This window comes from Aquarana catesbeiana, linkage group LG04, assembly GCF_042186555.1.
Source record: "Aquarana catesbeiana isolate 2022-GZ linkage group LG04, ASM4218655v1, whole genome shotgun sequence".
NCBI lineage: Eukaryota > Metazoa > Chordata > Amphibia > Anura > Ranidae > Aquarana > Aquarana catesbeiana.
In genome coordinates this window covers 560,134,905-560,187,665 of record NC_133327.1, presented here as the reverse complement: position 1 = coordinate 560,187,665, position 52,761 = coordinate 560,134,905, and the positions used below count along the sequence as shown (strand labels likewise).

The window sequence follows — 52,761 nt, the reverse complement described above, 5'->3', positions numbered from 1 at the left end:
CCTTGTGCCATGTCTGCAGTCTCTGACCATCCCTTGTGTCATTTCCGCAGCCACTGACCATCCCTTGTGCCATGTCTGCAGTCTCTGACCATGCCTTGTGCCATGTACACAGACTCTGACCATCCTTTGTGCCATGAACGCAGCCTCTGATCATATCTTGCGCCATGTCAGCAGTCTCTGACCATCCCTTGTGCCATGCCCGCAGCCTCTGACCAAATCTTGTGCCATGTCCACAGTCTCTGAACATCCCTTGTGCCATGTCTGCAGTCTCTGACCATCCGTTGTACCATGTCTGCATTCTCTGACCATCCCTTGTGCCATGTCCGCTGTCCCTGACCATCCCTTGTGCCATGTCCGCTGTCCCTGACCCTCCCTTGTGCGGTGCCCTCAGACTCTGACCATCCCTTGTGCCATGTCCGCACTCTCTGACCATCCCTTGTGCCATGTCCGCAGTCTATGGCCATCCCTTGTGCCATGTCCGCTGTCTCTGACCATCCCTTATGCCATGCCCACACACTCTAACCATCCCTTGTGCCATGTCTGCAGTTTCTGACCATCCCTTGTGCTATGTCCACAGACTCTGGCCATCCCTTGTGCCATGTCCACAGACTCTGACCATCTCTTGTGCCATGCCTGCAGTCTCTGACCATCCCTTGTGCCATGTCCGTCAGCCTCTGACCCTCCCTTGTGCCATGTCCACAGTCTCTGACCATCCCTTGTGCCATGTCTGCAGATTCTGACCATTCCTTGTGCCATGTCTGCAGTCTCTGACCATCCCTTGTGCCATGTCCACAGACTCTGACCATCCCTTGTGCCATGTCCACAGACTCTGACAATCCCTTGTGCCAGGTCCACAGACTCTGACCATCCCTTGTGCCATGCTATCAGCCTCTGACCATCTCTTGTGTCATGTCCGCAGTCTCTGACCATCCCTTGTGCCATGTCCACAGCCTCTGACCATCTCTTGTGCCATGTCTGCAGCCTCTGACCATCCCTTGTGCCATGTCCGTCAGCCTCTGACCCTCCCTTGTGCCATGTCCACAGTCTCTGACCATCCCTTGTGCCATGTCTGCAGATTCTGACCATTTCTTGTGCCATGTCTGCAGTCTCTGACCATCCCTTGTGCCATGTCCACAGACTCTGACCATCCCTTGTGCCATGTCCACAGACTCTGGCAATCCCTTGTGCCAGGTCCACAGACTCTGACCATCCCTTGTGCCATGCTAGCAGCCTCTGACCATCTCTTGTGTCATGTCCGCAGTCTCTGACGATCCCTTGTGCCATGTCCACAGCCTCTGACCATCTCTTGTGCCATGTCTGCTGCCTCTGACCATCCCTTATGCCACGTCCGCAGCCACTGACCATCCCTTGTGCCATGTCTGCAGTCTCTGACCATGCCTTGTGCCATGTACACAGACTCTGACCATCCTTTGTGCCATGAATGCAGCCTCTGACCATCTCTTGCGCCATGTCAGCAGTCTCTGACCATCCCTTGTGCCATGCCCGCAGCCTCTGACCAAATCTTGTGCCATGTCCACAGTCTCTGAACATCCCTTGTGCCATGTCTGCAGTCTCTGACCATCCCTTGTGCCATGTCTGCATTCTCTGACCATCCCTTTTGCCATGTCCGCTGTCCCTGACCCTCCCTTGTGCCGTGCCCTCAGACTCTTACCATCCCTTGTGCCATGTCCGCACTCTCTGACCATCCCTTGTGCCATGTCCGCACTCTCTGACCATCCCTTGTGCCATGTCCGCAGTCTATGGCCATCCCTTGTGCCATGTCCGATGTCTCTGACCATCCCCTATGCCATGCCCACACACTCTAACTATCCCTTGTGCCATGTCTGCAGTTTCTGACCATCCCTTGTGCCATGTCTGCAGACTCTGACCATCCCTTGTGCCATGTCCGTAGGCTTGACCATCCCTCGTGCCATGTCCGCAGCCTCTGACCATCCCTTGTGCCATGTCTGCATATTCTGACCATTCCTTGTGCCATGTCTGCAGTCTCTGACCATGCCTTGTGCCATGTCCACAGTATCTGACCATCCCTTGTGTCATGTCCGCAGCCTCTGACCATCTCTTGTGCCATGTGAACAGGCTCTGACCATCACTTGTGCCATGTCCACAGACTCTGACCATCCCTTGTGCCATGTCCGCAGCCTCTGACCATCTCTTGTGTCATGTCTGCAGTCTCTGACCATCCCTTGTGCCATGTCCACAGCCTCTGACCATCTCTTGTGCCATGTCTGCAGACTCTGACCATCCCTTGTGCCATGTCTGCAGACTCTGACCATCCCTTGTGCCATGTCCACAGTCTCTGACCATCCCTTGTGCCATGTCTGCATATTCTGACCATTCCTTGTGCCATGTCTGCAGTCTCTGACCATGCCTTGTGCCATGTCCACAATATCTGACCATCCCTTGTGTCATGTCCGCAGCCTCTGACCATCTCTTGTGCCATGTCCACAGACTCTGACCATCCCTTGTGCCATGTCTGCAGTCTCTGACCATGCCTTGTGCCATGTACACAGACTCTGACCATCCTTTGTGCCATGAACGCAGCCTCTGATCATATCTTGCGCCATGTCAGCAGTCTCTGACCATCCCTTGTGCCATGCCCGCAGCCTCTGACCAAATCTTGTGCCATGTCCATAGTCTCTGAACATCCCTTGTGCCATGTCTGCAGTCTCTGACCATCCGTTGTACCATGTCTGCATTCTCTGACCATCCCTTGTGCCATGTCCGCTGTCCCTGACCCTCCCTTGTGCGGTGCCCTCAGACTCTGACCATCCCTTGTGCCATGTCCGCACTCTCTGACCATCGCTTGTGCCATGTCCGCACTCTCTGACCATCCCTTGTGCCATGTCCGCAGTCTATGGCCATCCCTTGTGCCATGTCCGCTGTCTCTGACCATCCCTTATGCCATGCCCACACACTCTAACCATCCCTTGTGCCATGTCTGCAGTTTCTGACCATCCCTTGTGCCATGTCTGCAGACTCTGACCATCCCTTGTGCCATGTCTGCAGTCTCTGACCATGCCTTGTGCCATGTCCACAGACTCTGACCATCCCTTGTGCCATGTCCACAGTCTCTGACCGTCTCTTGTGCCGTGTCTGCAGTCTCTGACCATCTCTTGTGTGGAAGGCTCTTGAAAACTTGTCTTTTGAGTGTTAGATTAGTACAATAAAAAGGTATCATTGCATACCGCATTACTCTCATATTTTGTAATCTTATTTATATATACTTATTTTGGTTTTTTTCAGTGGTGAAAATTATTAGTGCCCCCCCACCCCCATTTTGACTGTGGTATCTTATGTGCCCCCCCCCCCCCCCCACACACATATATTATTCCTAGAGTCACCACTGGCTACAGGTGTAGCTACTGGGCTCTTTCTATGGTAGTTCCCATTTTTTTGTTGCTCCTACAAAAAGGAATGGCGGGCGAACATGGTGGAGCCAGAAGTACGCCATGGGGCAGAGCTGGTGGCCTTCCTTGTAAATAAAAGGAGCTGGCATTTTTCCTGAGACTTCTGGCGGTGGTGACAGCTGAGACCATTTACACTCTGGTGCAACAAGGGGACAGAGGGCAGGCTCTTCCTCCCTGACTAAGGGCACGTGAGTACACCAATGTGGGCGGATGTTGGCAGTCCCTCAAGGGCTCTGTATACTGCTATTCTCTAGCAGATTCTCTTAAAGCAGTTGTAGACCGCTGGACATTTTTTTTTTGCACCTGCAAGGTAATGTCATAATGGAAAAGGTAATTTTACTGCGCTATCCTAATAGATCATTTGAAAAAGCCGCAACTATAATGTGAGACACACGCACTAAATATAACATAAAAAAGAAAGCTGCGCTGTATAATTATAGTGATCAAAGAATAAAGTGCCTTAAACGTGATTCATCTGGATAAATGGAGATATGAAAGCTCCATATAGCCCACTATTACATAAATATTACATAAATAATTATGCGTAATCACAAGTGAAATGTGCAAAAAATGATTAAATAAAAAACAAACAAAATAAATTTCAAAAGTTCTCCAACAAGGTCCAGTTCACTCCGATGGGCTGTTATAAAGAGGCTCCACTGAATGTACAGTTCATAATGATATTCCAAGTGGTGATTTCTCAACTCTCTATTCAGTAGTGACATGCGACCACAACACCAAAGAAGATGGTTCTCCACCTGTAATAATACTGCCGCTTACCAGCTTGTTAGATCTCTTGTTTAAGGAGATCGCAAGTGCCTGTGGCTTTTATCCCCAGCCCTGGGTCTTTGTGCTTGGATGGCTAAATGTTCCCAGACTCTGCTCAGGGTATCCTCTGTACAACAAATGTGCGTTCCATTGTGTAAATCACAGTTTTCAGTTCTTTGTATGCACACCTTGGAGTAATTTTGTTCAGTCGGTACTTCAAGTTCTGCAACAGCACTTAGTAACTCAGAATCTACATTTTATTGTGTGTTTCATTATTTTTCTACTACGTCACTTCAATGCTTTAACTTGTTTGTGTCATATACTCCATGACTGAATACAAAGATTAGACTGGTAAACATTGCCTCTCTGGGAGGAGTGTGACCTGGCCAGGGCTGACTTCTGTCACCTCAGACACGGCAGCGGCAATCCCTCCAATTTTCATATTATTACAGGTGGAGAAACTTTCCTGTCGCACGCTATCACATCTTTGGTGTTGTGGTCGCATGTCACTACTGAATAGAGGGTTGAGAAATCATCACTTGGAATATTATTATGAACTCTACGTTCAGTGGAGCTTCTTTATAACAGCCCATTGGAGTGGACTGGACCTTGTTGGAGAACTTTTGAAATTTATTTTGTTTTTTTTTATTACCATATATACTCGAGTATAAGTCGAATTTTTCAGCCCTTTTTTTGGGCTGAAAGTGCCCCCTCGACTTATACTCGATCAGCGTGTCATGCGGGCAGACGGTGGCCGGCGTGTGATAATACCGTTCGGAGGCTATTCCAGCTTTCAAAAGCCGAGCCTCCTGCTCGTCTGTGATAGGCTGAACACTCCATTTCCCAGCTGTCAGTGTACAGCCTATCACATACATTCTCTCATCCTTGTCCGTGGTATGAGAATGAGAGAATGTCCGTGATAGGCTGACCGCTGAGTGTTCTGATTATCACAGAGGAGGAAGAGGCGCGGCTTTTGAACAGTGGAATGGCCGCCGAAGTGTATTATCACACTCTGATCGGAGGATGGAGATCGCCACAGGGAGGATGGAAATCGCCACAGGGAGGTTGCACAGGACACAGGTAGGCTGCCCAGGGACACATACACATGTACAGGACACATACACATGTACAGGACACATGTACAGGACACAGGGACACATACACATGTACAGGACACATGCACAGGACACATACACATGTACAGGACACGGGACACATGCACATGTACAGGACACAGGACACATGCACATGTACAGGACACAGGACACATGCACAGGATACAGGTAGGCTGCACAGGACACAAGGAGGCATGCAGCTGCAGATGGGCATTGTTGACCCTCTTTTTCCACTTACAGTAGCTGCTGCATTTCTCACCTTCGTCTTATACTCGGGTCAATATGTTTTTCCCAGTTTTTTGTGGTAAATTAGGGGCCTCGACTTATACTCGGATCGACTTATACTCGAGTATATACAGTAAATCATTTTTGCACATTTCACTTGTGATTACGCATAATTATTTATATAATATTTATGTAATAGTGGGCTATATGGAGCTTTCATATCTCCATTTATCCAGATGAATCACTTTTAAGTCACTTTATCCTTTGATCACTTTATAAGCTTTATCCAGTGGAGGAAAAATGTTTGAAAAAGTGGAGCATGCCGTAGTGGATGCAGCAATGTCCTGTCTCAACAGGAATCTGACCTGCTCAGCTGATAATGTCCAAGTCTTCAAAGGCCCGGCGACAAGAGACTAGAAATGTTGAAAGCTTCCATTGCCTTGACAGGCTCTGCTATGCAACCTGCGGTGGCAGCCATTGGTGTTTGCCAAAGCCTTAAGGACCGCGTTAAGCTGTTGGTAAAAAGAAACCCATCTCATGCTGAGGCATACACTAGTGAAGGCGTAATAGAGTTGCCCTGGGCCTTGTGTTTTGTGGTAGACATTCTAAAGGACTCTATCCAACAGATTTCTTGTTTTTCACTGGTGTCGGCTCTCATGCATAGGGTTCTGTGGTTAAAAAGCTGGTCTGCTGAGCTGCCCAGTAAGAAATTACTGGCAGGGTTTGCTTTTCATGGGGAATGCCTATTTGGGGATGACTGGTACAAACACATCCACAAGATTTCTGGCAGTAAAAGCTCCCTCATGCCACTTAAGAAAAAGAGCAAGCGTCCACCTGATAGAGGTGCTGCTACTCCAGCTTCCAGCAACTCTTTTTCCAGGCTGGCCTTTTGGCGCTCTCAGACAGCTGGGTCCAGAGGTAGAGCTCAGGGCCAAGGGCAAAAGAAGTCCTGGCCAGCCAAATCAGATTCCAATGCCTCTTCACTGTGAAGGAGCACCTCCACTCGTACGGGTGGGGGGAAAGCTGCAGGCTTTTTCAGGAACCTGGCAGGAAGTGATTAGAGACAATTGGGTACTTTCCACAATCTCTAAGGTTGAAATTTCAGACATTTCCTCCTCCATGATTTATGAAATAAAATGTACCTATAGATCAGCAGAAGAGAGCACGATTGTTGAAGACACGATCGTCTACTGGAATGGGGTAATCAGGTTGGTTCCAGTGACCCGAAAGGTTCCTCGGCTTTTACTCCAGTCCTTTCAAGATCTCACAGCCAAACGTCTAATTTTGGACCTCAAAGGTTTAAACAAGTCGGTTCATGCAAGTGGTGGCCTTGCTCCAGCAGGAAGACTTGCTTGCTTAAGTCGACATAAGGGATACATCCATGTTCCAATTTTTTCCTACACATCAAACATTTTTGCCGTTTGCAGTGGAGGACCTGATCTTTTAGTTTGTCGCTTTATCTTTTGGGCTGGCCACAGCTCTTTGGGTATTCACGAGTGTTAGCTGTGGTATACTAGGTTTGTTAAGGGTTCAAGAAGTGTGCATCCTGAGGTATCTAGACAACCTGCTACTCAGAGAACAGTCGGTGCATTGGTTGAGGCAAAATTTGTCCCTCACGATTCGTACCCTGGAAGGTCCAGGTTGGGCTCTCAATGTGGAAAAGCCAGCATTGGAGCCAGCGCAGAGCCTGAAGTATCTGGATCAAATTCTGTACACTGTCCAAGCGAAGGAGTTGCATTTCTCTGAGAAATTAGGGGTCAGTGCTGAGAAGTCACAGGTCTTCTTCAATTCATCTTTCCATGAAGCTACTGGGAAAATGGTTGCCACGTTTTAGAGCATTTTATATACACCCTTTCATTCCAGGCTGTTGCAGAGAAATATGCTGATGGAGTGAAACAGGAGAGACTGCCAAATGTCCCTAGGCCCCAGTACGCTTTGATGGTTAAACTGGTGGATGGATCCTCAGAAGTTGGAAGCAGGGAAGTCATTTCTTACTGTTGCATGGAAGGTGGTAACTACCGATTCCAGTATGATAAGATAGGGAGCTGTTCTGGGGTTTCTTTCAGTGCAGGGAATGTGGTGTCCTCAGAAAAGGGATTTACCCATCAATATTCTGGTGATCAGGCAGTTCGTCTTGCACTGGTTTACTGGTCGAGTAAGCTGCAGGGGCTTCCAGTCAGAGTCCAATCGGATGATGCCATGGTGGTGGCATATATCAACCATGAGGGTGGCACCAGGAGTCCGGCTGCCCAAATGGAAAGAGGATTGTATTTTGGCTTGGGCAATGTCATGTACCGGCTCTGTCAGCAGTACATATCCCAGGTGTGGAGAACTGGGAGGTAGACTTCCTCAGACGCCAGCAGCTGATTCTGGGGGTGGTCTCCTCATTCCGAAGATGTGGATCTTCTGGTGTTCAGGTTTAATATGAATCTGGATAGGTTTATTTCCAGGATGAGGGATCCATAGGCAATTGGGGTAGATGCCTTTTATCACCGTGGGTCCATTTATCCCTAATTAATGCCTTCCCACCAGTTCAGCTTTATCTGCATCTGTTACTCAGGATCAGGGAGGAAAGAACGCCAATAATTTTAGTTGCACCAGGTTGGCCCAGGAGGGCATGGTACGCAGATATCATGAACTTGGTGGTGGACAGCCCTTGGACATTTCTGGCTCAGCCAGACCTCCTGTCTCAGGGTCCAATATTGCTGAAAAATTGAAGAGTCTATACTGGGTGAACATTACCAGTTACACTGAGCTGCTTTTATGTAAGTGTGCTTTATTTATGGAGTGAATAAATGCTATGTTTTTAATGGGACCTGTGCTCCTATTTTTTCATCTTCATGTCCAGCTTGGAGCTGCCTAGATCTAAAGGAAGCTGTAGGATACAAGGTCCTCTTCTCTGCCTGTTTGGGATACCTGTTTCTCCCATCCTACGTTGGGGACTGGAAGCTGAGGTTATCTGTGCGCTGTGGTGGTTTGTCTTTATGATAAGTACGTGACTGGTTGCATTTTGGCCTTCCTCCATTTAGGGTTGGAAATTAATTTGGCCTTAAGTACCAAAAAAAGGCCAGATATCGGCCCTGGTAGTTTATTTCCAGAGACCAATTGCTTCTCATTCATGGATATGCACGTTTGTTTAGGGGGTAATATGTATTGTTTCACCTGTTTAGTCTCCTGTGTCCATGGGACTTGAATTTGGTTTCGTCTGTTTTGCAAAAGCAACCATTAACCACTTGCCGACCAGCTGCTGTCATACTACAGCAGGTCAGCAAGTTCCCGCGAGCTGTCGTAGCTGTACGTCGACCCTTTAAGCAGATATAGCAGGCGCGCGCTGCACTGCCGGGGACTTGATGCGCGTGGCTGGTGGTCGCGATGACCGCTGGCCATGCGCGATCGCGGGCACGAGGGCTAGAACAGGGTTGTGTGTGTGTAAACACACAAATCCCTTTTCTGTGAGGAAAGGAAAGACAGATCATGTGTTCCTACTAGCTAGGAACAACTATCTGTCATCTACTCTAGTTACTCCCATCCCCCTACAGTTAGAACGCACACGAGGGAACACAGTTAACCCCTTGATCGCCCCCTTGTGTAAACCCCTTCCTGCCAGTGACATTTACACAGTAATCAGTGCATTTTTATAGCACTGATCGCTGTATAAATGTCAGTGATTTCAAAAACTGGGGATATTTATTATAGCAAAAAGTACAAAATATTGTTTTTTTTTCAAGATTGTCGCTCTTTTTTTTGTTTATACCGCAAACAATAAAAACCACAGAGGTGATCAAATACCACCATAAGAAAGCTCTATTTGTGGGAAAAAAGGACATAAATTTTGTTTGGGCACGACCGCGCAATTGTCAGTTAAAGCGATGCAGTGGCGTAACGCAAAAAATAGCCCGGTCATTAAGCAGCCAAATCTTCCGGGGCTGAAGTGGTTAAAGCCAAGTCATGAGATTCTGTTAGTCCTATTGACTCAGAAAGTGTTTTTTTTTGGTGGCAATCACTTCGGCAAGGAGAGTTTTGTGAATGGTGGCTTTTTCCTGTAGGGAGCAATTTTTAGTTCTCTACCACGATAAGGTTGTACTGCATCCTCATCCATCATGCCCGCCAAAGGTGGTTTTGAGTTTTCATTTGAAACAAGATATAGTCTTACCTTCATTTTTTCCCAGTTCTCAGCCAGGAGAGAAAGACCAGCACACATTAGATGTGGTTCGGGCTGTCAAGACATGTTTGTAAATGTCTGTGGCAATCAGATTTTTTTTTTTTATTGCAACCTGGTCTTCAATACACACCTTTACAATGTTTTACCAGGAGAATGTAAAGGCTGCAGAGGATGCTGCTTTTGGCTGCAAAGTAGTTTCCTTGGGCCTGATGGTGGTTACTGTCTCTCCCTCCTCTCATGTGCATTGCTTTGGGACATCCAAGGTAGTCATAAATTATAGCCCGCTCTGTGACGCACAATAGAGAAAATATGATTTTTGTACTTCTCTGTAAAATCTTTCTTGGAGTACATCACGGGACACAGAACTCCCCCCTCTATTTTCTGGAGGTTCATTGCTTACTGCAAAATTGAGAAACTTCCTGAAGGGGTTAAATAGGGGGACTCCAGTCTGTTCTTTCTGCCCGTGTCCATTCAGCTATAGGTGACGCATAACCCAGGTAGTCATCATAGCCTCCTCTGTGTCCTGTGATTTACTCCAAGAAAAAGATTTTACAGGTAAGTACAAAACTCCAATGGCCATCTAAATGAATGAACGCTAAACAAACGCACCTAACAGTTAGACACGTTTACAGGCATTTAGGTGCATCAATTATTTTTCTGCTTAAGCACTCCTATCCTGAACACGCAAGTGGTGGGGTTTTGTCAGCCTCTACTCTGTCCTTTTCCAACATAAACACCTAAGTGTGCATGACCACATATGCTAACATTTAAGGGCATTTAGAGGCTGGGGGAAAAAAAAAACCTCAAATGCCCTTAAAAGCTGCATTTTTTACACCCAGTGAGAATGATGCCTTTCTCTTGGAGGATCATTACAACGGATGCCATCCCAGCAGACTGCGGAAAAGTCCTAGACACCATGTCAGTGCAAGGGAGTTGGACGACAGTGGAATCCCAGCCAGCCTAAGTTTTCTTTCTCTCCCCAAATTCCTTACATTCCCACATTTTTGTGTTGGATCGGAATTTGATTCTCCCAGAACTTGTAGACATCACTCAAGGTGAGTGCTTTGTCTTATCAAGAGACAAGGTACGGTTAAGGCGTAGAACTTCTTTCCTTCCTAAGGTGGGTTCAGCTTTTCACCTCAACCTGGACACAGTTCTTCCGTCACTCTGCCCAGCTCTAGTACATCAGAAGACTTCCCTCCATTGTCTGGATGCAGTTCATACTATATGCAAGTCTACCTTGCAGCCACTGCTTCCATTAGGAAGACAGACTGTCATCCTAGCAAAAAGGAACCAGCTTTTCACTCCACCATTTCTCAGTGACTCAGGATATTGTTCAAGCCTATAGTCTTAAGGATTGGGCTCCATCCTTTCCTGTTAACGCACACTGTACTAGATAAGTGAATGCTTAAGCTTTTCAGCATCTAGCAACATTCCCATATTTGCAAGGCTGCCAGCCTAGTTTTCTGTTCGCATGTTCCCTAAAGGCTCGTACACACTATAAGAAAATCTGACGAACATTTTCGTCCAAAGAATTTTCATCCAATTTTTGTATAGTGTGCACACATCTTTCAAAAGCCAATTCTGAATTTTCATTCATCCCGATTTGCTGTGAAACTAGGAAAATCATATGATTGTTTGCCTGATATTCTTTGTGTACCCTACCTTATTTTACCAAATGATTGCTCAGGCCTCAACTTAGGGTAGGGTACATTCACAACAGCAATTTAGGCTGATGCAAACTGTAGCAGCAGGAATCTCCTGATTCTTGCTGCTGCTCTGAGCGGCTAGGTGCGGACGCCGTCTCCATTCACTATAAAGACAAGTCACCGGTAGCAGCAGGCATTTGCGGCTGTCTGCACAGCCAGTGATTACCTGCAGTAATCGTTGCTGGAGGCACACAAAGTGCCTCCAGCAGCAATCACTGCAGGTATTTGCTGGCTTTACAGGGAGCAGCAAAAAGCTGCAGCTGCTGGCAACCTGTCATTATACAGTCCCTGACAAAAGTCTTGTCGCTTGTGTATAAATTGACCTGAAGTGCCGCTAAAATATATTTCTAATCAAGATTTTGTTACAAGAAATGGGTCATTTTAATCCCAACAGCTTTTGTAAATGTTTCAGTGCAAAACGAAACTGACAAAAAGTATTCTAATATTCACAGCTTGGTAAAGCCCATTGAGTCAATTTTTGCCAAGACATAAGTGTTGTTGCCTTGTTATATGAGCTTCACCTGTGACTAATAATGGATCAATTAGGTCTCAGGTGTGTATAAAAAAGAACACCAGTACACTAGACCTTCTCAACTGCAACTAGACCTCTGCAAACATGCCTAAGATTTACCCGGAGACTAAAGTGTTGATTATCAAGAGGCTGAAGACCAGATCCACTGCTGATGTGGCAGACACCTTCAATGTGATTCAGCTTCAAGTGCAGAGGATAAGAAAAAGATTTGAAGAGACTGGAGACGTTTTGGACAAGGCCAGGTCAGGCCGACCCCGCAAGACAACTGCTCGAGAGGACCGTTTGTTAGCTTGAAAATCCAAGGCCAGCCCATTTTCCACTGCAGCAGAGCTCCACGAGACCTAGTCACCCGAAGTCCCTGTGTCAACCAGAACAGTTTGTCAGATTCTATCTCGAAATGGCCTCCATGGTCGAATCAGTGCCCATAAGCCAGCACTAAACAAAAGTCAATTGAAAAACCGTGTGGCATTTGCCAAGGGCCACAGCCTGCTAAAAGGATGGACTCTGGAAAAGTGGCAGAAGGTGGATTTTTCAGATGAAACTTCTGTTGAATTACACCACAGTTGCCGCAAATATTGCAGACCTACTGGAACCTGCATGGAGCCGAGATTTACCCAGAAAACAGTGAAGTTTGGTGGAGGCAAAATCATGGTCTGGGGTTACATCCAGTATGGGGGTTGTGCGAGGGATCTGCAGGGTGGAAGGCAACATCAATAGTCTAAAATACCAAGAAATCTTAGCTACCTCTTATATTCCCAACCATAAAAAAGGCCAAATTTTGCAGCAGGATGGTGCTCCATCGCATACTTCCATCTCCACATCAAAGTTCCTTAAGGCAAAGAAGATCAAGATGCTCCAGGATTGGCCAGCCCAGTCACCAGACATGAACATCATTGAGCATATGTGGTGTAGGATGAAAGATGAAGCATGGAAGACGAAACCAAAGAATATTGATGAACTCTGGGCGGCATGCAAGACTGTTTTCTTTGCTATTCCTGATGAATTCATCAATCAATTGTATGAATCCTTGCCAAACCGCATGGATGCTGTTCTTCAAGCTCATGGAAGTCATACAAGATATTACATTTGGATCTCACAGCACCACTACTTAATTTGCTGACGTATTTTTGCATTTTCAGTAAAGTTGTTCAATTTCTGTATAGGCGACAAAACTTTTGTCTTGCCAAAATTTGACCTGTCTGTCTTGATTAAATTATAAATTTTTTTTCAGTGAAACTAATTTATTTCAGTGCATTAAACATCATTTGGGAGGGCTTTAGCTTTTCATATGAGCTATTTCTAACACCAATTGATTAATTAAAAGTCAGGTTAATAGCAGGAGTTTCTACAAAATAGAGAAGCGACAAGACTTATGTCAGGGACTGTAGTAAACGGGGCTGGTAGCTGCACCTAGCTGCTCAGAGCCACAACAGGAATCAGAAGATTCCTGCGGCTACAGTTCACACCGGCCTAAATAGCTGGTGTGAATGTAGCCTTATACTGGCCCCTGTGTAGCTGAAAGCATAGTTTTTTTTTTAGTATCTTACTTTTGTGTTTTTGTTTTTTATGCTATTGCACTCCAGCCCAAGATTCGGAGTAGTGGCAGAAGCCTGAAAATAAAAAAAGCACCGGCTTAACTTGAAGCACAGTGGTACAACATGCCCCCTACATAATTTCAACTATTGCTCTACAATCAGCTATGCTCACACTCCCCAAGGAAGCAAAAGCATTTCCCTGTCTTACAACCATGTAATATTCATATTTCAGGGGGAAAAAAAAATGATATTATCTTCCACAAAACTAGTTGTGATGTAGAAATTTGTTTGATTTTTATTACCTGCCTTAAAAATAGAAAAAACCCTAAAAAAAATGTAAGCATAAATAAGTAACAACTCTTCTAATAACACTTTATTCCCAGTACAAAACATTGGGTGTCTACAGATACCAGCCTGTAAACTGTAATATTTGATTTGTAAAATACAATATAAATTATCAAATTATATTTATTCATTAGGAAAAATATATACACATCTCCTTTAAAATAGTCTATATTACCAATTTTTTTTTTTCAGAAAGCAAAAAATTACAAATGGTTTCTAGCCAGTGTACGCAAATAAACTAGCAATCCCATAATAGATCTGGCACCCAATACAATATTGTATATTTTAGAAGATGTTGCCTTGGAGTCTTAAAGCCCATTACCATCCACAGGTGTTTTAGTAGTAAGAAACCCTATTGTAAAATAACTGGTTGATCCTTTCTGGTTGCTAAGTTCAGAGGCGTTAATGTGCCAGTACAGGAAAACATGCCAACTGCTATAAATGTGTATATCCTAAACCTTATCCTTTATTATTTATGGAAAAATTCCAGTTTTAATTACAAAAACACTCAGTTTTGTTGAATTGTATAGAAATATAATAGCACTTAAAAGAGAATCTCTAGGACGATCTTGAGAATCCCTATGAGAATAGTCTGTAGCACAGATTCTTCTTCGTGAGATGCATCAAATTGGGGTTGTCGCTGCTTTTTGTGACTTGCCTCCATCTGTTCTGGGTCAAAGGATGATTCAGAAAAAGGATCTTCTTGTATTGTTGGGTCATAGTATACTTTAATTTCAAATTCACTCTCTATATAAAAAGGATGGCCATAGATTCCAATCCCCACAGGGCGCTTGAAGTGGTCTGGCACAACTATAACATCCAGGCCACAGGTCATGGATTGTAGCTCATACTCATCAAAACTGGGGTTGAGGGTTGCATCAGAGACGTATATATCTGCATCACCTCTCAAGCTCTGCATCTCCAGTATAATCCTTCCTTCATGGTTAAGTCTCAGATAGCTGTAATTTCCTGCCCCTACTTGTCCCTGAACAACATGTAGGAGCATCCATTCTTCTGGAATTTCTTCAATACTGAAGCACTCTATGATTAATAAAGAGAGCAAGGCAAAAAGTGTCAAAATGCTCTTTTTCTGGTAGGACACCATCTCTCTAAGCAATTGAATGTGAACATCCTATGGGAGAAAAAGATTAAAAATTATAATTAACACAGCATAATAATATGTAGCAACAGTAAAGATACTATGTAACTTTGAAGTGGTTCTAAAGGCTCAAGCTTTTTTTTTTTTACCTTAATGCATTCTATGCATTCTAATGCCCCGTACACACGGTCGGATTTTCCGACGGAAAATGTGTGATAGGACCTTGTTGTCGGAAATTCCAACCGTGTGTAGGCTCCATCACACATTTTCCATCGGATTTTCCGACACACAAAATTTGAGAGCAGGCTAGAAAATTTTCCGACAACAAAATCCGTTGTCGGAATTTCCGATCGTGTGCACACAAATCCAACGCACAAAGTGCCACGCATGCTCAGAATAAATAAAGAGATGAAAGCTATTGGCTACTGCCCCGTTTAGAGTCCCGACATACGTGTTTTACGTCACCGCGTTCAGAACGATCGGATTTTCCAACAACTTTGTGTGACCGTGTGTATGCAAGACAAGTCTGAGCCAACATCCGTCGGAAAAAATCCATGGATCTTGTTGTCGGAATGTCCGATCAATGTCCGACCGTGTGTACGGGGCATAAGTGATATTAAAGGCTTGGTTTAAAGAAAAAAAAAAAACCCACACAAAAACAAACATGTTATACTATCCTGCTCTATGCAGTGGTTTTGCACAGAGAAACCTTGATCCTCCTCTTCTCAGGTCCCCTGCTGGCGCTCCTGGTCACTCCTTCCTGCCGAGTGCCCCCACAGCAAGCAGCTTGCCATGGGGACACCCAAGCAGACTTGCTCCTGAGCCTCTGCTTGGCCCCACCCCCTCTCTCTCCTCATTGGCTCAATGGATGTGATTGCCAATGTTTCAACGAATAAAGAGGGAGAGTCCCCAGAGAATCAAGGCCCTCATGCACAACACTGGAGCACAATGGAGCTCCGTTAAGTATTGGGGGGGCTCACAGGTTACTTGCCTTCATGTTTTTTACCCAGCCCCCCCCCTTATACTTACCTGAGCCCCATCTCGATCCAGCGTTGTGTATGAGAGCAGCGGCTTTTCTTGGTCTCTCTGCCCTCGTTGGCTCACACAGCAGTGGGGGCCACTGGCTCATGCGAGTACACAGACTCCACTGACACAGACGGTGCACAGGGCTGGGACAAGGGGGTGGACGGGAGTTGCACTTGCCCTGGGTGCAGTCTTTTGAGGTCGGAGGGGAGGGCACCAGATTGTGAGCTGCAGTTACAACCAGGAAACTCAAAGTAGCCAGTGCCCTGACCCTGCTGCTAGAGGCGTAGATATCGGCAACGCTATATTTCGTTCTTTATAGATCTAACTTCTCCCTCCTCCACCATAGCTTCCTGCACAAATGCCAGTGTCTGTTGCCACAGGCATGCTGATCAGCTTCAACAACTGCACGGGATGCAAGCAGAGAGCGATCAGTAAAAATATGCCCGCCCGGCCGACAGCATTTACCCCACCCACTGCCTGTCAGTGATAGTGGTTAGTTGCTAGAACTGCCAATGTTCTAGCAACCAATAAAGGTTTCCTTGTCCCCAGGCCCTGGCTTTCAGAGGAGGAGGAGGAGGAGGAGAACACAACTTCTTCTTCTAGACCTGCCCTGTCCCAGTACCTCAGTTTTCACCTGTCAGTCCTGTAAGAAGTGAAAGAACGGATCACGATGCAAGTGCAATCTGTGGAAAACATGATTTAATGTAGAGTCTTGTGCTGTAAGGGGGCCCCCTGATGTACCAGGACTTTGGGGACCCCAATGGAAGGGTGGGAGACACTTGAGACCCTGATATAAGGGAGGGGAACTTTAGTGACCCTAATAAAAGGGGTGACTCTGACAAAAGGAGGAAACTGTGATGTAAGGCAGGAATCTTATGTAAGATAGGGGTGGGAGGAGTCTGATGTAAGTGAGGATAATGGGGAACCCAATGTTTGGAGACCCTGATGTAAGGGGGACTAGTGCCGAGGAAGCACACTACTCACTCATTGGTAATGTCTGCACATCTGGGCTCTGTACAAGTTCCAACACTTCACGCCTCTCTCTCCCCCCACCTCTTTCCCATCTCTCTCCTTCCTATTCCTATCTCTTCTCCTAGTGTGTGTGTGTAGCACTGTGGCAGACTACAGAGGGGTTTGGGGGGAGCCACTGTGGCAGGTTAGCGGGGGGGGGGGGGTGAGGAGCACTGTGCCAGGCCACAGAGACCCTGGATAGCCAGCATCTCCGATTACTCAAATTCGATAGCCGCACGAAAATCGTCTGCTACTGCAGCCCGCTAATGGTGCGAAATAGGAACAAAAATTCTTAGATAAGATTTTTGAAAGAAAATTCTTTCGAAATTCGACCCATGTATGGCCTGCCTTATAAGCTCATAAGCATTTCTTGGGAGAGCTCACATATGGCAATAATTAGTTGGTTTACTTTCACCTTCCCCCATCTGTGAGAAGGAAGGATTCACATTTTTTTTTTAAACTGCTAAAGTTTATATATGTTAGTTAAGATCATACATTTCTTTATACTACAATATTTCTTGATTAGGATATTTTTTATTAACATTGGGTTTTAAATGACTATAATATACATACTGATTTATATCATATTAGATTTAGAAAGTTAGGAAACTTATGTTGTATATGTTAAACTAGGTTTACACACTGTTTTTGGTCACTCTTCAGGAATGTCAACCCCCACCCTTGTGTGAGGAGAGAGGTGGGAGGAAAGCTATGTCTCAGGAAATCCCACTGTTTTCTGTAGGACTACAAGTCAATTAGAAGCTTTTAAACCAGCCCTTTTAAAGATAAAGTGAGGGTCAGTTTTTATGAGTAAAAAGCTAGTGAAAGAGGTCAGAAAAGCAGATTCTGCGGCAGACATTCACACCACAAGGACAGCTACACAGAGACACAGACACATCACGAGACATTGCTGCCACATCTACATACACACACATCTGATTCAATCTTCATCTTAAGAATATAATACATTATTAATGACATTCTATACTTTGATATTGTTCTTGTAATATTTGCTAATTTTATTAAATCAATTTTTACACAAGAACTGAACGGACTTTCTTGGAACTTTCCTCATCAATATGAATTATTGAAATATCGTTATTACCATAAAAACGAGAATCTAACATTAAATGCAGTAATTTATCGCATTGAGCTGGTTGCTAAGAAGCAGGCCATCAAGTCCTTAACCAGTTGCCAACCGTCTATATATTATATATAATCTGGGGGGGGGGGGATCGATTTAAATCTTGAATCGAGTTGAGAGGTTAAATCGATTCAAAAGCAAATCGAAGCCGGGGCCTCGCCTAAAAACTCCTGCCCGCAGCTCCTTTTTTTATATATATAAAAAAATATATAAAATATACACACACACACACACACACACACAAATGGGGACGGAAAGTATTCAGACCCCCTTAAATTTTTCACTCTGTTATACTGCAGCCATTTGCTAAAATCATTTAAGTTCATTTTTTTCCTCATTAATGTACACACAGCACCCCATATTGACAGAAAAACACCGAATTGTTGACATTTTTGCAGATTTATTAAAAAAGAAAAACTGAAATATCACATGGTCCTAAGTATTCAGACCCTTTGCTGTGACACTCATATTGCTGTCCATTTCTTCTGATCATCCTTGAGATTATTATTATTATACAGTATTTATATAGCGCCAACAGTTTACGTAGCGCTTTACAACTTGAGGGTAGACAGTACAAATACAATACAATTTGATACAGTAGGAATCAGAGGGGCCTGCTCCTTAGAGCTTACAATCTAAGATGGTTCTACACCTTCATTTGAGTCCAGCTGTGTTTGATTATACTGATTGGACTTGATTAGGAAAGCCATACACCTGTCTATATAAGACCTTACAGCTCACAGTGCATGTCAGAGCAAATGAGAATCATGAGGTCAAAAAGAAGTGCCTGAAGAGCTCAGAGACAGAATTGTGGTAAGGCACAGATCTGGCCAAGGTTACAAAAAAACTTCTGCTGCACTTAAGGTTCCTAAGAGCACAGTGGCCTCCACAATCCTTAAATGGAAGACATTTGGGATGACCAGAACCCTTCCTAGAGCTGGCTGTCCGTCCAAACTGAGCTATCGGGGGAGAAGAGCCTTGGTGAGAGAGGTAAAGAAGAACCCAAAAGATCACTGTGGCTGAGCTCCAGAGATGCAGTCGAGAGATGGGAGAAAGTTGTAGAAAGTCAACCATCACTGCAGCCCTCCACCAGTCGGGACGTTATGGCAGAGTGGCCCGACTGAAGCCTCTCCTCAGTGCAAGACACATGAAAGCCCGCATGGAGTTTGCTAAAAAAACACCTGAAGGACTCCAAGATGGTGAGAAATAAGATTCTCTGGTCTGATGAGACCAAGATAAAAACTTTTTGGCCTTAGTTCTAAGCGGTATGTGTGGAGAAAACAAGGCACTGCTCATCACCTGTCCAATACAGTCCCAACAGTGAAGCATGGTGGTGGCAGCATCATGCTGTGGGGGTGTTTTTCAGCTGAAGGGACAGGACGACTGGTTGCAATCGAGGGAAAGATGAATGCGGCCAAGTACAGGGATATCCTGGACGAAAACCTTCTCCTGAGTGCTCAGGACCTCAGACTGGGCCAAAGGTTTACGAAGGACGAAGGAGTGGCTTCACAACAACTCCATGACTGTTCTTGAATGGCCCAGCCAGAGCCCTGACTTAAACCTAATTGAGCATCTCTGGAGAGACCTAAAAATGGCTGTCCACCAACTTTACCATACAACCTGACAGAACTGGAGAGGATCTGCAAGGAGGAATGGCAGAGGATCCCCAAATCCAGGTGTGAAAAACTTGTTGCATCTTTCCCAAAGAGACTCATGGCTGTATTAGATCAAAAGGGTGCTTCTACTAAATACTGAGCAAAGGGTCTGAATACTTAGGACCATGTGATATTTCAGTTTTTCTTTAATAAATCTGCAAAAATGTCAACAATTCTGTGTTTTTCTGTCAATAATGGGGTGCTGTGTGTACATTAAGGAGGAAAAAAAATGAACTTAAATGATTTTAGCAAATGGCTGCAATATAACAGAGTGAAAAATTTAAGGGGGTCTAAATACTTTCCGTCCCCACTGTATATATTGAAGTGTACTGTAATTGTGCTGTCCCCCCTCTACATTGTAAAGTGCTGCGTAAACTGTTGGCGCTATATAAAATTGTTAATAATAATAATAAACTGCATATATACAGGGGGAGCCAATCAGCGGGCCACCTGCGATTGCTCCCCACAGAAATAGCCTTATCTAAACAAGGCAGCCCGCCGTGCTGTCAGGCATGGAAACCGATCTTGTGTTCTTGCTAAAAAATGCAAGGTTAAATGCTCAATAAGGCCTGCCATAAACTGAGAAAATCCTAGCCCGAGGGAATCGTCCCTGCAGGGAGAACACAGCGATTATTGCTAGCAGCTATACCAGCCACTAGCTGATTTGATCAATCAACTTGGGTACATTTAGCCTGCCCTCACGAATAAAATCTTTGCTGGTTCCTGCTGACCCAACTGAGATTTGAACCGTTTATGGCTGGCTTAAGTATAAAAGCAGAGGAATAAGGTAATACTTGGTAAGGTTATTAACGCTTATTCCTCTTTCCCCTAAACATGACAAGAATTTAAAACTCTTATTAAATGCTTGTGGGGCTGGCCTGTAAAATTTGCTTCAGGAACTGGATCCTGTGTTAGCACTCACCTTGGGACATAGTGCAACACGTGTAGTTAACCGCAGGGTGCTGTACAGGACCAGGACCCTTTGTGTGGTTGCTAGACCCCAAAACACCCCTTTTGAGGGTATGCTCAATGTGATGGGTAAAGCCGGGATCCTCAGCATCCTAAATAAGGCAACACAGGCTTTTCCTGCAAATCTACATGGGTTCCTAGCTTTTAATAAACACAATTCACAGTGCCTAGCACACTATACAGCTTTATATCTGTCAAAAGGTGGGGAACTAATTCATGGCTAAGACTTATGATCCTCGAGCCCTCACAATAAAATTCTCTGGTGATTTCTTGGACTCAATTTATACTAGTTTATGCTTTCCCTCTGATGACGATACTCTCCCAAGTGCTACACAGGATGGAGGAGGAAAGGGTTCTGGCGATACTCGTCATGCCCAATTGTCTCAGAAGAACATGGTACCATAGACCCAAACTTCTGGCAGATGAGCAAGGTGTCTGGTGTGACAACATAAAGCCGAGTCCCAGGTTATATGCTGTCTCATATTTTGGCCTTCTTCATTCTGGTCTTGACCAGCATCTGGCCCGATTACCCTCGCAATTCCTAATTGGGACTTTTCTTCAGGGAGTTGCGAGAGAGATAGATATATAATTAATGTGCATGCAAACATACATAACACATACATACATACAAAAAAAGTTTGCATACCCTGGCAGAAATGTGAAATTTTGGCATTATTGAAAATATGACTGATCATGCCAAAAAAAAAAAATGTATTTTATTTAAGGATCGCAATCACATGAAGCCATTTGTCATAATAGGTTTTTTGGATCCTTTTTAAATCATGAACAACAGAAATCACCCAAATGGCCCTGATAAAAAGTTTACATACCCTGGAAGGTTTGGCCTTGGTACAGACACAGACGGTTGCACACACAGGTTAAAATGGCAATTAAAAAAAAGGTTAATTTCCCACATTTGTGGCTTTTTAAATCACAATTAGTGTCTGTGTATAAATAGTCAATTAGCCAAAAGACCTGCAAAACAAGGTATTGAAACTTTACAAAGATGGAAAAGGATATAAAAAGATATCCAAAGCTCTGTATATGCCAGTCAGTACTGTAGTACTGTTTAATCACCTAAAGTGGAGTTCCACCCAAAAGTGGAACTTCCGCTCATTGTACTTCTCCCCCCCCCTCTGGTGCCACATTTGGCAACTTTCGGGGGGGGGGGGGGGGTTGGTTGCAGGATACCTTTCACAGGTATCCTGTCTCCACTTCTGGGACTCCAGGACAGGTAAGTGTCCGATTATTAAAAGTCAGCAGCTGCTGGCTTTTAATTTCTGCAGCGGTGGTTGGACCTACGCTTTAATAAGAAGTGGAAAATTTTGGGGATCTCTTGATACCAAGCCAAGGTCAGGTAGATCAAGAACGATTTCAGTCACATAGGATGCATTAAGGTGAAAAAACACGAGGGTTTACAAGTGGTTAAAGAGCACAATTCAACAATACTTAAACAAAAAAGAGCTGCATGGTTGAGCTGCTAGAAAGAAGCCTTTACTGCGCCAATGCCACAAAAAAGCCAATGAGGCGTGTCAAGGTGTTGGGCATATTGTAACCAGGCTTTTTTGTGGAACTTGTACGGTAAAGGCTTCTTTCTGGCAACTTGACCATGCAGCTCTTTTTTGTTCAAGTATCATCATATTGTGCTCCTTAAAAATCACCACACCATCTTTTTCCAGAGCAGCCTGTATTTCTCCTGAGGTTACCTGTGGGTTTTTCTTTGTATTCCAAACAATTCCTGTGGCAGGTGTGGCTGAAATCTTTCTTGACCTGACCAAATTTTCCACTTAAGTGATTGAACAGGACTGGCATATTCAATGCTTTTGATATTTTTTTATATCCTTTTCCATCTTGGTAAAGTTTCATTACCTTGTTATGCAGGTCTTTTGTTATAGTATCTATAAACTGTGGGATAGATTTATGGACTTTATTATTTATGGAAGCGATCAGCGATTTTTAGCGGGACTGCGGCGGACAAATCTGACACTTTTTGGGGACCAGTGGCACCAATACACTGATCAGTGCTAAAAAAAAAAAAAAAAAAAAAAAAAAAAAAAAAAAAAAAAAAAAAAGGAAGCAGTGTCACTGTATAAAATTACACTGGCAGGCAAGGGGTTAATATCAGGGGCAATCAAAGGGTTAAATGTGCTCCTAGGGAGTGATTTCTAACTGTGGGGGAATAGAAGCACTAGAGGAAAACATCCTGCATCCTGATCTGCTGCTGGGGAGTGACCACTAACTTCTCACCCTGGGACTCCGGAACTGCTGTGGGTGTGGAGCAGAGGTCTGTAGCACTCAGCCCCAATGCAAGCACTTCAGCTGGGGGAGTTTGTTGTAAGTCCACAGATGCTGCTGGCATGAAATCCCATGTCCCTGTCAGTGGTGTGTGAGAAAGGCCAGCTGCCTCATCTCTCAGGAAAGCTGAAGCTGCTGTTGGTGCTGGGCAGAGCTCATTGATGTTCATCCTTGATGCCAGCTCTTCTGCTGGGAAGTAAACTGAAATGTTGGTGACCTTGCACAAATCCTCCAGGGTCACCGATTGTTGCAGGCAGGAGGTCAGCAGCGCTCTGCCTTGATGCAAGCTCCTGTGCTGGAGGCTTACTGGGTTGTTCCTCCTCAGCAGAAACATTATTAGATCCCCAGTGTCTAGAGCTGGTGACTGGGTAAAGAGGTTCACCATCTCTTCTCCCTTGATTCCCGGAGCCACTGAAGGTGCTGGGCAGAAGTTGGCGATGTTTTGCGCAAATGCCAGCGCTTCGGTTGAAAGTTCAGTAAATGTTACATCCTCTGACAAAAAAAAAGTCAATTAAATCCATGTTTTCTGGGATCTGTGGCTGGGGAGTGAGAATGGCTTCCTCTTCACCCAAATCCTTGAACTGCAGCTGGGGAGATGAGTTGGCTGCTCCATCTCCCATATCCTTATCCAGCTGCTGGCAGCCGCATTCCTCCATCTAAGCTTGTCTTGTGCAGGTTCGTCAAGGCGAGTCAGCACTTGCTGCATCCGCCATAAGAGCTCGACTTCCATAGCTGGGGGTGAGCAAAGCACATTGTTACTCTGCCGCATTGCCGACACTTCAGCCAGGATTTCAGAGCTGTCGGCTGGTACTTCCTAATAGACCCAGGCAAAAAGGGAGCCATGCCCTGCTGCTGAGCAGAGTCTAGCAGCCGTGTGTAGCAAATCTCCAGCTCCCATTCCTGAATGGCTAGAAACTCCAAATCTTCCTGTGCCCATAGCACTTCGGAGATATTCAGCCTTTGGTCTCTGTATTCCATGATTTCCTCCAAAAGCCACTCCAGATTGCTCCCAAAGTCAGGGTCCATGGACAGCCTCCCGTACAACAGCCCCAGGCCGCGAAAGCCTTCCATCGAGCTGTCGTCCGCTGTCCATGGGCACACTTGGGCTACATACCAGCGGAGGGCTCTGTAGCTCATGTCCAACCGCATCTCTGCCCGGACCAGCCTGTCCACTCCTTGTGTAGTTGTTTCCCCAAATAACAGCATTCGCACTTCATACTGCAACCAGTACCTTTCCTGAATGGAGGGCAGAATTTTTCCCTGGTGGTGCTGCTCACGTCCTAGCGCTTCCTTCCAGAGTTGCTGGCAGACAGAATCATACCATCCCAGCAGAACTTGCGTTGACACTGGCCCCCTGTGCTGTATCCACATCTCTCGCAGCCTCCTTCCGAATTCCTCTTCCTTGGTATCTAACTCTACTATTCTGCTATCTGGACCTCAGATTCCAGTGGTGGTTTGGATGTCCCAGACTGCAGGAAGCATACCACTGCTGCCACCAAATGTGATGGAACTGCTTGAGAGCCCCACTTGGGTGCTTCCCTCTGCCAAACAGAGCCTCCTGCCTACCAAACCATCCCGAGCAGACAGAGCCAATACTAGCCCCTTTTACCCCAAGCATCGCACCCAGACAAGGATGTTGGGATAGGACCAAAGGAATGACTGTTTAATCTAACTGAAATACAGGGTTTTCAAAAAGTAGGTCAGTCACCACAAACCTTCAAGCTGTTATTTGAGTGTTTAGTTTACATTCCCTAACCCTTTAGTTGTTGGCCTGTTGGCAGTTCTGTCTTGCTATGTTGCTACCCATTCCTCGGTTTGTTGCTTGGGTATATACCATGGTCTATGAATTTCAGCTCTGTGTCCTGTACAGGAGGAGTACTGCAAAGGAAATGGGTCCCTCCACTTTGTGTCTTAATCACTCCCTATTGCTTGCTAAAAAACCGCAGTCTCACAGAGTGGACAAGTTTATAAGGATGCACTCTATTGGTGGCCCTAGCCCAGCCAAGTTTTTTTTTTTTGCAAGTGTCCAATCATCTGACGGTAGCCACATATAACCCATCATCTATGTTCGGTACTGTACTCCAAGATAACTTACAGGCAAGTCAGAATTCCTGTTTTCCCCCACTGCAACATCCCACCAAACCTGCCCCCCCCGGACAATTTTTTTTTTTTACCAGTCCACCACAGCTGCCATTCTTGCCCAGGCATTAATAATGTGTTCCTGAAGCCTCCAGGGGTATCTCCATGTTGCACATTCCAGGACAGGAGGTGGTACAAACAGCTAGAGGGCGGACCTGGCAGCATGTCATTGGTGGCCTGCTGCAAAAACCAGGAAGGGACAGCCAGCTTCCCATGATGTAGGAGGGGAAGATGACAATGCAGAATTAAAAGCAGTTCTTTGGTCTCTTTGAAAAAATAAAAAGCCAGCAGCTACAAAATATTCCAGCCGTCCTCGCCCAGGCTGGTTCTTCACTGGTCATTGTTGCTGACATGTTAACTCGAGGCCGGCTTCACAGCTGGCTGTCCACTGCACATGCGTGAGCCATGCTGCATTATGGGAATGGTCCCACAGCCTCCTGGGGCCTATGACATGTCCCAGGAGGTTACAGGCAGCAAGAGCGGGGAGACCTTCCGGTGGAATCACCTAAGCAAAGTAGGAACGAGTACCTGAGAAAACTAATAAACCCCCTCTGAAAAAAAAAAAATAAAATGAATGAATAAATAAATAACGTACCAGACATGGTAGGAGGACATAAAGCAGAACTTTAAGTGGGTGGCAACTGAGTGGCGGTTCCCAGAAGGACAATGCTGGATTCGCTAAAGATAGGAGGGTGAAGTTTTTCTTTGGTTTCAGACAGGGCTTATGTATAGTGTATGAAAATAATAACAATACATTTCTCTTATTTGCTTCCTTTTGGCCTTTTAACTACTTCCCACCCGGCCACTGCACAAACGGCCAGATGGGCGCTTCCTGCTTCTTAGTGGACTTTCTTGAACATTCCTCAGAAGGAGCGGGATCGCAAAGGATGCACTTGTGTCACCCGGACATGGCGCATTTCGGATTGGCAGGAGGGCTCTGTGATTGGTCCTCCTGATCACATGATGGCTGTGTCCAATCACAGCCATCATGTGAAGTAAATAAAGAGCCGGTTGCTAGGCGACCGGCTCTCCTCCTCACACTGAGCTTGTCAGTGAGAAGGAGAGCAGATCTCTGCAGCCGGCCAGCAGTGTGTATAAGCGTTTTTGTTTTTTTTTTTTGTTTTACACACTGCTCACCGGGCTAGTGTCCCCACACAGTAAAAAACACCTGTCCCACATATGTTCCAGTAAAATCATCTGTCCCAGTGATCATCTGCACACATCTGTCCATGATCACACAAACCAATTATTATACACTTATCAGGATATTTTTTTTACCAAAGACATGTAGCAGATTACATTTTAGCCTAAATTTATAACCAAATTTTAATTTTATTGGATTTCTTTTAAAACAGAAAAGTAGAAAATATGTTTTTTTTTTAATTTTCACTCTTTTTTCGCTTGTATCGCAAAATATAAAAAAATAAGTGGTGAATAAATACCACCAAAAGAAAGCTCTATTTGTGTGAACAAAATGATAAAAATTTCATTTGGGTAAATTGTAGCATGACTGCGCACTTATCAAAGTGCGAGGGCGCTGAAAGCTGGAAATTGGTCTGGGAAGGAAGGGGGTGAAAGTGCCCAGTACTGAAGTGGTTAAATCTGCTCCGATTGCCAGAGGATCTCTTGTTCGGGGCACAAACTGCTCTAGGTTGTTGAACCTGGATGCCAGTAGGTCACCCTCTGGCCATTCCCAAATGTTGGCAAATTTCTTGGAACACCCCTGGGTGTAGGGAACATTCCCCCGGGCAAATTTTCTGGCAGCTGAGATAATCTGCCTTCCAGTTCTCTACTCCCGGGATATGGACTGCCAATAGAATCGGGCACATGTCCCTCTGCCCAGGCTAGTATGTGGTTCACCTCCTTCAGAGCTGAACGACTCCTGGTACCGCCTTGGTGTTTTATATATGCCACTGCAGTGGCACTGTTGGACTGAACCCTGATAGGGTAGTTCTGAAGCTCCACTGTCCAGGACTGTAGGGCCAGGCGTACTGTCCGTAATTCCAGGACGCTGATGGGCAGGATCCGTTTTGTCCTTGACCATTTCCCCTGAGCTGTGAGCCCTTCTAGGGTCGCACTCCAGCCTGAGAAACTGGCATCTGTAGTCAGTACTCTCCAAGTTACCAGGAGAAAAGATCTTCCCTTTTGCAGGTTCTGATTCTGCAACCACCAGTTTAGGCTTAAGCGTGACCGAGGAGATAAGAACATTGGATAATCCAGGGCTTGCCCTCTCCTGTTCCAAGCCAACAAGATGTCTTATTGTATAGGCCTGGAATGGAACTGGGCATAGGGCACTACCTCAAAGGAGGATACCATCTTTCCTAGAAGACTCATACAGAGCGGAATGGAGGGTTGTCTGATGCCCCTTGTCTGATGCACCTGATCCTTCAGGGCACAGATCCTTGCTGGTGGCAAGAATACTCTTGCTCGGACCGTATCTAGGATCAGACCTAAATACTTTAGCTGGTCTCAAGGTTGACGTTTCGGTATTTATGATCTATAGCCTAAGCCTTCCAAATACCGCACTGTGCATGTTATGCTCTGTTCTAGAGCCTGTAGTGAGTGATCTCTGAGCAGGATGTCACCCAGATACCTGAGCTCCAAGATCCCTTAGGCCCTTAAAAGAACCAGTACTGGTGCTGGGACCTTTATGAACACCCAGGGAGCTGTAGCAAGCCCGAAGGGTAGAGCCACAAACTTAAAATGATGTTCCTCTACTGCAAATCGCAGGAACCTCTGATGAGGCTGAAAGATCGGTATGTGTAAATATGCGTCCTTTATATCGATGGAGGCTAGAAAGTCTCCCATCTGGAGTGAGGCTACTACTGAGCGGAAAGACTCCATCCGAAAGGACTGGATCAGTAGATACTGGTTCAGGGGTCTTCGGCCCAAAATGGGCCTTGTGTCCCCCGTTTGGTTTTTGAACCGTAATCAGGTTTGAGTAAAACCCCGTGCCTTTTTCGGATACAGGAACCTCTACAATCACTCCTTGATGCACTAAATGATGTAGTGCCTGAAGCTTTTAATAATAACTCCAATTTCTTGTCAACAGGGTCTTTCAAGCCCTGTGTGTTATCTACCAGACAAGTGAAGTTCTTATTTAAGGAAGAGACTGCGGCATCTAGGGCTAGCATGCTCCACTTCTTAACAAACTTTTCATCCATGGGCTATAAAAGGAAAAACCTCTTAGGGAGGAACAAAAAGCCTGTCAAGATGTTCCCAATCAATCGGCATACACTGCCTGTTCCAACAGAGGGTGTAAGGGGAAAGCCTGTGTGGCCTGAAGAGGCCTCAGGGATCCAAAAGAGGACCAGGGGGGCTCAGTAACCTCTGCAAGAGGCAACTTAAAGGCAGAACGAACCATTTCAGTAAGAGTCAGGATCAAAAGCCTCTGATTGAGAGGCAGACACCAACTTGATATCTTCTTGTCCAGATTGCCTGGAAGCAGACTCATCCACCAGGTCATCCACAGAATTCTGAGCTTTTAGCTCTTCTCCATCCTCAAACCATTCCTGCTCCAGACTAAGAGGCTCAGGGGAGGGGGATCTATCACGTTTCTTGCCACCCTGTGGGATGGAGGCAATCATGCCAGCAATCCTGTGCTCTAACCCGGCTAGGGCCGAGAACAGTTCATCCTTGGTGATAAAGGGTGAAGCAGCAGCGTTGACTGTAGGCACAATACCAGATAGGCACATCGGCTCAGATTGGCCAGAAGCCTCTGGTCCTTCAGGGGATACAACTAAGTTCATCAGGAACTACTGACGACATAGGTGTGCCCTTCCCTGTAGTATTGGTCCTGCTCCTCTTTTTTGAAGACATTTACTAGCCACAAAAAGAGAGTACCTGGGTGTAGTATTGAAACCCCTCAGAACGGAGACCCTTTAATAGGGCTCACCAAGCCCCTATGCAACAATCCTGCTAAGCACCTTTAGCCTGCCAAGCAACACCTGGTGACTCACATGACTTGCGTAAGGAGAAATGAACCGCTGCAAATGCCTGGTTCAGAGCCTGCTCTGTGTCCCACAGCTGCCTTCTGGAAGCACTGCATGCGTGTCATACACAGCTTAAATAAGCTGGCTGTGTGCTGGAACGTTCTGTGTGTGCACACCCGGGCGTGGCTGTATTCGCGTATGACGCAAATCTTCATGCGCCCAGATAAAGGCTATGGTGCATGTGCGGCGGCGCATGTGCAGCGGCGAAGCGGCGTCCCCCATGGTCGCCAAACTGCTGAGCCCAGCGGTGTCCAGCCTCTAGCTAGCTTGACTGATTGTTACAATCACTGGGACACCCCTCAATAATAAATAAAAGGGGTTTCACTTACTCGTCCAGGCGGTAGGGCAGCTTAGAAACTAAGAGCCCAATCTTCACCCTTCTCGGGGGGTTCCTGTCATTTAAGGACCTTCAAGGACTGGGTACCCTTTTTATGTTTAGGGTCCACTCCCTTGGACCTGTACAGCACCCTGCAGCAATGCCTTAGCGCTGTAGTGTCCAGGATTCCACTTCGCAGGGTCACATTACAGGCAAAACCTTGCAGGATCTTGAGTTTTCTTTGCGAGGCTCGGGTACCATTTATCTAAGCATATAGAGCCTGTGTCAAATGGATCCTATCGGTCAATCCCATGATTCATTTAAGAACCGTTTGTGGGACTAGAGACCTGGAGCTCAGGGAGCTTAACCACTTCTCGCCCGGCCTAAAGCAGATTGACGGCCGGGAAGTGGTTCTGTTATCCTGACTGGCCGTCATATGAAGTCCAGCAAGATAATATGCCGGCGCGCGATCGCAAATACGGCGTGTAAGTCTGACACACCGCATCTCTGATCGGGATAAGGAGCCTCTGTCAGAGGCTTCTTACCACATGATCAGCTGTGACCAATCACAGCTGATCATCGCGTGAACCAGTGCTGGTAAACTGCATTCCTCGGTTCGCACCGACAGGGAGAGCCTGTGCTGATAATCAGCACATTGATTAGCAGTACAGCCCCCTCAGATGTGCCAATCAGTGCTCCAATAATAAAGTTTGCCAGTGCCCACCACAGTGCCAGAGCCCAGCAGTAACACCTGTCAGTACCTCATCATCAGTGCTGCCCATCAATATTACATATCAGTGCCACCTTATCAGTGCCAACTCAGTGCCGCCTCATCAGTGCCCATCAGGGAAGGGGAAAACAAAATTTTATGACAGAAACTAAGAAGAATTTTGGTCTTTTTTTAGTTTGTTTAGCAAAAAATAAAAAACCCAGAGGCGACCAAATACCACCAAAAGAAAGCTCTATTTGTGGGAAGAAAATTCTACAAATTTAGTTTGGGTACAATGTTGCATGACCACACAATTGTCATTCCAAAAGTGTGACAGCGCTGAAAGCTGAAAATTGTCCTGAGCCGGAAGGGGCGAAAGTGCCTGGTATTGTAGTGGTTAAACAACTTTCACCTTGCAGACACTGGTAAAAAAACTGAAGTACTTCTGGTATGGGAGGGGTTATATAGGGGATCACTTCCTGTCTGAAGATGTTTGCTCTACTAGTGTCCATTCACCTGGAGATGAAGTATAACCCAGTATGTAACGAATATTAGCCTAAAGCCTCCTACACACGATCGGATTTTCATCAGGGAATTGTGTGATGACAAGAAGAATAAAGAAAAGAATTGCGCTAGGTGCGTGAAAAGTTGTGAATGAGATATAAAAAGTGGTCCTGCTGCTATGCACTATAACCCCGATATAAGGGCACAAAAACAAATATAACTTTTAAGGAGTGCAGCACTGGACTAGCTAATGTAAATAAATAGTGATAAGCTCTGTTACAAACCCAGTAACAAAAAACCATATCATTCATGATTAAACAATATATGAGGTGTTCTTAAAGTATTAACTTAAAAAACATATGAAACTCCAAACCTATGCAAAAATTTAATACAATCAAAGAAAACCAAAAAAAACAAAAAAAATTGTGTTTGTTATATAAATGCAGGTTCAGGGGTAAATTTCCACCATTCAATGTCTACCCATCACCCAACACTAAAAATAAAAGCTTACTAAAAAGCTTGTGTAATACATGGGGTGATCATAAATTTGCTCAAGAAATAATAAACATCAAAAATATAAATGTGAATAAATCATAAAAGTCCAAATATATTGTGTAGATGCTCTAAACAGGTGCAGGGATGAATCTTCACCATACACGCTCTATGCAGGTATAGGGATGAGTCCATAGTGTTGCCACAGTGTTGCCCACCACCAGGTAGTAAGATTGAAGGCTTACCAAAAAGCCTGTGACCGCCCTTATTCAGGGGGGGGGTCCAAACAGGCTTAGAAGATGAAGGCAAATTACTCTGGGGGTAGTTCAGAGGATACCGCTCAGCAGATACATCAGACTCCTTCCAGGACATCCAGCCAGCAGCAGCTACAAAAGCCTCATATAATCCTATCGCAGGATCACCTCTCATAGGACTGCTCGTATTGACTCCAACAGATCCAGCACAAAAATGTTTTAGGTGCCCAGAGAAGGAGACAAAGGAAAAAAAGGCCCCGCTGGTGCAAATAACTTTCGGCTAGTTTATTCCACAAATCAGCAAATAAAAATAAAAAAACGTTTAAAATCAATAAAAATCTAAAAAACGACACTATCGCCGTTTGAATTGGAAGCGCGTATGCGCGGTGCGTTCAGTGTTGTGACCCTACGGCCGTTTTGTCACAACTGACGTCATCTGGGGCACGCACCGGCGCATGCGCATTAAATACCCGGCATCATACTGGAAAGCGCAGTGATTGGTTTGTAAGAAGCAAAGCCCAGCTGCAATTAATTCTATACGATCTCAACGATCTACTTAAGCAGATAATCGCCACAGATGTAAGGGCCATCGGTAATTAAAAAGAGGAATTCTCAGATCATTGGGTCCAATTGCACAAAGATAGCGACATGGAAACATTTCACTAGTGCCATCTAATGGAGTATTAAAAGGTATTGCACCAAAGATAATGACAGCCTTACAACATGCAATTTTATAAGGAAAATGGAAATTTGTCAGGCAATTCATTATCCCAAAAGAATCACTGTTATGAAAAATTATTAATTAACTTTTCATAAATATGCGAAACAAAATCCTTAAGAAAAAGGGGGAGGGGGGGGAATATTAGGGCATATAGATGCCTATTATGAAACCAAAAACATAGCTCTCACTTCCAAAATCAATTTTAAAATACATGATGGTTTACATTTAAAATAACAAAATCGTGATCCAATACCGAGAGTATAAACAAACTGGAATAGATCATAAACCATAGTCTAATTGTTATTAGGAATTTATTCATTATAGAGGAGAAAGTGCTAAATATCTGGGATCTTATTATTACAAAGGAGAATGTGTTAGAGGGGGACATCAACCACCATCAACAAAACAGTCAATGTCCTAGAAAGGGACATCAACTGTTATTGATAAAACAGTTGATGTCCCACTCTATGTTCAAGCCATAAGATCCCAGATATTTAGCACTTTCTCCTCTATAATGAATAAATTGTTCTGTCCCTTTAACCACTTCATCCCCGGAAGGAAGGATTTACCCACATCCTGACCAGGCCATTTTTTTCGATACGGCACTGCATCACTTTAACTGACAATTGAGCGGCCGTGTGACTTTGTACCCAAACAAAATTGATGTCCTTTTTTTCCCCAAAAAAATTGTGTTGGTGGTATTTGATCACCTCTGCGGTGAAAAAAAAAAAAAGAAAGAAGAGTGACCATTTTGAAAAAGAAACAACATTTTTTACTTTCTGCTATAAAACATATCCAAAAAATAAAAAAAAGTAAAATAACAAATTTATCAGTTATTAATTTTTGGTTAAAAAAATCCCAATAAGCGTATATTGATTGGTTTGTGCAAAAGTTATCACGTCTACAAAATAGGAGATAGATTTTTGGCATTTTTATTATTTACTCATTTTTTTTTACTGGTAATCGTGGCGATCAGTGATTTTTAATCGGGACTGCGACATTTCGGCAGTCAGATCGGACACCTAACCAACACTGACACTTTTTTTGGGAACCAGTGACATTATTACAGTAATCAGTGCTAAAAAAATATGCATGTTATTGAACTAATGACACTGGCAGGGAAGGGGTTAACATCAGGGGTGATCAAGGGGTAAACTGTGTTCCCTGTAGGTGTTTTCTAACTGTGAGTGGGGAAAAACACAGATCCGTCTTCCTGCTTAGCAGAAAGACAGGATCTGTGTGATTTCCCCTGTCAGAGTGGAGACCTGCCTTGTTTACAAAGGCAGATCCCCGTTCTGTCACTGCGAGGAATGATCTGGTTGGCCCCCTGCTGGCCAAAGAGAGTGAGCCCACAAAAGCAAGTTGCCGAGCCGACGTACACCGACGGCGATTTGCGGGATCGTGCCACCTTGCTGCAGTATAATGATGGCGGATGGTCGGCAAGTGGTTAAAAAAAAAAATAAATAAAAAATTCTGATCACTTTTATTGCTGTCACAAGGAATGTAAACATCCCTTGTGAGAGTAATAGGCAGTGACAGGTACTCTTTATGGGAGGGATCTGGGATCGAAAAGACCCCAAACCCCTCCTCTGCACTTCAAAGTATTCAAAACGACAAAAATCTGCATTTTTGAATACCTTAGAGATGAATGCCAAGTAAACCGAAAGGGACGTCGCTTCCGAATTACTACATCAGAGACCCGATCGATGCCGAAACCGGCTTTGTTCGGGACTCCGGCCAGCCGGCGGACATTCTGGCTAGGTGCTTGGATCTCCCGGGTGGAGCGGTGGGAACACGTCCCCTCCCGCTGCTTGTGATAACGTCCGAGTGGCTCATTAGCCGAATCGGTTGATATATATTCGAAAAAAAGCGGTACCGGGGTGATGCCTCTGGCTGCAGGCATCACCCCGAAACAACCCCTTCAACAAAATGACGTACCGGTACGTGATTTTGCGCAAAGGGGTTAATTGTTTTTATCACTTTTGCTACAGTATTCCGACTGATGAGTAAAGCTTTACTGATCTTCTTGTAACCTTCACCTTTCTTTTGTAAATAAATGATTTTCTTGCTCAGACCTTGTTACATTTCTCTTCCATGTGATGCCATTGCTCACAGCATGAAATGGGAAGGGGTTTTCTTTGTTAAGTAACGCCCTTTTAGAATCAACTGTCTGCTGGACACTCGTTTAATGAATAATTACACTCACCTGTAGTTGAATTCTTGTTAATTAGGATTTTGTTGTCTAAAATTTAGCTTTGTTCCTAAGACTTTCATTGGGGTGTATTAATTTTTGCAACATAGTCTTGAATGAATTTGTTAGAAAAAATACTTTGTGTGTGTGTGAATTAACAAATCTTGGTTGCAATCAATGGCATGCATTTGTGGGAGTATATTGTAGCACAGTGTCCCATAGAAAATGTTGATTCTGAAAGAAAATTAAAGGTTTTCTGACAAATCTGTTGCATGTACTTATTTATGTTGAGCACTGTATATTGTAAAGATGTCAGAGCAGAATTAGATGACAGGGTCTCTTCAGTCTTATACAGGTGCATCTAAAATAAATAGAATATCAAAAAAAGTTAAAATTTCAGTAGTTCAATTAAAAAAGTGAAAAACTCATTATATAGATTATACACAGAGTGATATATTTCAAGCATTTCTCTTTTTGATGATTACGGCTTACAGCTAGCCAAAATTCAGTATCAGTATCAGTACCCCCCGAAAAAAAAAATAAAAATCTGAGCATGCAGCCCAGGAAGGTTAGGTAAGGGTGGTAAAAGAGCAAGCGGCTTTTGAGGGGAACCTCCACAACAAAATAAAAAAAACGGCCTGGGGTCCCCCCCAAATCCAGACCCTTATCTGGAGCATGCAGCCCAGCAAGTCAGGAAAGGGGGGGGGGCATATTAATGGAAAGTTGAGTGGAAGGAAAAAAGTGTGGTAGAAAAAGGTGCCTAAGCAACAGGGATAACCGCAGCCTTAAAAGGATTGTGAAGCAAAGGCCATTCAAAAATTTGGGGGAAATTTACAAGGAGTGGACTACGGCTGGTGTCAGTGCTTAAAGAGTCACCACACACAGACATATCCAGGACATGGGCCACAACTGTTGCATTCCCTGTGTCAAGCTACTCCTGAACCAGAGACGACGTCAGAAGCGTCTTACCTGGGCTAAGGAGAAAAAGGACTGGACTGTTGCTCAGTGGTCCAAAGACCTCTTTTAGAATAACAGTAAATTTTGCATTTCATTTGGAAATCAAGATCCCAGAGTATGGTGGAAGAGTGAAGAGGCACAGAATCCAAGTTGCATGAGGTCCAGTGTGAAGTTTTCAGAATCAGTGATGTTTTGGGGACCCATGTCATCTGCTGGTGTTGATCCACTGTGTTTTATCAAGTCCAAAGTCAGCACAGCTCTCTACCAGGAAATTCTAGAGCATTTCATGATTCCCTCTGACTAGCTTTACGGAGATGCTTATTTCATTCTCCAGCAGGACTTGGCACCTGCCCAAACTGCCAAAAGTACCAATACCTGATTTAATGATCATGGTATCACTGTGCTTGATTGGCCAGCAAACTCACCTGACCTACACCCAATAGAGAATCTGTAGGGTATAAGAAGATGAGAGACGCCAGACAAAACAATGCTGAAGGCGCTATCAAAGCAACCTGGACTTCCATAACACCTCAGCAGTGCCACAGGCTGATCACCTCCATGCCACTCGACATTGATGCAGTAAATCATGCAAAATGAGCCCCGGCCAAGTATTGAGTGCATACTAACTGTACATGGACAAACTTTACAGTAAGCCAACATTTCTGTATTAAAAATCTTTTTTTTTTTTTTTTTTAATTGGTCTTATGCAATATTTTAATTTTCTGATATACTGAATTTGGGGTTTTCACTAGCTGTAAGCCATATTCATCAAAATTAAAAAGAAAGAAATACTTGAAATATATCACTCTGTGTGTAATGAATCTATATAATATAGGAGTTTCACTTTTTGAATTGAATTACTGAAACAAATTAACTTTTTGATCACACTAATTTTTTGAGATGCACCTGTGCATTGTAGAGATGTCATCATAAACATGCGATTACAGGGTCTTATTGGCGACGGGACAGAACGTGGCAACGGGACCTCTTCAGTCCTATATATGTTGGCGTAGAACGTGGTGACGGGGCCTCTTCAGTCCTATAGATGTTGGGGTAAAACATGGCGACAGGGTAGTATGTGGTGACAGGGTCTCTTTAGTCTTATAGACGTCAAGGTAGAATGTGATGATAGCGTCTCTTTAGTTGTGCAGCTTGTATAGGAGTGAGGATATGAGGAGGGGGGTCTCGGTTACCATCTGTAGTGTCCGTCAGTCAGCCATGTTGTCGGTAAGTGGTGACATGCAGGCGACGGGACAGAACATGGCAACGGGACCTTTTCAGTCCTATAGATGTTGGGGTTGAATGTGGTGAGAGGATAGAATGTAGTAAACCTACGGCCACATCACCCTGAAAGCGCCCGATCTTGGAGGCTAAGCAGGGTCGGGCCTGGTTAGTACCTCGATGGGAGGATAGAAAGTAGTGACAGGGTCTCTTCAGTCTTATTGGTGTTGGGGTAGAACGTGGTGACGGGGCCTCTTCCATCCTATAGATGTTGGGGTAGAACGTGGCAACGGGGCCTCTTCCATCCTATAGATGTTGGGGTAGAACGTGGCGACGGGGCCTCTTCCATCCTATAGATGTTGGGGTAGAACGTGGCGACGGGGCCTCTTCCATCCTATAGATGTTAGGGTAGAACGTGGCGACGGGGCCTCTTCCATCCTATAGATGTTGGGGTAGAACGTGGCGACGGGGCCTCTTCCATCCTATAGATGTTGGGGTAGAACGTGGCGACGGGGCCTCTTCCATCCTATAGATGTTGGGGTAGAACGTGGCGACGGGGCCTCTTCCATCCTATAGATGTTGGGGTAGAACGTGGCAACGGGGCCTCTTCCATCCTATAGATGTTGGGGTAGAACGTGGCGACGGGGCCTCTTCCATCCTATAGATGTTGGGGTAGAACGTGGCGACGGGGCCTCTTCCATCCTATAGATGTTGGGGCAGAACATGGCAACGGGGCCTCTTCAGTCCTATAGATGTTGGGGTAAAACATGGTGACGGGGCCTCTTCAGTCCTATAGATGTTGGGGTAAAACATGGTGACGGGGCCTCTTCAGTCCTATAGATGTTGGGGTAAAACATGGTGACGGGGCCTCTTCAGTCCTATAGATGTTGGGGTAAAACATGGTGACGGGGCCTCTTCAGTCCTATAGATGTTGGGGTAAAACATGGTGACGGGGCCTCTTCAGTCCTATAGATGTTGGGGTAAAACATGGTGACGGGGCCTCTTCAGTCCTATAGATGTTGGGGTAAAACATGGTGACGGGGCCTCTTCAGTCCTATAGATGTTGGGGTAAAACATGGTGACGGGGCCTCTTCAGTCCTATAGATGTTGGGGTAAAACATGGTGACGGGGTCTCTTCAGTCCTATAGATGTTGGGGTAAAACATGGTGACGGGGTCTCTTCAGTCCTATAGATGTCAGGGTAGAACATGGTGACAGGGTCTCTTCTGTCTTATTGGTGTTGGGGTAGAACATGGTGACGGGGCCTCTTCAGTCCTACAGATATTGGGGTAGAGTGTGGTGACAGGGTCTCTTCAGTCTTATTAGTGACAGGACAGTATGTGGTGACAGGGTTTCTTTAGTCTTATAGATGTCAAGGTAGAATGTGATGATAGGGTCTCTTTAATCGTGCAGCTTGTATAGCAGTGAGGATATAGAGGGTATGAGGAGGGGGGTCTCGATTACCAGCTGTAGTGTCTGTCAATCGGTCAGCCATGTTGTTGATGTAGTTGTGACACGCAGGCTGGTAATGGGGAGAGGAGGGGGGAGGGGAGAAGAAGGCACACACAATAAGAGGCCGACTCACCAGAGAGGAGCACTCCAGCCCCTACACGGGGAACACACTGCAAGCTCCACCAACCGTCACAGCTGTCGGACAGCCCAGCACAGGATGTAGTAAGAAGGACGATACTTCCAACAGGAAGTAAAGGCAGTGACAGGAATACCAAAGGAAGGTCTGATTGCAGACTGGAGCTCCACGTTTGACAGGAAACATGTGACCTCCACTCCTTTTTTTTTTAAATTAACTTTAATGTCACAAACATTTAATAGACACAAGTTGAGGACACATGTTTCCTGTCATATTTGATTCTGCATTTCCCCAAAGGTATCTGACTGCATACTGGAGCTCCTCTCTCAACAGAAAATATGTGTCCTCCACAGTTAGTTTTTTTTTTTTTTTTTTTTTTTTTTTTATTAATCAACTTTAACCTTTTTGCTGCCAGAGCTGTTTTTGTATTTTTTGTAGACATGTTTAAAAAATCATTTTCGGCCTGAAGATTACATAAAACCCCCAAAACATTACATATTTTCTAGAAGCAGACACCCTAGAGAGTAAATTAGTGGTAGTTCCAATTTTTTATGTCGCATGATATTATCGCAAAGGTCTAGGAAACACAACATTTCAGTAGAAAACAGTAAAGTGAATTTAAAGGAAGAACAAATGCAATGTGATTACCCACATTTTTGGAAATCACATGGTTTGGTTTGGTGCCACTGATAGACCCCCATTCCTCCAACTACCAATCCCTGCCCCCACTGATGGACCCCCATTCTCTCCACTACTGTGCCCCACTCCCCACTGACTGACATACCCAAACTACCCCCCTGCCCCCCACTGATACATACCCCCAACTACCGACCTCTCCCCCACCCCCAACTACTGACCCACACCCCCCCAACAGACCCCACCCCCCACGGACAGACCATCCCCTACCCCCTATATACCACCCCCTCTCCCCACTGACAGACCCCCACAAATACCACCCCCTCCCTCCACTGACAGACCACAAAATACCACCCCTCCCTCTACTGGCAGACCCCCAAATATCAAGCTCTCCCCCCACTGACAGACCCCCAAACCCCCCAAATACCACCCCTCCCCCCACTGACAGATCCCCAAACACCCCCCCACTGACAGACCCCAAATACCACCCCTCCCCCCATTCACAGACCCTTAAACACCCCAAATACCCCTCTCTCCCCACTGACAGACCCCCAAACCCCCCAAATACCACCCTTCCCCCACTGACAGACCCCCAAACACCCCCCCGATAGACCCCAAATACCACCCTTCCCCCCACTCACAGACCCTTAAACCCCCCAAATACCCCCCTCTCCCCACTGACAGACCCCCAACTCCCCCACATACCACCCCCTCCCTCCACTGACAGCCCCCAAATACCACCACTCCCTCCACTGACAGACCCCCAGCCCCCTCAAATACCAGCCCCTCCCCCCACTGACAGACCCCCATAGGGGGTGCCTGGCTTCAGTGGAGGCCAGAGGAGACATGCAGGGTCTTTTAGACCTTGGATGTCTCATTAAAGAGAACCTCAACAAATAATCATCAGATGGGGACTTTTTGTTCCCCATGTGATGAAAATAAAAAGTTAAAAAGGAGTTTTGCCCCCCCTCCAAAAATTAAAAGTCAGCAGCTACATGTACTGTAGCTGCTGATTTTTACTATGAGGGAATTTACCTGCCAAGGCATCCAGCAATGTCTTCACCCAAGCCGATTCTTGAATCGGCTCTCGGGTGCTTATGTCGCCATCTTGGCTAAGGGAAACTGGTAGTGAGGCTGTGCAGCTTTTCAGCCGGTTTCCTACTGTGAATCTCGCTGCGCTCTGTCAGTTAGCCGGGTGCAGGGGGAAGGAGGAGGGGGTCATACTTCAGGCTGGCGAACTTAGCCAGAAGTGGGAGTGGGTACCTGTCAAAACCAACTAACTGCTCCCCCCTCCCCCAAAAAGGTGTCAAATGTGGCTGCAGAGAGGGGGAGGCAGACAAGCGGAGCTTCCCCTTTTGGGTGGAGCTACGCTTTAAGCAAAAAAAAAAATTTAAAAAAATTTTAGCAGAAAAAGAAAGTTACACCCAAGCACATAAACACCCCCCCCCCCAAAAAAAAAATGTTTGGAGGCCCCCACCCCCACATATAAGCATGTACAAATGCAAACACACGCATTAGGGGCGTCTACTCTTGAAAACATTTATTGCGATACACATATTAAATATCGTCGCACACGCCGGAGTAAGAGCAATAATTCTAACACAAGACCTCCTCCGTAACAATAAACTGAAGACCTATAGTTAGGGTTGCCACCTTTTCTTCGAGCCAAACCCGAACACTTCAGTGGGGCTTGGCATTTTTTTTGTAGCATACACTATGAGATTGTAAAATACCCGGGACACCTCTGTGTGCGCTAGGGGAGTAGTAATGCGGCACGCACAGCGGTGAACAGTGGGTGTAGCCAATTGCATATAGTGCAGGTGCGTGTAATGTACAATATAGTGTATATAGTGCAGGCATGTGTAATGCATACCTCCCAACTTTTTGAGATGGGAATGAGGGATACCAATCAGCAAAAGTATGCAGGCATAGAACACACCCCCTTGCCACGCCCCCTTCAAAGGAGAATTGTGCAAAAAAACAAGATTGGTTAAACCCACATGTGCTTTTTTTACCACTACTATTCCTTTATATTGGCTTTTGGAATTTACAAATGCAGCCATTTAGAAAGGGGGGGTGACAGAGGAGGGGGGCTGACAGAGAGGAGGGGGGCTGACAGAGAGAAAGGGGGCTGACAGAGTAAGGGGGCTGACAGGAGGGGAGCTGACAGAGGAGGGGGGCTGACAGAGAGGATGGGGGCTGACAGAGGAGGGGGGCTGACAGAGAGGAGGGGGGCTGACAGAAAGGAAGGGGGCTGACAGAGAGGAGGGGGCTGACAGAGAGGAGGGGAGCTGAGAGAGGAGGGGGGCTGACAGAGAGGAAGGGGGCTGACAGAGAGGAAGGGGGCTGACAGAGAGGAGGGGGCTGACAGAGAGGAGGGGAGCTGAGAGAGGAGGGGGGCTGACAGAGAGGAGGGGGGCTGACAGAGAGGAGGGGGGCTGACAGAGAGAAAGGGGGCTGACAGAGAGAAAGGGGGCTGAGAGAGAGGAAGGGGGCTGACAGAGAGGAAGGGGGCTGACAGAGAGGAGGGGGCTGACAGAGAGAAAGGGGGCTGACAGAGAAGAGGGGCGCTGACAGAAAGGAAGGGCTGACAGAGAGGAGGGAGGCTGACAGAGAGGAAGGGGGCTGACTGTGCGGAGGAGGTCTCGGGCTCCCCGGTCACCTCAATATCTTGTCTCCCCAGCTGTGGTGGAGCAGGAAGAGGGCGAGGCTCCATGAGATGAGGAGCTCTTACACAAACAAGTGTAGGAGAAGCTACACCGACTAGAGACCCCAGCGGAGAGGCGCACAGCCGCCACCGGCCACAACACAAAGCTACCGGGCGGAGGACGGGACAAACCGGGACACAAACAGGCGCTGGATATATGTTGTGCCTGGGTTTCTAGGGGAAAGAAACCCGGGCACAAGTTGCCAAACCAGTACTGTCCGGGTCACTCCCGTATGGGTGGCAACCCTACCTAGAGGGGGCTTTTGAAGCGTCGCCTATAGAAAATACAGGGTACTGACGTTTGTCGCCATTCCACGGGCACATGCAAATTTAGGGTTTGACATGTTAGATATCTATTTACTCGGTGCAACCTCATCTTTTATATTTTACCAACAATGTGAGTCATTTATTGCATTTGTTTCCCTTTAAATTCACGTGTGTTTTTTTACTGAAATTTTGCGTTTCCTAGACCTATGCGGTACTATCGTGTGACATAAAAAATTGGAGCTACCACAATTTTATTCTCTAGAGTGTCTGCTTTCAGAAAATTTGTAATGTTCGGCGGGTTTTATGTAATCTTCAGGCCAAAAATTATTTTTTAAACATGTCTGCAAAAAAATTTCAAAATCCATTCTGGTAGCGAAAGGGTTAAAGTTGATTAAATAAAATAAATAACTGTGGAGGACACATGTTTTCTGTGGAAAGTGTAGCTCCAGTATGCAGCCAGATACCCTCTGGGAAACATGACCTCTACTTCCACGAGTTGTGTCTAGTGTCTATTAAATGTTTGTGACATTAAAGTTCATTAAGAAAAAAAGTGGAGTGGAGGCCACATAATTCCTGTCAAACGTGGAGCTCCAGTCTGCAGCCAGACCCCTCTCGAAATACCCGAGTTTTATTTAGCTCTATGACACCATTCTATCCACCTTCAATAAATGGCTTTGTTCATAAATATTCTCCTAAACATATGCTTTACGGAGAACGTATTGCATACTGTATTTGTTTTTTGTCCTAATGTAGATATTTTTGCTTTAAAATGTCTAAAGGTCAACTCCAGTAAATATGCATATCCATAGTTCCCAGCTGTCCCTGATATGGAACAAAGTCCCTCTCTCCCTCGTTCCTCCTCCTTTGTCCCTCATTTTGTTCTGACCTATATATTGTATATAAAATGCACTATTTATCTTTAAAAAGTGTTTCCCAGTGCTAAACCTTTCATTCAATGTATAAATTGCTGCATTTGTAAATGTCAAAAGCCAATATAAAAGAATAGTGGTGCTAAAAAAAAAGCACTTGTGGGTTTAACTAATCTTTTTTTTTTTTGCATAATTCTCCTTTATCCACTAGCTTACTGGGCACTTATACCCCCTTCCTGCCCAGGCCAATTTTCAGCTGTTAAACATGCGAAAAAAAGAAGGAAATATTTTGAAAAAAAAAACTTTTTTCTTAGTTTCTGTTATAACATTTTGCAAATAAGTAATTTTTCTCTGATGGGACTGCACTGATGGGCACTGATGAGGCTGCACTGATATGTGGCACCACTATGGACAGCGCTAATAGGCACTGGTGGGCAGCATTGATGACATTGATTGGAATTGATGGGGCTTCACTAATGATCAGTGCCCTGAGTATCTGTGTGCATGTCCCCTGTCAGGATCGCCGGTTACCAGCTTTCCTCTCCTCACGCTGTGACAGCGCGTAAAAAGAGGAATGACGATAACTGGCAATTCTGTTTCCACTAAGATCAGCTGTGATTAGACACAGCTGATCCTGTGGTAAAGGGCCACTGTGACTGGCCCTTTACCACAATCACAGAGCGTGCCAGATGCGCGCCTCTGGGGGGTGCATGGGGGGGTTGTCCCGGGGGACATCCGTGGCGCCCTCCTGGAACAAATAAATGCGCTGTAGCCGTTTCCGGCTACGCTGCAGTTAGGAAGTGGTTAAGGGGGTGTGTCAGGGTGTGTGTCCTATGCCGACATATGTTTGCTAAAAGGTGTCCCTCGTTCCCATCTCAAAAAGTTGGGAAGTATGTGCATGTCCAATACATGAGAGACCGCCGTGGAAGCTGACAATCACTGTAGTAGTTTGTGTTACTACCACAATCTTCTGGATTCTGCGCTGTGCATGCTGACCAACAGGGGATCGCTCGCTCAGCACCAATACGATTCACCAAATTTTTTCCAATGGTATGCAAGACATCCTTTCTTTGGACAAGGTGCAGACCATGATGTCACCACCCCTCCTTACCACCTCGTCCAATCAGAGAATGTTTTGCATTTACTGAAAAAAAATACAAGGCATTCTGTGATTTGGATATGCAAACTATATATATATATATATATATATATATATATATATATATATATATATACCGTATATATAATTAGTATAATTAGCGCAAACAATCTAAAATCAATTCTAAAATATGCAGCTGAACACTCAAGGCTAATTGAAGAACGCCTCAAAACAGACATACATATAGAAATAATGCAGTGCAGGTAACATTCAGTTGCTATAATCAATATGTAGAATCATAATGATTAAATCATATCGATCAGATGAAAGATATAAGCCCAAAAGTTTATAGACTGAGGATCCCAAACAGTGTAGAAAGGTGCCTTTAGATATAAAATGCAGGTGTCATCAATCGTGCAGCACCTCCACCATATACAGTATATATGGCCGCTTTCCTCATAACCATGACCGCCTGAACGAACAGGACACCCTTCCTGGTGGTCCTAAGTAAGGCCTATTACCAGGAAGAAATGGAGCGGTTAATAGGAGACCGGGAAACATACCATACATATCAATTTAAGGATGAACTAAACTCCTTAGTTAGTAAAGGAAAGAGGAAGGGCATCTTGAATAATAAGGAGGCAATTTACCTTGATCATTTATTCTGTAGAATGATTATTTATTTCATACCAAAGATTCATAAGAGTATTGAGAATCCCCCAGGGCAGACTGATAGTCAATGGGATTGACTCGGTTACCGCCCGACTGGGAACAATATATTGATTTTTTTTCTCCAACCTTTGGTAATGTAAACGAATGCCTTCCTTAAGGACACCAAGCATATTATTCAAGTTTTGGATACTTGTACTCAGTCTACCATTTCGGTCACGGCGGATGTGGGCTCTTTGTACACCATTATTGGATATGAGGATGCCCTTACATCTGTAAAGTGGGCCTCTTGTCTAGAAAACATAAGAAACTCCTTTTACCTTGTCTTGATTTTTGTCTATTGAAGAACTATTTTTGCTTTGATCGGCAGTTCTTTTTGCAGACAAGGGGAGTAGCGATGAGTCCCCACTTTTCTCCCAGTGTGGCCAATTAATTTTTTTGGCCCACTGGGAGGAAGAAGCAGTATTTAGAGATCGCCCCCCCACAGCTTGTCTGTTAAAAGAAGTACTGTATATAGATGATTTGATCATGGTGTGGGAAGGGAATATGGAGAGCTTAGAAGAATTTATGCAGAAACTTAACGATAACACTAATGCCCCGTACACGCGATCGGATATTCCGACAACAAAATCCATTAATTTTTTCTGACGGATGTTGGCTCAAACTTGTCTTGCATACACACGGTCACACAAATCTTGTCGGAAATTCCAAACGTCAAGAACGCGATGACGTACAACACGTACGGCGAGCTGAGAAAAATGAAGTTCAATAGCCAGTGTGGCTCTTCTGCTTGATTCCGAGCATGCGTTGAACTTTGTGCGTCGGAATTGTGTACACACTATCGGAATTTACAGCAACGGATTTTGTTGTTGGAAAATCTGAGATCCAGATCTCAAATTTTGTGTGACGGAAATTCCGATATAAAATGTCCGATGGAGCCTACACACAGTCGGAATTTCCGACAACAAGCTCCCATCGAACATTTTCTGTCGGAAAATCCGACCGTGTGTACGGGGCATAAGAATATCACCCTGACATAGAATGTCAATAGGGAACGTAGAAGCTTTCTGGATTTTGAATTTTTAAGAAGGGAAGTCAATCCACACTCGCAATTACTTCAAGCCAACAGATGGCAATGCCTATATACCCCTGGATAGTTGCCAACACAGGATGTGGTTGAGCAATATACCCAGGGGACAATTTATTAGGCTCAGGAGAGATCGAGATCCAAGCCAGGGTCGGTTCCAATTTGGCAGCTGAGTACAAAAGGGGCAAAGAAGTAGAATGGTTAAGGTACAAATCCGAGGTCAAAGGCAAGCAGCAATCAAGAGTAATCAAACAGGTTTCCAGGTCACAACAGGTTCAGACAGTTCACACAATAGCGCAGGAACAAGTGGGGACTGAAGATAATCCAGCAATTTGGCAGTGTCTGGGCTGGGCTTATATAGGGAAGTTTGAGGTCACTTCCTGTGCACCTCCTGGGCATTTTCCCACCTTTTTCCATCAGGTTGATGTCACTTCCTGTGCCCCTCCTGGGTATTTTCCTGCCTTTTTCCATCAGGTTGAGGTTACTTCCTATGCACGTCCTGGGCATTTTCCTGCCCTTTTCCATCAAGTCTTCTGTGTAGGTGCATGTTGGTGCCCTGAGGCGTCTCTGGCGCATGCTCAGTTGGCACGGATTTCCTCTTGCGGCAAACGTGCCATTGGTGCATGCATAGTAAGCCGTGGACTCTTACATTATCTACAGGAAAGCGCCCTCTTTCCGGAATTTGATAGCCCCAGGTATTGTGGACCTCCCAAGTTATTCTGAAAATAGGATTTTATGCCTGCGGATGGTGCAGCGCTTGTAAGCATTCCAAGGCCAATGTCAAAAAGCGCACAGATATTTGTTCTTCAGTGACCAAAAAAGAATACAAGATTCGGGATCTGATCACATGCACTCCCAGGGGGTAGTTTACATGCTAGAATGTGAGTGTGGCCTTCAAAACATTGGCAGAACATGTAAGGCCCTTACATGTTAGATAGTGTCTGAAAGCATTTTAGGACATTCCATAATAGGAACCCTAGAGGCATCAAATTTCGAGCATTGAGAAGGTCAAGAAACACTGGAGGGGTGGTCATTTTATCAGACAGCTAAGCCAAAGAGAATCCTTTTGGATTTTTTGAAACCAAGGACTCCACTCCTGCAGGCTTAATTGTCAAATTTGATTGAAATTGTTACATCTGATAGATTAATGTATTGATTATATTTTAAGTTTGTGTTTGTCTTCATTTTTTATATTTCTTATCCATGTGTTGGATGGCCGTGGTGTGCTTTTTAATTGAATCTGTGGTCTGGAGTAATGAGAGAAATGACGACTTTTTGTTGCTGTTGTACTCTCTGATGTGCTCTATATAATGTGTTAAGTTGGGGGTATTTTTGCCTGCTTTGAAGTCCCCCCTTAACAATAAATGTGTTGCCTTTGTTGCTATTATAAGTTATATGGATCGGGCAGCATTCTTTTATTTTGGTACTCCTTAACGAGAGAAGGGACGGCTCCGCTGTTGCTGTGCGTAATAGATCGAATATATTGTTGAGACCCCAGTAGTTTACATGGGCGGCGTTATGTTGCTATGACATCTTAGACTAGTCTATTTAATCGCGGGGTATTTGCATGGCTCCGCACCCGCTGACGAAGTACCACCCAGAATGTAGTGCGTACAGAGGAGGCGCTTCGTATTACTTCGGCCATCTTTCTGGTTTCTTTGTGTACACAGATCACTCGTTATGTTCTTGTATAGTGCTGGACTTGTAAGTGATTTTACTTCATTTGAATAAATATGGTTTTAGCAGAGAGCATTATTTTGTTTGCTTCCATATCCCCACCCATATCCCCATGGAGGTATTGTTACCAGAGATCCGCATAGACCATCAGGAGATTAAGATCCCTCTTGGACTGGTTGGACTGTCCTGTTCGTTCAGGCGGTCATAATTATGAGGTGAACAGACATCTATATATATGGTGGAGGATTGATGACACCTGCATGTTACATCTAAAGGCACCTTTCTGCACTGTTTGGGATCCTCAGTCTATGAACTTTTAAAGGTACACCTTTCATCTGATCAATATGATTTTATCTTTATGATTCTATATATTGATTATAGCAATTGAATGTTACCTGCACTAAACTATTTCTATATGTCATTCTGTGAATTGTGGCGGTACCAAGCACCCAAGAAATTCTTGGACTTTTTTTCAGAAGCACATGGTTGCGGGGCAGTTTCAGCGTAGCCCCATTCACATGACTGAGTCACATTCAGCAGGCGGTATTAAATGAAGAACCTGACAGGGCTTATAATTTTTGCTGCAGCTGTGAAGCAAAGCATCACAGTCGGGGAAGGCCTTTTCAGCTAAAATGGGTGTGGTTGGGAGGCAGTAAAAATATGTCTCAATCACATGGTTTTACGCCCCCCAAAAATGCAAACGCGCCCTAAAGATCATAATCTAAAGTTGTCGGTTTACAGTGCCTTGAAGAAGTATTCATACCCCTTATAATTCTCCACATTACGCCATGTTACATCCAAAGACATAAATGTATTCTATTGGGATTTTATGTGATAGACCACACAAAGTGGCACATAATTGTGAAGTGAAAGGAAAATGATAAATGGTTTTCAATTTTTTTTTACAAATAAATATCTGAAAAGTGTGGTGTGCATTTGTATTCATTTGGTATACTTTGTATATCCACCTTTCGCTGAAATTACAGCTGCAAGTCTTTTTGGGTATGTCTCTACCAGCTTTGTACATCTAGCGAGTGAAATTTTTGCCCATTCTTCTTTGCAAAATAGCTCAAGCTCTGTCAGATTGGATGGAGAGCGTCTGTGAACAGCAATTTTCATGTCTTGCCACAGATTCTCAATTGGATTTAGGTCTGGACTTTGACTGGGCCATTCTAACACATGGATATGCTTTGATCTAAACCATTCCATTGTAGCTCTGGCTGTATGTTTTGGGTCGTTGTCCGGCTAGAAGGTGAATCTCTGCCCCAGTCTCAAGTCTTTTGCAGACTCTAACATATTTTCTTCTAAGATTGCCCTGTATTTGGCTCCATCCATTTCCCATCAACTCTGACCAGCTTCCCTGTCCCTGCTAAAGAAAAAGCATCCCCACAACATGATGCTGCCACCACCATGTTTCACGATGGGGATGATGTATTCAGGGTGATGTGCAGTGTTCGTTTTCCAGCACATATATGCCGCGTACACACGAGCGGACTTTCCGGCATACTTGGTCCGGTGGACCAGAGTCCGCCATACAATCCGATCGTGTGTAGGCTCCCGCGGACTTTTTTTTCCCAAAAGTCCGCCGGACCTAGAAATGAAGCATGTTTCAAATCTTTCCGTCGTAAGTCCGCCGGACTCAGTTCCTGACGGAAAGCCCGTTCGTCTGTATGCTGGTCCAACGGACCAGAAACGACGCAAGGGCAGGGTATTGCATCTCGCACTCGCTGCAATAGGAAAAACAAATTTTCCTATTGCGGCGAGCGCCGGGCATCCCAGGCCCTTAGGTCTGGTATGGATTTTAAGGGGAACCCCCCTACGCCGAAAAAACGGCGTGGGATCCCCCCCAAAGTCCATAGCAGACCCCGATCCGAGCACGCAGCCTGGCCGGTCAGGAAAGGGGGTGGGGACGAGCGAGCGCCCCCCCTCCTGAACCGTACCAGGCCGCATGCCCTCAACATGGGGGGGTGGGTGCTTTGGGGGAGGGGGCGCCCTGCGGGGCCCCCCCACCACAAAGCACCTTGTCCCCATGTTGATGAGGACAAGGGCCTCTTCCCGACAACCCTGGCCATTGGTTGTCTGCGGGCGGGGTGCTTATCGGAATCCGGGAGCCCCCTATAATAAGAGGGCCCCCAGATCCCGGCCTGCCACCCTATGTGAATGAGTATGGGGTACATAGTACCCCTACCCATTTACCTAGGGAAAAAGTGTTAATAAAAAAAACACACTACACAGGTTTTTAAAGTAATTTATTAGACAGCTCCGGGAGGGTCTTCTTCCGGCTTCGGGGGTCTTCTTCCGACTTCAGGTGTCCCTCCGGTTCTTCTCCCAGCGTCCGGTTGGTTCTTCTCCGCTCTCTCTGGCCTCTTCTCCCGGTATTCGACCTCTGCTCCCGGTGTTCCAGTTCTTCTGCCGGCTCCTCCGCTATCTTCATGCTGCTCTTTTGCTAGCGGGGGACCCGGACTTCTGGTGACCACGCCCGGTGACCATGCCCCCCTAAAATGTCACAGTCCCAGCATGCCCAGGGACTGTGACGGCATAAGGGGGCGGGGTCTCCGCCTATTTAAGTCACTTTGGAGCGCTCAGAGAGCATTCCAGCCGGAGAGACCGTCGTGTCAACATCGGAAGAAGAGAAGAGGGAAGAAGCCAGAAGCCAGAAGTCCGGGCCCCCGCTAGCAAAAGAGCGGTATGAAGATGGCGGAGGAACCGGCAGAAGAACTGGAACACCGGGAGAAGAGGCCAGAGAGAGCGGAGAAGAACCAACCGGACGCCGAGAGAAGAGGAACCGGAGGGACCCCCGAAGTCGGAAGAAGACCCTCCCGGAGCCGTCTAATAAATTACTTTAAAACCCTGTGTAGTGTGGGTTTTTTACACTTTTTCCCTAGGTAAATGGGTAGGGATACCATGTACCCCATACTCATTCGCATAGGGTGGGGGGCTGGGATCTGGGGGCCCTCTTATTATAGGGGGCTCCCGGATTCCGATAAGCCCCCTGCCCGCAGACCCCGACAACCAACGACCAGGGTTGTCGGGAAGAGGCCCTTGTCCTCATCAACATGGGGACAAGGTGCTTTGTTGTGGGGGGGCCCCGTAGGGCGCCCCCTCCCCCAAAGCACCCACCCCCCCATGTTGAGGGCATGCGGCCTGGTAAGGTTCAGGAGGGGGGGCGCTTGCTCGTCCCCACCCCCTTTCCTGACCGGCCGGGCTGCGTGCGGGGTCTGGTATGGACTTTGAGGGGGGACCCCACGCCGTTTTTTCGGCGTAGGGGGGTTCCCCTTAAAATCGATACCAGACCTAAGAGCCTGGAATGCCCCACGACGGGGCTCGCAAGGTGTCAATCTCGCCAATAAAAGCAGCGAGATTGACTTCCTTTTCTCGTTCCGTCGTACCCAAGTCACGTTCAAAATGAACGGACTTGTCCGTGTGTGGGCAAGTCCGTTCATTCGGAAAGTCTGCCGTAACTCCGGTGAAAGTCCATCGGGAAGACGGGCGGACCTAGCCTGCCGGAAAGTCCGGTCAAGTGTAGGCAAGTCCGTCCGTTCAGAAAGTCCGGCGGTAGTCCGCTGAAAAGTCCGGCGGGAAGAACGTCGGAATTGGTTTCACAGAAAGTCCGGTCGTGTGTACACGGCATTAGAGTTTTGCTTTTAGGCCAAAAAGTTTAATTGTAATCTCATCGGACAAGAGCACCTTCTTCCACATGTTTGCTGTATCCCCCACATGGATTCTCGCAAATTGCAAACAGAACTTGGTATGGCTTTCTTTCAACAATGGATTTTTTTTGCCACTCTTCCATAAAGGCCTGATTTGTGGAGTGCACAACTAATAGTTGTCCTGTGGACAGATTCTCCCACCTGAGCTGTGGATCTCTGCAGCTCCTCCAGAGTTACCTGCTTCTCTGATTAATGCTCTTCTTGCCCAGCTGGTCAGTTTAAGTGGACGACCATATCTTGGTAGGTTGTGCAGTTGTGCCATACTCTTCCCATTTCCAGATGATGGATTGAACAGTGCTCTGTGAGATGTTCAAAGCTTGAGATATATTGTTTTATAACCTAACCACCTCCCACTGCACATATATACGGCTGGATGCATAGGCGTGCACACAGGGTGTGCCAGGTGTGCCCAGGAACACCCTAATCACACTGTGCAGCACAGATCCCCCCTACTGCCCTGGCTCCCCTCCGGCTCCCCTCCTCCTTCCCCTCGCAGTGCTTCTGGCTTCCCAACGCTCCTCTGTTGCTGTGGGGATGTTTTAGGATGAGTAGGGGAAGGGGCCTGTAAATATGTAACTTACCAACCCCTTCCCCTTCATCGTGAGTGATCGGTAGTATGTGTTTGAGCTTTGGGGTGCACACCCTAATGCAAAAGGCTACGCACACCTATGGCCGGGTGGGCGCTTCCTCCTTCTGAGTGGACGTTCAGGAACGTCCCTCAGAAGGAGGGGGATCGTGCGCGCATGCCCTCGCAGCGGCGCGATCCCGATGTACTCGTGTCACCCGGACAGGGCGCATCTCCGATCGGCAGGAGGGCTCTGTGATTGGCCCTCCTGATCACATGACGGCTGGCTGTGTCCAATCAGAGCCGTCATGTGATGTAAACAGAGAGCTGGTTGCTAGGCGATCGCCTCTCCTCTCTTCACACGGAAGTTGTCAGTGAGGGGAGGAGAGCAGATCGCTGCCGGCAGCTGGTGATCAGTGAAGTATGAGCTGTTTTTTACAGCTTTTTACACACTGATCACCGGCACAGTGTCCCCACACATGTAAACACACACAGTGTCCCCAAAACACTGTCCCCACACACCTGTCTCCCACATATGTAACACTGAAATCATATGTCCCAATGATCATCTGCACACATATGTCCGTGATCATCTGCACACATATGTCAGTGACCATCTGCGCACATCTGTACATGATCATCTGCGTACATATGTCCATGATCACACAAACCAATCATTATACACTTAACGGGATTTTTTTTACCAAAGACATATAGCAGAATACATTTTGGCTTAAATTTATGACAAAATTCGATTTTATTGGATTTCTTTTAAAACAGAAAGTAGAAAATACATTTTTTTCAAAATTTCCGCTCTTTTTTTCGCTTATATAGCAAAAAAATAAAAAATTGATTTGTGAATAAATACCACCAGAAGAAAGCTCTATTTGTGTGAACAAAATTATAAAAATGTCATTTGGGTACAGTGTAGCATGACCGCGCAATTCGTATTGAAAGTGCAAGAGCACTGAAAGCTGAAAATTGGCCTGGGAAGGAAGGGAGTGAAAGTGCCCAGTATTGAAGTGGTTAAACTTCTCCACAACTTTAGCCCTGACCTATCTGGTGTGTTTCTTGGTCTAACAAACCTCTCAGGGCTTCACAGAAAAGCTGTATTTATACTGAGATTAAATTACACACAGATGGACTCCATTTACTAATTAGGTGACTTCTGAAGGCAATTAGTGCCACTATATTTTAGTTAGGGGTATCAGAGTAAAGGGGTCTGAATACAAATGCTTGCCACACTTTTCAGATATTTATTTAAATAAAATTAAATAAATATAAAATTTTGATATAAAAAAAAAAAAAAAAAAGAAAACCATTGATCATTTTCCTTCCACTTCACAATTATGTGCCACTTTGTGTTGGTCTATC

At 45.5% G+C, this 52,761-nt stretch overlaps 1 protein-coding gene across 1 annotated transcript; it reads right to left on the bottom strand.

Moving 5' to 3' along the window:
• Positions 1-13,829: 13,829 nt before the first annotated feature.
• On the bottom strand, positions 13,830-38,254 carry LG04H6orf120 (linkage group 04 C6orf120 homolog). Its single transcript, XM_073627999.1, has 2 exons — positions 38,099-38,254; positions 13,830-14,951 (listed from the first exon to the last, which is right to left on the bottom strand). Exon 2 carries the CDS (start codon positions 14,922-14,924, stop codon positions 14,364-14,366), a length of 561 nt encoding a protein of 186 aa, XP_073484100.1. The 5' UTR covers positions 14,925-14,951; positions 38,099-38,254; the 3' UTR covers positions 13,830-14,363.
• Positions 38,255-52,761: the final 14,507 nt, after the last annotated feature.

Excerpts from the sequence above, each read along its gene's own strand:
- LG04H6orf120 (XM_073627999.1), bottom strand. The coding sequence starts at position 14,924 with ATGGTGTCCTACCAGAAAAAGAGCATTTTGACACTTTTTGCCTTGCTC.